The sequence below is a fragment of the Megalops cyprinoides genome, chromosome 1 (assembly GCF_013368585.1).
Source record: "Megalops cyprinoides isolate fMegCyp1 chromosome 1, fMegCyp1.pri, whole genome shotgun sequence".
Taxonomy (NCBI): Eukaryota; Metazoa; Chordata; class Actinopteri; order Elopiformes; family Megalopidae; genus Megalops; species Megalops cyprinoides.
In genome coordinates, this window is record NC_050583.1 from 68,963,537 (window position 1) to 69,024,484 (window position 60,948).

A 60,948-nucleotide genomic window follows, 5' to 3' on the forward strand; every position below is an offset into this window, starting at 1 on the left:
CTTTCAGCACTGTCCTGTAGCCACTCAGAACAGGTTGGTAGCTTGCTGAGCTTTTCTCCCTGCACATACTATACATTACATCGAGTGTGTTTGTACCAATCAGTACCTGGTACCCTAAAGTGCCGCTGTCTGGAACCACCAGAGCCAACGTTGGGACTTCGTATTCAGCACCAAGGAACTCTTTTGGAAAAGTAATGGCAACTTCAACGTACCCGAGATAGGGCACAGGTTGACCATTTGCCCCTTCAACTTCCAAAAGGTTATAAAGTGGTTCAATCTGTTGCTCAGATAAGTATTGGTCATAGAAGGACTTGGTGACTGTAGTTACTTGTGAACCTGTGTCAAGGAGACAGCTGAACTGTTTGCCGTGGATTGTAACTTGGCCTGTACTTCTTGTGCCTATCAGCTTGTGCGGGACTTTGAGTGGGTGTTCTCTGACGTTGGATTGGTTCAAGGCAGCACTGAAACTGGGCTGGGCATCACTTTTATCTCTAGCAGGGCGTTGGTGAACAGTTGTAGCCTCAGTTTGCCCTTCAACTGAGACTTCATCTAAAAACCCCTATTGTCTGATGAGTGTCCGTTGGCCTCCCAGAGGCGCTGCTTTTCTCTCAATTGATCCCTTTTTTCATTGACGAGTGTGGGGTTTGAATTGTTACTGCAAGCTGAGGAAATGTGACCATCCTCGCCACACTTGAAACAGTACCATGGTCTTGGTTGGGTGCTGGTCCTTACATTGGTGGGTTTCCAACTTGGCGCTCTAGGGTCAAGTTTAGAGGGTGTTGGTCCGCTTGGTTGTTGCTCAGAGCTCACCTTGGGTTTCGAAGACTTTTTAGCTTTCTTAGACATGAGCGTAGTGAGCTGGCTCTGTAGAGATGCGACCTGCTGTTTAAGCTCTGTCAGTGAGTCAGACTCAGGGTGGAGCACTGCTTGTTGACCACAGATGCATGCACTCTGAGAACTTGCCATAGCTCTCTGCCGGTGTGAGCCAAGGTGTTTCTTCATACGCGTGGCTTTAGCTACCTGCCTATCCTCTTCAGTGCAGACCAATAACAGAAGCTCTGAAAATGCTGGAGGGCGACTTTTCTTTTCTTCAAGGTTGAGATCAGAGAGCAAAGTGTTGTCCCAACACCCGCGACAAAACTGTTTGAGAATGTGTCTATCTGCTTCTCCAGCAGAAGCTCCTCCTCTCTTAACAGCAAGGTTCAGAGCAGCTTGAAGAAGACAGAGGTAAGTAGAAGCCTTTTCACCAGGATCCTGGAGCGTGTTCATAAACTGGGCAAAAAGTTCCTCACCGTCCTCAACAGTTCCGAAGGCTGCGTCCAGCAGTTGCAGGTAGGTTTCAGGGGTAGCTTCAGGACTGAGTCTTTTGACAATGTCTGTAGCAGGAGAGAGCAAACTTTCAAAGATTTTCCGTGATTTTTGAAGACTAGAAATGCTGGGGTCTTTCCTGAGAAGTTCAACATGTGAACGCCATGTGTCGTAGTCTGTCTCACTATTGGGTCTGGGGATCTTTCCTGAGAATGAACGAAGCTTGATAGGAAAATGTGAATGTGTGTCTAATTCATCTCTCCTCACAATGTGCTCAACAATGACCTTTTGGATTTCAGGTGGATTCAGGTCACTCTCCACGCTGGACAGTCTCTGTTTCACATCAGCTGGTGGACGTGACTCAGTATCACCATGAACGAACCTTACTTGAGAAGAACCTGGGAGCAGCTGGGGACGGAGGATTTCACTGGTGTCAACGGATGTATTCAGCTGTTTGACTCCATACTCATTATCCCCACTACCATCAGTCTCAATTGTCTCACTGATCTCTGACATCATGTCTTTCAGCACCTCTTCGAAGCTTCTTCCACTCAGTTTCGCTAGCTTCTTTATTTCATCAAGGTAGGTCTTAGTAACACTGCAGCCAACTGTAGTGGTGTATACACTTGCCAGAGCTTGAACGTAGTATTTTACATCTGGATTGTCTTTAAGTTCATGTGTATAGGGCAAAAGGTGGGCTAAAGCTTCGATAGCAGCACCATCTTGATACTCAATAATCAAGCTTTTATAAAACTCTGAGTTAATATCAGTAACTGGGACAAGTCTCATGGAGCCATACTTCTTAAGGAAGTCTATGATCTCCTCATCTTCTGGTGTTTCAATGAGACCACTTACAATCACTGCATTGGGGACTTTGATGCCTGAGCTCATTATGAACTCCATTTTCAATAAACAGTAACTCGTACACAGATGGCGAAGGACTTACACACTCAAAATTGTTTCACACACTTGTAATGTGGTTCACTGCTGACACAACTAGGCTCCTGGCTGGCTCGCCACTTGTAGCAGGATTTCTCTGGGTAAATATAATTAAAGCTGGGTTAATGTCAGAAGACTGTAAGCACGACTACGGAGCCTAAAGAAGTCAGCAGAGAACAGATGACACACAAAACAGGTAAGTTTGGAAAATATATTATATAAAAAAACAATTACTCACATTCCCTGCCTATCTAAGCCGGCTTCCTAAGTGCACAGGCGCACATTACAGGGATCCCCAAAATAAAAGTTAAAAAAATGAAAAATAAAATTCTGTCAGATTCTGCTGGACAAAGGGAAATGAAGTTGATTCATTGTCTCTATTCTGTGATGTGTGTGTGTGTGTGTGTGTTCTTGAAGTGTCTTGAAGTAATTCTTCTACTACCCGGGTAGGTTTACATGTTATCTTATCTGTGTCTCAAGGAAGGAGAGTGATGATGATGATGGTTCCAAGGATGCCACGGCTGGCCACACCGAGCTCTTGGTCCGTTCTCTGTCCAATTCTGTGGTTGGCTCGCCACTGACCGCCAGGGTCAGGTTCAGATGATCTCTCTCTCTCGCAAAAAAACCAATCTATACATACAGTACAGAATGCATTAATTACTATTGTCTTACTTCACTTTAAATCTAATCATTTTATCTCCATTCAAATATCAAATCAAGTGTAACCAGTTATAAAGGATATAAATGCTATACTCTAATCATTATGCAAATGAATAGATACACATCACACCACATAAGATAGATTTGTTCCACTGAAACTCAATCAATCATGTACTTCCATCTCACAACAATAAAATAAAATCACGACAGTTCTGTAAACAGATATTTATGGTCTTAACCTTTTATTAATGCTTTTTTTTAACTGCACTTTAAATTCAACATCAAATGCATTTTAACCATTAACAACATAAATCAATCATATCTGATCAGTAAACAAGGCAAGTGATCTCTCAATGAAATAAATTTTAAATCAAATAATTAAGTATAGGTACTTTTACAGTGTAAACTATCAGTAGTCTGCTACAGTGGTAACTAGCTTAGCTGAGCTAACCACAGAGCTAAGACAAGTTCACATTAAAATGCTAGCGATTAGCATGCTGCTAGCGCGATTAGCTCGCAGCCAGCACGATTAACGATCTTTTATAAACATCTTAAACAACATAAAACAACCCAAATCTGTCTCTACACGGAAATAATTAAGTATAGGTACTTTTACAGTGTAAACTATCAGTAGTCTGCTACAGTGGTAACTAGCTTAGCTGAGCTAACCACAGAGCTAAGACAAGTTCACATTAAAATGCTAGCGATTAGCATGCTGCTAGCGCGATTAGCTCGCAGCCAGCACGATTAACGATCTTTTATAAACATCTTAAACAACATAAAACAACCCAAATCTGTCTCTACACGGTTTCAAACACCCAGTATCAGGGTCACAACTCCGATTGGTTTTAAAAGACAATGTGTTTAATGACAAAATGAAACTAAACGGTTAGCATAACGGTCGTAACGGCACTCTTACCGGAGGAATCTTGAGGAGCTCGCAGATTCATGCGGCTCAACTCTTTCTCTCTCTCTCTCAACTTTCAACCTAATAAACACACAATATTTCAATAGTTGGTACAAGATGATAAAACCTAGTATCCTTCACAGGATATTTCCATACCGGGGTCTCAGTGGGATGACTGTGTGCTCTCGGCAACGTCTCGATCCAAAGAGAGCGAATACAGGCTGGAGTACTTTTTCTTATAGCCTGCGCGCCACCCGCTGGTGGAACAGGGGATTGCAGTAGCTCGCAAAAGCTCTGTAACCTGATGTAGGTTACATAGACGCCCAGGAATTTGAAACTGCTCACCCTCTCCACCTCAAGGCCATGGATGATCAGTGGCTGATGAGTTTTCTTCTCCTTTCTCATGTCCATGATCATTTCCTTGCTCTTGTCTGTGCTGAGGGTGAGATTGTTCTCCTCATACTATGTCACCAGATTTGCCACCTCATCCCTGTACGCCGTTTCATCACTGCCAGTAATGAGTCTGATGACAGTGGTGTCGTCAGCAAATTTCAGGATGGTGTTGTCCTTGTGAGAGGCGGCACAGTCATGTGTAAACAGTGTGTAGAACATGGGGCTGAGGACGCATCCTTGTGGGGTGCTGGTGTTCATCATGATGCTGCTAGATGTTGTATTTCCTATTCTGACAGCCTGTGGCCTGCCAGTGAGGAAATCTAACATCCAGTCACAGAGTGTGGGGCTGAGACCAAGGTGCAACAGTTTGCTGGTGAGCTTGTAAGGGATGGCTGTATTAAAAGCAGAGCTGTAGTCAATGAAGAGCATCCTGACATAGCCATCTTTGTTTTCCAGATGGGAAAGTGCTATGTGAATGGCTGCAGAGATGGTGTCCAAGGTAGATCTGTTAGAGCGGTAGGCATACTGCAGGGGGTTCAGTGTTCCAGGTATGCTGCTCTGAATGTGGGCCAGAACCACTCTCTCAAAACACTTTTTGATGATTGGAGTGAATGCAACTAGCCTGTAGTCATTCAGGCAAGTCACTGGGCTCCTCTTGGGAACTGGGATGGTTTTGAAGCACGTGGGGACGGTGGCTTGTGAGAGGGACAGGTTGAAGATGGAGGCCAGAACATCAGCCAGCTCTGTGGCACATGCTTTGAGAGCCCTCCCAGGTATGTTATCTGGGCCTGCTGCCTTGCGGGGGTTGATTCTTCTCAGGACTCTGTGTACATCAGTTGGTGAAACAGTTAGTGGGGGGGGGGGGGGGGGGGGGTTGCATGGTCTGGGTGTTGGAGCGCCACTTCTGAGTGTAACCCGTGTAATATTTTTAATGATGTACCACTGTCCCGAGTAACTGGTTGATATGCAAGTTGATATGCAAGATAAGTAAGATAAGAATGGTACCTTTATAATATGGATCGCTGAACTAGGGGGGACCAAGAGCATGATGAACCAAATTGCCATGTAATACACGTGGTTGGGGGATGGGCATTAAGTTTATACTGGTGACACACCGGGAGGTGAAGTGAGTTAGTGAGAAACCCTGAAACCGGCCAGATGTGTAGCGGGAGCGGCGGTCACAGACTCCTCAAGTTGCGAGTAGCGGTCAGCTATCAACCGTTTATTTTGTGCCGACGAGGATTTGCAAAACCCTGCTGCGGTAATCTCAAACTGCATCACAGCAGAGAGGACAGCTATCCCAGTAGCAGACGCGGACATCGTGTTCTTTCGCAGAAGAGGAGGGGGCTTGAGTAAAAGAAAAACGTGAGGGATAAACGGATTGAGACTCACATTACAGAACTAACCGGATTCCAAATCGGGTGGACGTTCAAATTTAGTCGAAGAGACTGAACTGAATTTGCCAATACTAGCTAGAGTGATTGGGGGTTAGCCAGTGCTGGCGAGGTATTGAGAGCTCTTTGGGGTTTTAGCTGGGAGTTTAACTGGCGCCATTAACAATCCTGTATTGTTATGTTATGATTTTTGTCTGACCACCGTATGCTCTGCTCTTGAGTCCAGGATCGAGTGGTGTGGCTACATGTTCTCTTGCGACCAGGACGGGGAGGGTGTTCATTTTTGCTTGTGAAACCTTTATTTTGTGTCGCTGCAAGAAGTGAGGAAGCTGAAGTGGTCTTTTCACTAAGTGCAGTACTAATTCAGATTGCATTTGATATTTGAGGTACAATCGAATTACTGGTTGGTTTATTCATTTTCAAAGGTTCCATTTCAAAACTGTCTTGCATTGTGTGTTTGTGACAATTTGATGTAAAGATGAAGTTCAATGTATGAACAGAATTCAATGGTTAATAATCCAATTAATACTTTTCTTTGTGTGGGAAATTCAAGATAAATCTGTTGGGCATTTTCATACACATGAGAGAGAGATTCATATTTTATTTTGCAATTAGAGTGATAATAAACATTGTACAAATTCTTGCCATTGGAATGTTGTGTTTTAAAGGCTGGGTATAAATTGATGCATACAATTTCTAATAAGGTGTATCACTGGGACTGATTTTCCAGCAGAGCCTTATTGGATGGAGGCACCGCGCTATTGTTTTAGACAGATTTATTTGAATTGTTTATTGAGAGAACATCACTAGTCCATTTCTTTATAGTCTTAGCTCTGCACTATCTATAGCTCACTCACACCTCTACCCTGAGACCGAACCCAGGCCCCTTGTATTTTCCGGTGTGCAGTCAGGGCGCCCATCAGTTGGCGTGCCAGGGAAGAGGGGGCGCCACATGAGTATTGCTGCTGGAGATCTCAAAGCGGGCATAAAATTGGTTTAGTTGTTCCAGCAGGGAGGGCTGGTGATCTCTTTGGTGGTGCCTTTGTAGTCTGTAATGTGCTGCAGGCCTTGCCACATCCATCCAGCATCAGCAGTAGAGTAGAAGCCGTCCGTCCTCTCTCAGTACTGCTTTTTAGCCTCCTTGATGATTTTCCTCAGTCTGTACTTTGCGGCCTTGTACTCCTCCTCATCACCTGATCTGAATGCAAGGGATCGAGCATGCAGCATGTGACGTACCTGACTGTTAATCCAAGGCTTCTGGTTTTGGAAACTTCTTGATTTGTATGGTGGTACAATGTGGTCAACACAGGTGCTGATGTACCCAGTGACATACTCAGCATACTCATTTATGTCAATAGAAGAATCCTCCAGTGTGGAGGATTCACTCCACCAATGCTTGACTTCAAGGTGTAAGTTACTGTGGAAAGCATTGTATTGAATGTGCCTTTTGACTCAACTGCTAATGTAATGAATGAGCACAGGATTTTATGTTTCAACATCTCCACATCTTATCACATCTCCATATACTTATGCAGCTTGAAACCTTACCAATACACATTATGGAGATTATAGCAAGAGAAAATTCATTAAATTTTGGTGGGGATATTACCAGCTGTGCTTTGTGTGGCATTACAGTTGATTCAAAAGCAAAAACACATCACAAACTCCATGAAATGATGTGTGAATTGACAATGACCACCTAAACCTAATGTCATTAATACATTTTTACAGTCAAGGGCTGCTATTACTGAGGTGTCTCAGATCCAGTTGGTAGACACCCAAATATAATTGCTGTGATGGACCTGTGAGGCCTTACCTTTTTGAAAATGGAACTTGGGTTGTGCTAATTCAGGGCATTTGAGCTGCAGACATTGTACTGCCATCCATTCAGGTAGTCAGTGCCAGTGCCTCTTACTGTTTTTCAGGATGGGAAGCTGTTTCTTTATGTGATGCTCAGACTGACTGATGCTGTCTGTACAGCTGTGCAGCGGTAGTGCACTGTGGTACATGGGTGTGAAAACTTTCTCTGATCTCCAATCCCGGCACCAACTGACTCTGACCTCATTCTCCACCTCAAGAGAAGGAACATCTAGAGAGAGAGAGAGAGAGCAAGAGAGAGGTGGGGGTGGGGAGAAAGTCTTGAAGAAAACTAGGACAAATGCAAGGCCTGCATAAGGGTGTAATTAAAGGTGAAAAAGGCCCTTTCAGGATTGATTTAAAACTTGTATTATGTGTGCAGTAACACCTATGTTTATTCAGAAACATAACAGGACTCCACTGAAGATGTCAAAAAAGTCAAATCAAAAGAATTGTCTTTAAGCATGTGTAAATGAGTCAAAAGGAAGATTGTGTCCAGAGAAGGGAACTGGGTATTACAAAGCACATATTCCATTAACAATAGCAATATGCCACACTGTAATGAGAGAGTGGTAGACTTCCCTCACAACAAAGAAGAGAGATTTTTTTTACCTCCAATTCCATGGTTTCTTCTTATGTTGCTGTGTCCTGTTCTTGTATGCATATGACTTCATCCCTCCCCTTGTGTGACTGAATGGGTGTGCGTGGATGGGGATGTGTGTGTCTGGAGTGGGAGGGGGAGCTGCAGCTGCTCCTATATAAATGGACAGTGATGACATAATGATCAGAACTCGGGGTCCCTGGTTTGGGAGCATGAAGGAGCTGCGGGGGGCTCTTGTGAAGACATCAGGTGGCCATAACCTGACCAATAGGAACTGAAGGATTGATAACCTCTCTGAGAAGCAGCCTATTTTTTCTGGGTTCTTCCAGAAAGACTAGGTTTAGAAAGTTAAATGTGAACCATTTGAATATTGCAATTATGACAAACAAATGAAAACAGCTTATTCAAAGGAACATGCAAGACAAATAGAAAGGAGAATTGATTTTAGATTGCCAAGGTCGAACACCATTGACATGCATTTCATTATTGCATATTCATTACTTTGAAAAAAGAACTGATGCATTTCTGAAACCCATGAGTAATCCGTGTGATATTTTCTATCCATGAAAACTACCTCCCCTTGACCAGGGCTGGTCAGGAGTGCTTGCTACAAGCCTCCCACAGGCCCATTTAGTGTCACTTTTCTTGTTTTTCAACCTTATGCTCACTGAATCAGACTTTGGGTGCTAAATATGTGCAGGTACTGTTTACATCACCCCATGAAGGTGTAGCTCATTTTGAGATGACCCCTAAGCTGTTGTATGAAAGCAGTCTGCAGTTACATGACAAACCTTTTGCGTAATAGTCTGTCAACCTGCCAAGAGGAATGTGTCAGAACATGGCAACTACATGGAATGTTAAACCAGAGGCTCAGAAAAATGAGACAGCTCTATAATAAGAGCTTGCATCCTTGGGACTCTTTATAACTTTTTATGGACAAAGACCATTCAGTTTGATATGCTTTCTTTCTATTTTTCAATGAGAAAAGAACTGAACCAGAGAGAAAGAAATCAGATCATTTTTGATCCTTTCACAGACACGTGCTATGGATTTGTTTACAACATCAGATATCACAGACTCCCTCATTTTTAAATGTTATCCTATGCAATCAGAACAAGATCAGAAGTCAAAGAAGAAGTCAAAGAAGCCTACAATGAGCATGGATGATGAACTGGATGCTTCACTGTAATTCATCATAATACAAATATTCTAAAATGGGCTGAGACAACTTTAAATGGCCATACATGAGAGGAGCAGGTGCACCAGCTAAGACAGAAATACTTTATAATGAGCAAGCTGAGGTAAAGGGTCTGTTCTTCTGCTGAATAGCTCAACTGGTCCTCTTGAGGGTTTTCATGCAAATTTACTCATGCAAAATGATCTTTTGATTTTTATTTCCTTGTAAAAGAGGCAATTACCCTTTCAGTCTAATTTGATTCAGTATTCCTAATCATGTAGAGAGTTTTTGCACTACATTTGTCAGTCCCCCCATAATCTTTGGCATGTCAGATGGATAAGGGAGGGGTTAAGGGGTTTCTTTCAGATGACACAGAAAGGCACATTTGCGTTATATTTTCTCTCTCCCTTTTTGCTGGATATCTTATCGTCTAGACCCCACACCTCCTCCCGCCTGTCCTGTCCCTTTTCCCAACAGCCTGATACAGGCCTGTGGCCTGATAAGTGAGAAGACATTCAAAAGCAAACTCAGGATTTTGTTCTCCCGACAGACCTGCGATGGAAAAGACAACAAAGGCCCATTTTAACATGACAAGTGTTGAGTCAACACGTCTTTTCTGCCCCGGACTGCAAAGTTGTACGTTCTCCAAGAAAGAGTTCCTTATCATGCATTATGGAAAACTGTGCTGCCCTTTCAGTTGCTAAGCCTTACTGTGACAGTTTGCCACTCTGACTCTGCCCACAGGACAACCACCCTCCTTTCAGGCAGGAAAAAGATTTTGGGTCCCCTCCCCCCGTGCAAAACTCCCATAGTTGAGAACTCTAGGAGCCCTCATGCCCTGGCTGGCACTTGTCTCAGACTTACTAACATGCGGTTATTTTGAGAAATCATACTTTTGCCATAAACCTGCATACATGAAGCCAGATCTTGTTCACCACTCTAATTATTATTCGGGTACGCTCTATAAAGGTAGTATGAACAGTGATTTATGTCTACTGACAACTGCAGGCTTTGAGGTATTGATAAATTTGAACCTGGTTCTCCCATTGTCTAACTCAGGAGGCGGCCATCACTTTTTGTCATTGTAGATGGTGTGAGACTTGATTTATTCTTAGCCAATGAGGTGCCAGAGTCTAAATCCATGGAATTGTGTGTGAAAAGCAAAAGACAGCAGTCCCCGGGACCCCATTACAGAGTTTATGCGAGATGTATTGAGATAATCCAGGCTGCTCCCATGACATGGAAGCCTTGTTGACCTTGTTGAGCATATCCCCCTCCTCCTTCCTTCCTCCCTCCCTGGCCCTTTCCCACCCTGTACCTCTGTGGCCTCCAAGGCTGTCAGGTTCTCATATTGATGCGCGCGAACAATGCCTAACTCTGTGTACCGTGGAGAATCATGGAGGCATTAGGCCTGAAAGAGCATTCAGCTTGGACCTTGGAGAAATTTGGGAGGATTTCTTAACACTTTTTTTCTGGCTGCAATGTCGCATGTGTGTAAAGCTATAATGTGAAGAAAGTGTGTCACCATGAAAGTGTGAGTTACCATGGCATAATGCTGACATTATGGAAGATTCTAAATAAGCGTCAATGTTTGGGGGATTCTGTGTTTTCACACATATGTTAGTAAAACGTAACAGAAAAAAACAGGGAGAAAACATTGTACACCTGCTTACACTAGATAGAAAAAGACAGGGGAAAAACAATAAATCTTTACGTGGACAAGCAGTGTACATTTAATGCTGAACATACATAAAATATACTACTTCATAAATTGAATAACAATATAGGAAACCATTGCAAAACTGTCCACTACACTGAAAGACTAGAATTCATTTATTTAAAACACTGCCTGAAAAATAATGATTATGCAAAGGTTTTGTCTCTTTTTGTATGTGTAATTTATAATCTTTCAATTGTTCATCCCCAACAGGATTGATTTATTGGTAGCAACAATCAAATCCTGAATGACCAGCAGCAACCCATGTGCCAAAATACTTGTGACATTTGGATATGACATACCAATAACTAACAACATGTTTTCATATAAAGACTAACAACAATTCAGAAATCCTATTGCTTATAGCAATTCTTTGCAAATGGACAAGAACTGCTAATGGATGGTCTGATTTGCCATGCTTTTAATGAAACTTTTAAGTCACATTTATATTGTATATAAGTGATGTTTTAGGGAAGTGTACAAATCAAAGGTCAGGCAAGTAGGGCTATTTATGAATGCTTGTAGTTTTGAATTATTTAATTATTTGATATCTGTATCATAACATAATTGTGATCGTCTCCGGTGCAAATATTTTTATTTTTATTTATTGGATGTGACCCTGAATGTGCACACAGGATCACGGCGACGACTGTGGCCGTAACAGCACACACACGCAAATTAGCATTTCCCAGCAAGCCTTCTTCCTTTGTAGCTTTTGAGAAGAAAGCCACCAAATTAGATAAGCGGTGGGTAGAAATAATATTTTAATGAAACATGCAGTTTTGGAACATTTCAATCAGGACAAACAACAATACATAAAAATAGGCTATGACTCAAAACTGTAAGTGTTATACACAAGGTGGGAAGGTGGTATATGTAGCTATCACTAATAATTTTAGTGATATTGTTGAATATTTACTTTGAAGACTGCGTGTAGTAGTCAATGCACAAGAGGGCCCATCTATAATAGCAAAGCAGCAAAAAATCGCCTTCTACATGGGCCCCTGGCCCCCGGTGTGTTGCACTGATATTTACTAGGGGTCAACCGATATGGTTTTTACGATACGATAATGATTATCTGTGACAAAAAGAGGACGATAACCGATATTTCAGGCCGATATTTGAATGATTTTAACATTTTTTTCGGTGTGAAAAGAAATAGGCTGTGACAACATGGACTTAATTACAAATCCTCTTTACTTAGTCATATGTTTTCAAGCATAAAGTTAAATAAAGACCAAAAAGATCAAATGAAAATTCTTTCTCAAAGAAAAAAATAAACTAAAAATTGCAATTACTACAATGACCACATTTGGCATTACAGCTTATCTGTCACGTGAGCGTGACGGTTACACCGCTGAACTGCTGCGGCTCGCATGCATGTGTGTCCAGTGTCGCTGCTGAGGCGCTGCTACTGCCAGGCCTATCTTTCTACATTGAGTTTGCCTTTGAAAATGGCCATCAATAATAGAATGTTTGATTTAATTTCATAATAAATTTCACCTAGCCTATATTTAATGTAGACAGAATTTGAAATGGATACAGGAAGTGTTGAGTTTAAAATTTTTTAATATATATTTTTTCATGTCTGTGACATATTCTGCAGACGTAGACATTAAATTAAACAAATTAAAACAAATTAAAGGTGTAATGTTGCTGGTATGATGTCAATATGACTATCAACAGATCATTTTCACTGTCTAGAGTGGCAATTCTAGACGTTTTTGACTGGGGTGGCCCAAGTGGAGCACTCATTCATTCAAGGGTGGCATGAGGATAACGCAATATCCACAACAACAGAAATAGGCGCATAACTAATATTTATAATGCCCCCCATACACTAAAAGCACTGCAAGATGTGAAATTAGCACAAATACAATACAAAAGCTAAACCATAAACCATGAACTAACCATATGAACACCATATTCAGAGGATGAAACTGCACAGAAGGACAAACACCATATTCTCACGTCATCTTTTTTATTTGAAGAAATTTAAATACAATCAACAAACACATGGCAACTACATAATGAAAAGATCCTACTCCTACGAGGCTTTTTTTTTTACAATAATTATTTACATTTAACTAGCTAGCTGCCTGTAGTTCATTTAGCAAAGTAGCTAGCTAGCTAGCTAATCAATCTATCTAGCTACCTTGCTAGATGGGCAGATAGCTAGATAGCTAGCTAGCTAGACAACTTTGCTTGCTAGCAAGAGCAACAATGTTGTAAACTAACTCACATACTAACAACCAATTACACATTGTTTCTTGGCTATATCAAAACGCGTGGGCTACTGAAATGTTTGAAGTCAGTCCCGACTCCCACGCTGATTTGAACCACCGAGTACATCAAGAAAAGTCCTGCCTTCGACCTGGTTGATGGCCATTCATACACTATGATTTTTGGGTGGCAAACCAGGATGGCCCGTTCCCTCCGAAGCCCCACCCCTAACTGTTTTTGCTGAGAACCGCGTGCGTCACACAGAAAAAATAGGCGACAGGCCCAATATCTAGGGCCCAGTTGTTCAAAAAGTTTAATCTGGATCAAAATGATCCAGATTTGGAAATCCCATGTTTTGCGATCCAGGATCAGGTAATCCATCTTACTTTTGTGTTGGTTTTTCAAAGCAACATTGGATTGGATTACCCTGATCCAGATACAAATTTTTCAAGATTGCCAATTCCAGATTACCAGTGCTCAAAATGGGACTACATATCACAATGTAGGCTACTAGCTATGTGAAGAAAAACAGGTAGAATAGCCAGCGTGGGGCCACTTTAAGTGTTTTTATTTGAAGAGACATAAAACAGCACAGGGAGCGTGCAACATCATACTTGTGTAACCTAGATGAACATAATACTAATATAAAAAAGGTTTAGATTAATTCTAAACATAAACAAATGAATAATAACTGTGTTTACGGTAACAAAATGTCATGAAAGTGGCTTACTGCTCAAATTATTGTTATTTTGGTGTACTGCTCCTTTAACCAGTGCAGCGGTAACAGCCGAGCGCGTAGCGCCGCCCACTGGAGAGAGGATGAATAATTAGAGTAAGAGCAGAAGCCGGAGGAAGCAGACGGAAAAGTCGAGAACGAGAGAAAGAGCGTAAACAAGAGTAAAAGAGACGGATTTTGAGAGTTGTCACCTTGTTTTGTTATATTTTTGGGGGAAATATTTTATTCACCTGCTGTTCATGCCATTGGATTCTGTTTATTTCTTTTCTGAACGAGGATTTGGTGAGTGAAACACCACGTTTTTAGTGTGTGTTTATTAGCAGGTTAATTCTTTGTTGTACGAGCTCAGTATGAAGAAGATATCACTCACAGCTAAGATATATCAGTCTGAACATGTTTTATACCGTGTATTTTGTGTTTTCATTTGTGTAACGTGCAGCTAAAAGCTAAGAAAGGGAGCTAGCACGGTCAAGTTTGCCTCGCATCGGGCTGAAAAGCGAGAGCAGTAGCTGCCATTTTGGGTTACGGTGCGGATTCAGACTGATAGTTAACCTGTATTTCTGTATTAGTAATTTATTTTCAGTTATTTTCTTAATATGTATGACGCTAAAATGCCTGCATGTGCGTTGCCTTGTTGTACGGCAGGCCAGGTTTTTAGTTGGGATCACCAGTGTGGGAGAAACACCTGGAGCTGTGGACAGTAGATGGCAAGCCACCCGTAGGAGAGAGACGAGGAAAGGATGGGTTCTGCAAAAACCTCCCCTGCACATCACGGACAGAGACACTGATTCAGACTCTGGGATCGTGGTAGGACGAAACTGACAGGTTTCTGCAGCAACACACTGAACTTTATTTGGACTGATAAAGACTCAACCTAGAGACTGGTAAAACACCAAACTGTGGAAATTTGGGTTATTGGTTATATCGATCTGTGAGATCTGAGAATTTATTTTTGCTCTTGGTATTTTTATTTAACTGTGGTTTTATTTTATTTCTTTGTTTATTTACTCACTTCCCTAATTGTTTGCCAATTTGGTATTCAGTGGGTGGGTTGTGTAACTTGAGTGAAAAGAGTTGGTTAACTGAACCAAAGACAAATTAGAAAAATAGTACTAAATAGAACTAAACTCATAAATAGGCCTAACTGAGATAAAATAAGAACTTGAAACTGAGTAAACTGAAAAGAGATACTAGAAACTAAACAACCAATAATAAACCTAGGCATAAAATTATATCTCAACTCAAATAGGTTGGATTAAATCTAATTTAGATAACAGGGATAAAAATGAGCCTGACTTTCCTGGGATTTTGGTTTCTTTTGAATGGTTGAAGGGGATTTGAATTATTCATCTGTTGCATGTGTGTATGTGTAAATTTTGGTACCAATATACTGTTCTTGCTTCTTCTACTAATTTTCTACATAAACAGCAGTTAAAACTTATTCACTGGTCTGTGGTCTGTTATTCCTTATCAGCAATCCTAACAATCAATCACCTGAACCTAGACTCTGGTCCTAATAACGTACGCATAATTTGTGACTGTTACACTTGCCTGTATTGTCCTGCACAGCATTGCTACCAGGTGCAATGTCCCTCTCTGTGATGACGTTTATGATGCACCTGAGCCCGTTGAAGACCCAAACCAACCTCTGTTGTTCTCTCAGAATGAGGGACTGACTGGACGTGCAATAAGGGATGCAATTGTTAGTAACTACTTTTGACTGATTCATCTCTGATGTGTCATTGTAAATAATATACAGTGATAAATGACAGGAAAAATAAATATTTTTGTTTGATATTGACAGCTGTTTGGGGGATTATTTTATGGGGGCAAAATCCTTTTTTTTACTTTACTGTACTGAAAGGCTTAATAGGTAGCCTAATGTCTACTTTATCTACTTTATCACTGTAACGGTTAAACAAATCAAGTGCAAAATATAAATAAATTTTGTACTATTTGACCAAGTTTTAAGTTTTATTACATTTTGTTCCTGAAATCCACCCTGAATCCACTCTTCTGCTGGGATCAGGATAATCCTGATTTTTTTGGATCGAAGGTATCGCAATCCTACTAAAAAGTTTTGAACAACACATACTGAAGGTTTGATCCAGATCAAAACCAACACTGGATTATGTGATCTAATCCGATTTCAGAATGCTTTTTTTCTTTTGAACAACCCATTTTCAAGATTTGATCCAATCTGATAGCCGAATCAGATTACTTCTGAACAACTGGGCCTAGATGACTCGCGGCTGCAGCGAGGCTCGAGCCACGCCTGAGCCGCGCTGCTCACGCAGGTTGTGTGGCTGCTCTAATCTGTTAACACGGGACGAGACGTTTCCAGCAGCAGGTCTGAGAAAACGTTTGATTTTCAACGTCTCTCGGCCAATCAGGGAATTTTTTGGAACGAACGTTAGCCATACCAACAAGATTTTTTTCTGACAGAGGAGATGCGTCGGGATAGTACATGCATTGCATTTAAAAGTTTTTTTTTTTTTAATCAGGAATTTAGATAAAAATATACCTATGACTGATAATCAAACATTTGCAAATATCGGGCCCCGATTATCTAGCGACCAGATAATCGGTTGACCCCTAATATTTACGCCAGTGTCTGATAGATCAAACAGCAGAAACACAGCTATCCTGCTCAGTAAACGTTAGAAGAAGCACAGACTGGCATTCAGTGACAGATGTAGGCTACATTAACAATATATCAGTAATCATCACCACTGCCATCCTAATATGAAAGCTATGACTGTAGTGTAAATGCTAAACTAACTATTTTAAGGATACTTGATAACAAAACAAGGAATGCTTTGTTTAGTACTAATCTTTGGGTCGAAATGCATACATTCTTGGTGTAGAAGGCAACAATAAAGAGCCAACCATAAGAATGGTACCCTAACAATCTGCCTTAAAGTGGGTTATCAAGTGGCATGGACTGCAAATTCAAAGTATAAAGTTGCTGTATGTTTATGAGCATTCCAGGACTTTTCTCTCAAGGTAATCATGAAAATTATATACATTGCTACTTTAGAAATGTATTATGCATCATCATCTGTAGACAATCCATAAAACCCAAAGTGATGGTTTAATGAAAACTTTGTAGTGATCATCAGGAAAATCAGGATCTACCTATCTGAGTATGCTGCACAGCTCCTTTTCCAGGCTCAAGACTAGTCTTGTCATCTCAAGACTAGACCACTGCAATGCTTGGCTGGCCTTCCTGCATGCACCATTAAGCCTCCGCAGTGGATACAAAATGTAGCATCACGTCTGGTGATGTTGATAATAACATGTCTGCTGATCAACTAGAAAGAATGGACTAAAAGTGCATTGTACAATAGTGCATTTGTTTTGCCTTTCGACCTTACATTGTTTTCACAGAAATACAGATTTTTTTCATCATTCGTAATGTTGATATTTTAAGGTATATTGATAGTTGTTGTATAGTTGTATTTAATGTTATGAGTGTCTTAGTGTATTTTGCAAAGAAATGTTTCATTTTGGCAAACGTGATTCAGTTTTGGGGCCTGTGGTGACTGATTTGCAAATGCAACTTCTGTTCAGAGAAATGTGCTCAAACAATCAAGAAGAAACTGTAGGGATATTGCAAGTCATCGGGTAGTACTATGAAACGCACAGGTGAGAGTGCATTCAATTAAACCACCATGGCTTTTTACCCTTAACTTTAGCTAATGATTTTTCTAAAGCAAATATTGCTTTACTGTTCCTTCACATAAGCAAATCAGGAGATTTAAAAGAAAGCTATGTACATCATGAAAACCAAAGAAGCTTCATCAAACCATGTTTTTTTTTTTTTTTTTAATTTACCTGTATTTCCATATCTAGGCATCACTCCCCAGCACTGGAAGAATGAAAACATTTGGAAACTTTGCACTGTCACATATGACTGAATTCTTTGATTTTTCTGTCCTGTCATCCTTTCCATCACCACTCAGAATACACATGCAGCATCATACCCACCAGGTTCCAATCCTGTTGTCTGGACCACATTATGAATTCTCATAAGTTAAATGGGGTAGCAAGACAAACCCATTGCTCCATATTGGAAAACAGGAGTCAGACGGAATGGACATTGTATTGATATTAAACTAACATTTTCTTAATCCAGAGCAACCTACAAACATACATTTTTAGATGTTGTCCACAAATATAGCTGTATATTTAGGCAATTCAGGTTTGGATCTTGCCCAAGTTAAAACACTAACCTTTGGACCACAACCCATGCTTCTTAACCATGTGGCACACTGCTGATATGTGTCATGTTTACAATGAAAATACTCTGATAATCAAGTTTATTTTATCTGCAGTATGTAGGGATTGTATTTGTGTTTGTATTTGTGAGTGCTGAGTCATACAGGGAGAGGGTTTGGGAAGGGCTGCTGTTTTCACATATTTTTACAGGAAAATTCTGTTTCAAATGAATATCCTGGCTTGGAGAAAGTAATGACTATTGTAGATGCCAAGGATAGTTCATTTCCTCCTGATTACCATTGTTTTTCATTTATGCTGCCTAAACTGAGCCCGTCAAGCTCCTGGTCTTCAGAAAACTCCATAGGAGCAAACTGGTGTGAATAAGCTCCTTAAGAGCAGATCATCCTGAGTTTAGTTTCATTATTAGTTTTTCGAATATTGTCTTTGTTTGTTACTGTAATGTAGTACTGTATTGGGTTTAAACGATTTTGGCTTATAGTTGTTTTTGGCCTAATGTAAGAAGTGGGATTCCAATCATGCTCAGATTGAGCAATTTTGACAGGAACACTGGTGTCTCAAGTCAACAGTATAATTTACATTATGTGTTTATATGTGTTTGTATGTTTGTGTGTGTGCACGTTTGCATGTGTGTGTGTCTGTGTGCATGTTTCAGTGCCTGTGTGTGTGTGTGTGCGTGTGCGTGCGTGAGTGTGAGAGAGGTTGCATTTTGAAATGAATGTTTTTGTCTTTACACGGCACCTAATAAATTAAATGTATTTACTGAATTTATTTAGTGAAGCCTCTCTCTAGTGAACAAATTAGGCTGTGGGTATGACTATTTCTTATGCTTCTCAGCCTTCTCCTTTGTGATATTCAACACGTATTGTGAGCCAGCCCACATATACACTGGGTTGTGTCAAAGTGCTTGTTGAAATGTTGGGCTTTGTGGGTAATCCACTTAAGTTTAACTGCATTATAACAAATCTGTCCAATGACATTCTACTTACGCGATTGGTGTCAATTTTTGTAGAGAAGTCTGCATCTCTCAATACACATTGTATTCATTTACTAGCGGATCTTGACCACTCCGATATGGCTATCAAGCAGACGCATAGTGGCGACATACAGCAGCGGCCAATGAGGTATCTACGTTTCTATATCTATGGGTGTAGCCATGCTGTTGATCCAACTCAAACCCACCAACAGAAACTCTTTTCTCATCCATCAGCGTAGATCCCGCCCATTACGTCTAGTTCCAACTTGCTTTTTGAGGAGAGGATGGCTGCTTTGGAATCCAACTGCTGCCCAAGTGTGGAGGAGACTACAAAGGAAAGACGGGCGCACAATCCCAAAATTAAGGTAAGAATATATTGGGTGACTGCTAAGCTAAAAGTAACTAGCAGATCTGAACAGTGTGTAAACAACTGGGCGAGAAAGTCGCTAAAGCTATGAGTGCTTGAGCAGAACCAGTGTAGGCCTAAGTTTTGCTCACAAAAATGACTTTTTGTCTTGCTGTATTTTATAGGAAGTGGTGCGTCATCTTCACAACTCGGAAGCAACGAACCAGAGCAAGGGTAAGATAAAAAAAAGACTACATGCACTGTGTATAAAAGTAAATAAATACGTTCTCTGAGGCATTTACATTTTGTTTTCACAGACTGAGCTCGCCTCACAATGAGACTGGAAGCTAATCAGAAGTATACGGCTACACATCACAGACGTCGGCACACTGGACCACATTCGGACGGAATGCTGACAAACACATACTAGAGCTGGTTGATTCCTGAATCACCCGAGTTATTAACTCAAATCCTCGTACTAACTCAGGATTCGTAAGTCTGAGGTCTCCATTAACTCGGATCCTATAGTCCTATGGCTTCTGCTAACACCAGGCGACGCACATTGAAACAATAGTCTGCATCACTCTTATTATGACCTGTATAACATACTCTGCTCATCTACCTAGCATTTAGCAGGTAACCCAACTATCCAACGTTGAAATAACTTAATAAATTATCAAATATGCGCCTCTGAATGTAGTTGAGTTGACTGAGAACGGATCAGAGTAACTTCCTACATAGTCGGAAACACAGCGGACCCAGAAGACTCAGATTCACTGACTTGAGCTGAGTAGATCCTCCCTCCACTAGAGTTGACTGAAAAATCACGTACTCAGCCTCGCGCAGTTAACTGAGTTGAGTGGATCCTTTCCTTTCCTCCACAACTCAAAACTGAATGGAACTGAGTTGAGTGGATCCTGTTTCCTCCACAACTCAAAAGCAGACTTGTGGGTCAGACTAGGGGATTTTAGGAATGAGTGAGTCTCAGGCACAGTTTATGATAATCTAGCATATAGCCTACAGTTTACAGATACATTTTACAAATTAACTCAAGTCAAATATTGTCATAAACAAGCATCTACACAAACGCTGTCAGGTCGTTTTGTGACATGTATTTCATGCACATTTATAGCGCAGATCTGACTGAATGGAAAACATCATGGACTCAGCCTCGTTGTTTAGCTGAGAGAACCCTTTTTCCTACCAGACTCATGTGCTTAAACTGAGTCTGAATAGATCCTTTACCCTCCACAATGCATGCATAATCTCAGGCACTTGTGATAATTTAAGCCTATAGCTTACAGTTTAGTAGCCTAGATATTTTTTACAAATTCACTCAAGTCAAATATTGCTATAAACAAGCAACTACACATATGTTAGATCGTTTGCAGCTGATGATCTATTCATGTTTATACAACGTTATAGAACAGCATCTGCAGCATGCGCAGACATAGGCTATATGGCAAATATTCGCCTTGTTTTAATGGAGTGTAGCCTACTGTCTAAAAAGAAAAATCAGTTTTGCCACATAGACAGTTTAAAACAAACAGGAGGAGCAGCCTCAGCACGCCCAAAGTGCACGAGCTGGTATTTTGAAATGCCAACATATAGGTGAAGCACTTGCATCATTTATGTGTATAGTTATAGCCTATACCTTTTGCACATTTTGCATTTTTTGTTCAATTTGGTTGTTTTTGTTTATATATTTAAGATATTTAATTCTTAAGTCTTTAAGAATTAAGTCTTCTTTAAGTCTATATTCTAAGTAATTTGCACACTTTGCATTTTTGTTGCATATGTTGCTATTTTTATATGCATGTTTTATTTTTGGTCAACTTATAACTGATTTGCACATTTGGCATTTTTTTAGTTCCATTTGGTGGTTGTTTTACATTTCATATATTTTATTTTTGGTTAACTTATAACTGATTAGCACATTTTACATTTTGTTCCATTTGTTGTCATTTGTGTTTTGTGTGTTTTTTGGTGTGTGGCACTTTAAAATAAACGTATGTCACACTGGTATCCACACTGGTATAAGTTTTGATTCTTTGTCATTTAAACACAGCGGACTCAAAAATCGTGAGATCCAAACTAATGCGTTAGTGGATCCTTACCGGTAAATCCACAGAACCCCCTACTGGTGGTAAGAGACAGTATTTTGTTTTTTGGCGATGGCCAACACTGACTCAAGTGACTCAAAGGACTCAACACACCCGTATCATTTTTACTGAGTGACTCAGAGGAACCTGAGTCCATAAAAGGAGCCAAGTTTACCACCACTAATACGTAGGCTACTAGTGGTGTTCAAAATGATTCTTTTTAGTGATTCGGTTCCTTTTGTTCAGTTCAATAAAATGATTCGAATCTTTGACTCACTGATTCATTCATTTTCATATCCGGTCGGGCGGCATACACAAATCTGTAAATAGTTTTATTGCATTTTAAAAGTTACTCTACATTGTTCCAAACATCATTTGGATCCATTACATCCATTATCAGCCTGCTCTGCGGCAAAACAGCACGTGTGAAACCAAATGTCAATGAAATTAATAATTAAATCATAATATTCATTACGTGAAACTGCACCATGCTATTCAATCAATCATGCAGCCGTAAAGTATACTTTGTCTTTAGAGAAGTAATAAAACCCCACATTTTAACACGTAAAATAGCCTAAGTACATGGCATTTGCTAAAACTAAAAAAAGCACTGAGAAAAAAAGAGCCACGCTTATATCCAAGGCGAAAAACTTTGTTTTACAAGTTTTGAACTAACCGAGCCCAAACATTTTAATATAGGCCTACTTGTAGGCCTAGTCAGTGATGTCATATTTTTATTTGTTCTTAATGTAGACATAGTATGCTGCAAATGTGATGCATAGGCTTATGCATCACGTTTCTGTTTTGTTTTGTAGCCTACTATGTTGATTTGTCAGTATTTATTAATAAGGACTTTATTCACGTTAAAAGGAAATGTGATGTCAACATTAAATACATCGTAGCCTACGTAAAATTGCAGTTGTGATAAAGTGCGCACCTAAATATGCTACTGCTAAAAATATAAATATTAAAATAATATTCCAGGTAGATGAGCAAAATAATATTTAATAATATTTTTAATTCCTATAGCCTAATAATGTCACGGAAGTGCTCTGATTCCTTTCGCATTGTCACAGTCAATGGCAGATGTAGCCCAAGCCTGCTATACTGAGAACTAGCGATTCTGGCAACACATAGTCACCAGGTCTTCATAGTCAGTGAATCTTTGGAATCCGAACGAACTGGTGAACCGAGGACTCACAGTTCCTTTGAGTCCAAACGAATTGGTGAACTGAGGACTCACAGCTCCTGGGTCCGAACGAACTGGGAAACTGAAGAACTTGTCAACAGTTCATCAGGTCAGTAGGTGGAGTTTAGAGTCTTCGTAGTCACCGGATCTTTTGCATTGTCTCACATCGTCAGCTGTGCCGAGATGGCCAGTGGGAGGTGCTTAGAGAGTTTTAGCATTTCAGCCATTAGCTAGTTGTCATGATCGTACTGCTGATACAGTTTTGTGATAGGCTGCTTCGTGGACAGACTGCATATCCAATATCAACTGGAGGGAGAGTTATAGCTGCTATGCCAGCTAATCAGCGTGCATGTTTGCAAAGAGGAAGGAACAAATCTTTTAGACTAGGGATTCAGCACACTCAGTTCACCTCAAAGATTCATTCAAAAGGATTTGTTCGTTCACGAACTGCACATGAGTAATACATACGACTTTGAGGCGGCAAAAAGACGTAACTGATGCCCCAGGTTGTTCTAGTGGCTGGACACTTTGAAAGCTACTTGAGTTGTTTTCTCACAGTTGTGTTTGTGCATTTGCTATTTTTCCTATGTATCAATAAAGCTCTTACTTTTAATCAACATGTTACTCGCAAATGTTTTTTCTTTCCCCAATAAATTCATTCATGTCCTTATTACCGAAGGTCTAGTCCTAGACCGTTGATCCTAGCAGCACCAAATTTGGTACGTATCATCTACAGAGGGGTGTGACCAAAAGTTATTCAAAGAATTTTGCTAGGGCAAACGATATGGCTGCTGTCATCCAATGAAATTCCATGGTGAAGACACCAAAACAGGAAGTGAGTCATATCTCAGCAATGCTTTGTTGGTGTGATACCCAACTTGGTACACTTTGTTGGTATTAGCAACACTGGGTAGGCACCAGGTTTCATGAAATTTGGCCACTTGGGGCGCTATACCATTAAAAATCATTAAAATACCCATTACTCTGGCAGAAAAGCAGCTATCTCAACTAAATTTCGTGTGCTTCATCAAAGTTAAGGATCCTATCTGGGAACTTATGAAACCTCCACATCAGCCATTTTGTGTTTCATCCACCTTTCATTTTGTCAAAAACACATTTAACCTCCTCCTCCTAGAGTTATGGCACAATGAGATTTTGTGTATTACCTCTTTGGACCATTGTCTTTAACAGTTAAAGGATAGTTGCCAGGTTGAACAATGTGGCCACAGTGTCCCCACAAATTTGCCCGTGAAGTCGCCAGAAAGGAAGAGTGGCCATATCTCTGCAATGCTTTTGTTCATTGGCATAAAAGTCGATACACATGCTTACAATTAGACCTGTGTGCCAGTTTAGTGAAATGTGGCCGCTTTGGGGTGCTATACTGAAAAACAGGTTTAAACACCCATGTGTCCTTGTACTTAGTTTTTAATGACATTTTGTTCTAATGGACATCACAAGGCACAGACCACACAAAGAAAAGCAGATATTGCAACCAATTTTTTGTAGGTCATTACATCATTACATATCAGGTCCTAACTGGAAAATGAACACATATTTCAGTGTCCAAATGGCATGGCTGCTAAGATACAATCAGTTTGTAGCACTTAAAATAGGCACATCTCCTGCACATTTTGACCTATTGCCACAACTAATACACTAAATACTGCTGAAGAAACACTTTGACTTTCCATATTGGCCTGAATGTTAGACAGCGTTTTTTTTCCTACTTCAGAAATTACATCTGAAAAGTGGGGTTGTCTTACATGGGAGGACTACACTTTTTAATGTCATTATAATTAAGAACAGCAGATGGATCCATTTATCTGAGATTGTTGAGTGATATTAAAAATCCCAGTAGACTAGTTTATTTTTATTTTTACTTAAATGTGGTAATTTCATCTAGCAGATGTAGAAAATATATCAGAGTACCTTGTTTTATTCAGTGTATTTTATTAAATTGATTTCAGATTGAGATTTCCTTTATTGTCATTTTATCATGCATATTGCATACAATCAAGAATGAAATGCGGTTTCTCCTATATCAATAGTGTATATAAATTACACTTAAGAGAATTTAAAGAGAATTAAAACAACATATATCCATAAACAATACACTAAGTTTTGTAAACATTTGGAGGGGAATAGCAGCATGACTCTATGGAGGCATGTCTTTATGGTATAGTTGGGGGGGAATAGCAGCATGTACTGTCAATAAATGATCTTTTTTTGTCTGTACAAAAAGTGCCAGGTGCAGCATGAAATGGATTGCACTAGTGCAGAATAGTGTCTGCCTGGTCCTATGGGGGGATTAATGGTTCAGTTGGGGGGAGCAAGAGTGTTCATGATCGGGTATGAAGCTATTTAGAAGCCTGGTGGTATCAAATGAAAGGATTCTTTTAAATAAATAATATTTGATCTTCAAAAAGTCTTTTGCCAAAAAAAGGTGTTAAAATGAGGGGTCCTTTTCGAATCAGGGACATTTTGTTATATGCAGCTAATATGGTATGTTCTGTGCCATTTTTCCCATGATTTTGGATTTTTTTCAAATACCCAAAAATTGCACTCCTCCAACAGCATTGGCACTTCTCATTGCAATGTCCCAAGAAGGCACATTGCATTTTATGGTACTGCTTATGTTTAAGCTTGACATATATGTAGTCGGGGGCAGTGCGGTGGTGCAAATGGGTAGCAGTACTGCCTAACATTATGGAGGTTTCAAGTTCGGGGTGCATCTGCATTCAGTTTGTACCTTGTCCCTGTGTTCATGTGGCTTTCCTCTGGGTATTCTGGTTTTTCTACCACAGTCCAAACACATTCAGGTAATGTCAATTGGACATGCTATATTGCCCATAGGTGTGAGTGTAAGAGTGGGTGTCAATGTGTCTGTTCAGCCTGTGATGGATTGGTGTCTTGGTCAGGGGTTGTTCTCATTAGTTGTCTACCTGGTGGCCCTGAGGTGCTTGGCCCCTTCATTGCTGCTTGCAGCTACATTTATAATTATTTTTGTAAGGGAGGGGTTTACCCAAGCCTGTATTATAATAGCCCAGGGTGCGCAATAGCGACAGATCTACCAACCAATCACAAGTGATTTTTTTTTTTTCAAAAATGGTAGTTTCATCCAATACTGGAGAGAGGCCAGTTCTCTAGCCAGGCGGTTCCACACCGCCGCCACCCCCTCTCCCTCCCCCCTCCCCCTCCCGAAAGTTACGCCGGCAGCAGCTGCAAAATTGAGCTGAAAACAAAATGGATAATTCGACGGGTGCATAAACCCAAGCAAAGCAGTACACAGCAAATTGACACATACCTTTCCCACTATAGAGGAGCAGGTAGCGAAAGGGGCGGATATCCCGGAAGCAGATGTTTGGGTATGGTTTACCTGTGTCTTTTATACACTGGGAGCTTGTTAGATATGCTAATTGATTACCGGGAAACTGAACACAAACAGGTGCGAAAAGGGAGGATGACACTACCTGGCTACAGTAAGTTTTTATGTGTGTAATATCATCATTTTATGCTTTCAAAGTTCTTCAGTATGAGGTGTTAATTTCCAGAGAACTACCAGTCCTCTACTGCCGCATGAATGTGAAATTTTGTGAAAATACTACCCCCTAGCGGTATTTTCATGCAACGCAGTACATACCAACGAAAAATGTAAAATCTTCATACAGCAGTGTACTTGACCTATAGAGATGGAAGCATAATTTTAGGGGCTTGTAACAAGCATGTAAAGTGAGACCAGTCGTTTGCATGCTGGGCAAGTACATGCTAATGAAAGTTTGCACTTTTATTTTTGGTTTGAAGACCATCACTGTCTTTCATTCTTCCAAAAACAATATCACACCAAAAATGTGCTGTTGGATAATCAACAGCACGTAACACTTCTATCTTTAAATCTGCTTCCTTTATCAGAAATTATAGAGGGCATACATAAACACATACATAAGCATACATAACACAATTATTGTGTAGCACTGTGAAACCTTGAGAAGAAGGTGCATTCAAAACCAAGTAAACATGTCACTCTTTTCTTACTTCCATAATTTTTAAATTGCAATTTCCAAATTTATCTGTCTATTCTTGATGCCTGATGTCTGTAAAATGATGCCCATCTTCAGATAGCAAATAGGTTACCTGACCTACAAAACCTAGACAAACATTTCAAAGGTTTATAAATTAAATTACTCATTGTCTTATTTTAAAATTTTCCACTGAACCTGTGGTACTTTATGTCATCCTCCTGACACACACACAATTTAGTGAGAGGGAGTGCTGAACATTTTATTAAACTTGTTTTACAATATAAAACAATGAGTATATGATGTTTTGTAGTTATTTTTGCAGATATTTGATATAAAGGTGTGGTAGTTTTTTAATTGCTTGCAAACATTTCTTGAAACAATATCTGACATTCTCAACATTATTAACACACTGCTCAAAATAGTTTGTTGGCTCAGTAAAATCATACAAATTCTGTACAAAATGTTACATTGATTCCAAAAACAATACTACAATAACTCCCTCAAATATTCTACCATCAAATATTTTACCATGTAACTTAGTATATACTATACACATATACAGTATCTTAATGTGAATGTGAACAAACTTTACATTGCATCAGATAACAATATCATCAGGACATATATGTATTTTTGATCTGATAATACCTAATACCTTAATTAATAAATACATTAAAATACATCTAAAAATCTTTTTTTTTTCAGACACAGGAACGACAGCGCAAAATCAAAAACAAAAAACAAAACAAAATGCTTCATTGCTGTTCCTCATTCTGTTCCTCTACAGGATGCAATCAATGGTATAGATTCTAACACACTGTATACTGAGACACATTTCAATGTCCTGTATGATTTGTTCTGAATACCTTTCACTGTAATTGTTCTCCAAAACCCTGTCCAGTGAAGCGACACTATCTGCCACCAGCAAAGGGTCTTCTTTCAACTCTGTTAACAAATATACAGTTCCATATGTTGACATATGGGGCAACAGCTTGCCATTTTCCATACACGTGAATATGTATTTATGCTTCATTTCAGTAGTTCACTCTTTTGTATTCACATATCTGACGTATTGCATTCAGTATTGTATAATACTCCACATAAGTGTACTATAGTTTTCACTGACTCAGAGCTCTGAATAATGTTCTCTTCCATATTCTCATACCCAGATGATAGCCATCACATTGAAAGGAGTCAAACTGGGCTGCACCCACTACCCAGCCTCCCTCATACTTAACCCATAGTTGATGAAATGACCAACCAGCTTTGCACAAATGTTACTGGGAAAGTTTTGCATCTTGAATCACACTCCTCCTTTCCCCCTATCACTTCCTGTCCCTCTTTTCTGCTCCATTTGGTTTCATTATTCCTCAGCAATGAAGAGTTCATCTGAACCTCTTTTATCCATGGTCAATTTCTAACAGAAAATTCAACACAATTTTAGGTTGTAAGGATTAAATGTTAGGGCAATTGGTAATTAGAATTTAGTATTTGCAGTCATATGTTTTGCATATGAACACAGGAGATTTCATTATGAAGAGTGAGCTGGATTTGCAATAGGAGTGAATACAAGTAAAATGTCCATGGCGTTTTGCAGAAGTGATTTACATTAGCTTAAACTTTTGATATTAGATGTACATCCTTGCAGTCAATGTGTGTAAGTAATAAAGAAAAAATGTCTCAGAAAAGTGAACAGTGTTCCATTTTACAGTGTAATTTGCTTGTTTTGCAAAGTGAAAATTCTGTTTAGATGGGTACGTTGGCTGGTTTCAGAGCATGGACTTTGGTTTTCAGAAATGCACCAAATCAATTGAAAAAAAAAAAAAAAACTAAAACTAACTACGTAGGTTGCACTACGTAGTTTCTGAGGGACTTTTATTTTGAAAAGGCCTCTACAGGAAGTGCGAGCAGAGGTCCTCCAACTGTTTCAGGATTCATGGATCTCTCAGGGATTTTTTTCTTCATTTACACCGCTGTCTTCCGTGTCTAAACAAAATACAACAGGGCTTTCCCCAGCTAGCGCCGGCCATGTCGGAGACCTACGGTAGGCATGTTATATATCTGAGGTTTATGTTACATTGATTTAATAAACACATTAGGAGACGAAGCAGGTGTCTGAGAATCCTCGCAATCGATGGAGATCGCTGCGTAATACTAGTTGCGGAATTCAGTACACAAACGGGCCTGTGAAAATCAAGTGTAGTATGTAACCAGATGGAATGATGTCTTTCCCCTGGTTCTTGCAGGTATTTGCATTTCCCACTGGTGTTTATAGCGGCATATACAGTTCAGACTGTAGTCTGTTTGAATTGTATTGCATATATTGTTCTAAATGGCTGCTTTGCTACATGTTTTACTCCATTACGAAATAATGTGTGTATTTCTGTGTGCATAGACTATGATATGTATTTGTGTGCATTTGTATTGTATTCTCTGTTTCTGTTATTTATATTTCTCACAGAAACATGCAGCTATTTCGGAATGATAATGAACGAACATATCCTAGGTACTTAGCTACCTTAGTGATATGTCAGATGTGATGATGATGATGATGATAAACAATCGGGAATATGAAGAGACAGCTTACATCTACCAATAGGAAAGATTTCAGTGTATATTTACCGCGAACTTCTTTGCTAGGTTCATTTTATGGACTGTATATTATGAGTCTAATCTACGCACATTTTTGTCCCTGGGTGATTTAAACACTTGTGATAACCTACATTTACCTGAAGGCAGCAGCCTAATTGTTAATAAACTCGGTGCGTGTGACTTGAGCATTGACATTTAAGTTGAATAAGACGGTAACGTAGCTGAGTTCTGTTCATCCATGTATTAAAAACCATGATCGAAACTACCCCAGTAAACATACGGTAAACATGACAGCACAGTCTAATGGGAAGCACCGCTCAGTTCAAGAGTTCACTGTAATGTGGTAAAAAGATTGCTCTTGCGTGGATATCAGTATCTTCACAGATACAATATTGTGCCTCTTAGCTAATGGCAAAGGGAACAGAATGTGTTGTAACTGCGTAGTGATTTGATCAACCTCTTTTACACATAGTGTCCTTCCCTCTCTCTCATCTCGTCTCCCTCCCCCTCTCTCACTTACCTGTTTTTGTCTGTATATATTTATGTGCACGTTTCACTTTGAATACTGTACAGTATAGTCTGTACTGTACAGTTGTTAGCTATTACACTGAATTTGAGATTTGAGTTGAAGTGTTGAGTGTATCAACCAGTTGTTCAGTGAAAGTACGTTATGTCATTTTAAATACAAGAATGAAGAAGGCATTATGAAAGTAACTCTGTTCCCACCTGTCTCTTCAGATTTCTTGTTCAAGTTTCTGGTGATTGGGAACGCAGGGACTGGGAAGTCATGTCTACTTCACCAGTTTATAGAAAAGAAATGTAAGTTGTGGTGTCCATGATATGATTGTCTGCATAAAGCGTAAGAGACAGAACAGATAAAATGTCTATCCATAAAAGGTCACGGTTAAAATAGGCAAGTACTGATTCAACATCAGTGATATATGTACCGTACATACATATCTGTGCATTCATTTTATGTTGTGATCTCTTTGAGTTATATGAAATTTCATGTAGTATCTAATGACCACATATCATTTGTTTATCTAGTCAAAGATGACTCAAACCACACCATAGGCGTGGAGTTTGGATCGAAAATAATCAACGTGGTCAATAAATTTGTCAAGCTCCAAATCTGGGACACTGCGGGCCAGGAAAGATTCAGGTAGGAAGCTCACACACATAGTTCAGACAGTTGCTGTAGTCAGCTTTGTTCACTGAGAATCTCCTTCTCCTCTGTTCATTATGATTCAGTTAAATCTGTCTTTCAGACAGTTGAGCGTCCAATGCAGAGCTCAAACTATGCACTGAGCAGACCCATGGAACCTGTAATGTTTTAGCAACGTTGCAGCGACAGTGCAGTAAGACCATAGCATTACTGCAGTGTTCCCTCATCATTGCAAGAATGCCCTGAGCTCAGGAGTGAACCAATAGTACTTTTCTCTGCAGATTCACTATCATCAGCACTTGAGTCTGATGGTTTAGGGACCTAATAAAAAACGTGTGTAGATGCTTCAACAAATCAATAGTTGCTTTACTTTGGCCCAGGTTCAACAAAGGCTGGGCTTTAGAATGGCGCTATTGTAAAATCAATAAAGCCACACATTTAGCTTATGCCCAGATAAGTTTTATGTTGTCAGCACCTGGTCAGGGTGTCTAGGTGACTTGTCCCTTTCCCCTCTCAGGTCAGTGACACGGAGCTACTACAGAGGAGCAGCAGGGGCCCTCCTTGTGTATGACATCACCAGGCAAGTGTCATCATTGAAATTCCTCTTATTAAAAGTCTCCTAAGAGGACTCTCCAAAAATGTAGAAACCTGGGCAAGCAATAAGTTAGACATACCAAGCATATGTTTGTATTTACATTACATTACATTACAGTAATTTAGCAGAAGCTCTTATCCAGAGCAATTTACAGCAAAATAGAATGTAAATGTATCCATTCAAGTTGAATGAGCAACAGTGCCAGACAAGGCTAACAGTACTCCCAAACCAGTGGGTGTGAGCATAACACTATTTAAGCCCTTGTGCTTCAAACTTGTGCAACCCAACTAGTAAAGGGAAGCCACATATACTACCATATATTAGTCACTAGATCACAGAAACCAAAACACATAGCAATACTATGTGTAAAGTAAACAGCAAGTGCTGCAAGTAGCAGGTGTATTTACTGCACATGGTACATGCTTGGTACACCCAGATAAATGCTTTACCTGGGGTTAAGTCTCAGCTACTTCCTAGTTAATTCCAAAAAATCTGAAATTAATATTGTATGTAATTTTTCACATTTACATTAACTATTAATCATTGACTAGCAGTCCTTGGTGCCCTCTGAGATCCAAAAATAAGGGAACATCAAGAAGCAAGATTCCAACGTACGGCCCTCGGGTTATAAATCCAGTTCCTCTAATGACCGCTCCATTCTATCTCAAAATAACACTCAAGCTCTCTTGCATGTTTCTTGTCTTTCCCTTTTACTCTTTGTCATTTCCCTGACCGCTCTGTGTTCTCCGTGCATGCAGTCGGGAAACCTACAATGCTCTGACCAACTGGCTGACAGATGCCAGAATGCTGGCCAGTCAAAACATCGTCATCATTCTGTGTGGTAACAAGAAGGACCTGGATGCAGACAGGGAGGTCACCTTCCTGGAGGCTTCACGCTTTGCGCAAGAGAACGGTGGGTCTGGAAAGCTGTATTTGTGGCTTTTGAAATGCAATCACAAACAAGAGCTCTAGGCTTTTATATTTTGTAATGTCCTTGGCAACCTTCTCTAGGGTGCTCCATGTTTCAAAGGTAATATCAGTGACTGTATTTCCATGCAGAATGTGTGCCTGCCTTTCCTAATGGGGTGAGTAAGACAGGCCTGCCCTTGCAGGGTGACTGTACATTCAGTTAAATTCTAGCATAACTGTAACACATCTAATTTCTTTTGGGTCTTTTTTGTATTGTTCTCTCTCTTTCACACAACTCTTAGTAAATGCTAACTGTACGTTTGACTCAACTCATTTGGACAACCTTTAAACCTATGCAGGGTGTAGTTAATACACTCTCTGACATGCACACCTACCATGACTGTTTTTGACACTACAAATCCCACAGTGCACCAAGAAGTAAACTCCCGAATCTGGTTTTGCTTTTGTGGCCTCTTGGTCATTGTTAACAGATGACATGACTGGGCTTGAACCCAGCTAGTAGGGCTCAACCTGCACTTGGAACAAGCATCTTAAATAACCAAGGCACTTGGGACCCAACATTTCTTTTATTTTTGTTCAGCTAGTATACATGTTGAAAGCTAGTCTGTGCAGCTATGTGGTTCAAGTAGATTTTAAATTTTTACAAATATTTCAGTTCAAAGACTTGTCAAACGAGCCCCCTCAGAACGAGCCCCCATCAGAAAAATGTAAAAAATAAAAATATTAAAAATAATAAATTGTTGCATGTCATGAGTGTTCTAGCACAGTAGTGAAAAGACTGGAAACCAGTACAAACATTTATTTTAGGCTGGAACTCTCACTTTTAAAACAAAATACGTACAATTTTTCACCCTGTCTGGTTTCCTCTACCACTTCTCAGTTTAATAAAAATGTTTCCTCAGGAAATGACAGAAGTGTGTTGAAAATGGTCTATAACTACAGTGATGACAATATTGTGTAGTTTTTCTTCACCAAGCTGAGAGAAATGACCCATTCATGGGTGTCAGGCTTTTAGGTAGAAGGACCCAGGTGCAGACTGGGATGACAAATCAGGTGTTTATTAAGGAAAATCCAAAAATTGTAGTATCAAAACAGTCCAAGTCAAAAACCAGAGAATCCACAAGCAGAAAATCCAAAACACTAGGCAAGGGTCAAAAATCCAACAAAACAGGCAGAAGTCAAAAAAACCAGAGGAGCTAAAGACAAACAGGCAGGAACGAAATGGGCTGGAACACTGTGACAAACTGGCAGAGAAACAGAGCAGATAGAGGGGTAAAAATACACAGACTGATGATGAGATGACAGGGAACAGGTGTGCAGGATGGGCTTCAGGTGGTGGGTGTGGCAGCAGGGCAGATAGGCGGGACAGGAGGTGGGGCGATGGGCTGCAAAAAAAAACCCAAACAAATGACACACCCACACTGACAGACAGGAAGACAAAAACAACACAAGTAGGACCTCACACGGAAAGATTGACAATGGGTCTGTTTGTCTTCATCAGACACTGGAACTTGTTCTGAAATTTGTAATTAAAATAATAAATTTGGGCATCAGAGCATGAGATATTGCCTCTTAAGAAATTCACACATCGAGTTGTCCGTTTGCCTCGTTTACATCGTTGCCACGTTTGTCAAGGTGTTATATGGCTGCAGCTGTTCTGAAAACAAAAATGTTTCATACGGCAGCAAAAAGCAAAGGTTATTTCTTTTTTTAAACTTCTTTCTTTTTAACCTCCCTCCTCCCTTTTGCACAGTGGTTTGCATTGATACTGTATGCCTGCACTGTACTGAAAATTCTTGAGGTGCACATACCATACAAAAAAATGCGTGACGTTTCAGAAAACCAGTGTTTTTGTTCTCTGACGAGAGAACAGTACAGGTTTATGGGGAACATAACACTGAGATCAAGTGGGAAACCATAAAATATGTCTGAAAATATAGCATATGCCTTTGTGGTGTTTATAATGTAAACAGTTACTCTTTGATGTTCACATGACAGTAGTTGTACTGATTTGTTGGAATTTAAGTATGGAATAGAATTAATCAGTGTTCCCCGATAACAGTGTATTTAATTCTTGATGCTTACTTTGTTGGCAGTTTTCAGAAATCTGTTTCAAAATATTTGTACTTATTATCTAAGAAACTGGGAGTTATAGGAAATGCTGCAGTAAGCCTTTTTGAATGGAATTGTTTACACCCACATGTTCAGGTGGGTGTAAACAAGTCCTAAATATTGTACAATGCCAACCACAAGAGAATTGCTTTCTTCAAATATAATGAAACATTTGATTGGGGGATTCAATTTTTATTTTATTGGGAGCTGTTTGTGGGAGAAATCAATTACCTTTCTAAAAATTATTTCAGGTCACACTTTAAAAAATTCCTCCTAGGAAAAAATAGTTGTTCATTTTTATCAGTATTTCAGTTCTATCACTAGAGGTCAGTGTTCACTTAACATTGGAACAGCAGGTTGACAGCGTATCTGCAACATACGAGCTGGTCTGTCCATGTGATACAGTCAAGTTTGATCTAATCTCCTTAGAAGTTTCAGTGATATTTGACATGTTTGTTGAAACCACACAAATGTAAACACTGGCAGTGCAGGCTAATCTCTGTGAGCTCTGCTGAGCTCTGTGACTGTGCCTTTCAGAACTGATGTTCCTGGAAACCAGTGCTCTGACGGGGGAGAATGTGGAGGAGGCCTTTGTGCAGTGTGCAAGGAAAATCCTCAACAAAATTGATTCAGGTATCCTGCTTTCCTGATTGAGATTCAACACTATACAACACTTCAATCTATAAAGACTTTTACAGGTATATCGGTACCTCCAGTGACCCTTCGATTTCTCAGAAGAAAAACACTTATTAAATGCATCTGGCTGTGGGACAGTACTTATGCACTGTATAGCCTTGTAAGAATGGTGTAATTATAACTGTAGACATCGTTAGCTATCAAGCTGATCCATCTGGTACAGGAACTCAGGACTCCCTGAAGAGCAGCACTTCTTCAACTAAAAAGACTAACTTGGCTGAAGAAATAAAATGGATGGGTGCATGAATGAGTCAGTGAATGAATGGATGGATGGATGGATGAGTAAATGGGGCTGTGGTTGCAGTCTGGCCAAAGTGACCCCTCTCCCTCTGTCCCCCCCCCCCCAGGAGAGCTGGACCCAGAGCGAATGGGCTCAGGAATCCAGTATGGAGATGCGACCTTGCGGCAGCTGCGCTCACCCCGCCGGGCCCAGGCTCAGAGTGCCCAGGAGTGTGGCTGTTAGCGAGCGTGTCTCAGCGTGTCAAGAACGCAGGTGAGGAGCATCAGGTCTGTCCAGAAAGCAATCTCAGTTCTACCCTATTCAACCCCCTCTCCCAGTCGCCCGACCACCATTCAACCCTCTCTTTCGCCCCAGTAGTCCCAGTGCCCCCCAACATTGACCTTTCACCTTATAGTCCCAGCACCACTAAACCCCACCCTCTTGCCTAGAAGACCCGGGGCCCTCTCATGCCCATTAGCACCTGTGGATAGAGCTCCATCTTCAAAAGTATGATTCATCACCTGAGTGTCATAATCAACAGACACTCAAAGAATGCAGTTCAGCAAAGCTGTGATTCCCTTGTAAGCAGAGGCCTCTCCTAAACCCACCATGTATAACCACTACAGTTGTACTTTAACAATGTTTCCCTACATCTCTGGAGCAATTTTAAAGCAAAAACCAGAACACTTTGTGGTTAACATTTAGTGTTCATATTGAAAATATTATGAATAAGTTTTCCATCAAAATGATACTTTAATTCTAATCTCCAGTCAATGCGTTTTCATAGTTGGAATAATCATGCAGGGAGAAAGGATGTAAAAGGCTGATATAACCACTGATTTATACATGGAAAAATACTCTGCTTCACATGAGCATCATATCTTGGAAAAAGTGATGCCATTTTAGATGGATAAGGACAGTTAATTTCTTTCTGCCAACCATTCAGCTTTATGGTGTAGTTTGAAAATGTTTCCATGTATTGGTATATTAGGTCTGATCTTGCATCAGCTGCAAGAAATCAATGAAGATTAAATCATAAGCACGACACTGTACTGACTGCTCTTCCTTTCCCAACTGTGTTCTCTAAAGGTTCAAGTCTGAAGGGGTTGGAAAGGATTGCGGTGTTTTCCATCATTTCTGAGGTCATGCACTCTGCAGTTGAAATGATACCTTTTCTGAGGGCAGAAATGAGATTTCATCTTATTAACTACAGTTCAGCAGTGTGCAATGTAATGCACATGAAAATGTCAACTATGTCCTATAATAGTAATAGTACTAACTTTATTTGTATAGCACCTATCTTGTATTTAGTACAAGATGCTTTACATAGAAGGACAAAGTCATGAGATATAGAGGACGTGTACATAAAAGTGTTGGTTGAAAGTGTGCTCTGTGTTGATGACAGCACAATGTTAAATAGAATTTCATAGGTTGAAATGAGTCATGGTGTTCCATGAATTCCCACCCTTCAGCCCTTCCTGCCTCCAGCATACAGTACCTCCTCCTTAGATACATTGTCTCCTAGCCGGGAGAAGACAGCACTTGACAGCTGCAGGCTGTATTTGGCTGTTCTCAGTGCAGGAAGGGGAGGTCTTCCAAGCTCTGTCTTGAAGCAGACGGCTATTTCTGTCCCCCCAGCCCCAACGCTGCGCTCAAGGTGGCTCCACGTGCTAGGACACCAATGACACAGCAGTCCTGTGGCCCCTGACCACCTCTTCCTGCAGTCCCCCCACCCCAACATACACACGCACACACACACACACACACATGCACATACACTTCTAAGGATAAGGTCTAAGTTTGACTAAACATTAGAAGGGTCGGCTGGCTCTGGGACCTGAAGGTGGTTATATTTAACTGAAATGCCACCTCCTAGCCAGCCAACAACGATCTTCTGAAGTGCCTTATTTGGTCCCCACTACCTTTGTGAATGCCAAGGACTTAAATAGAGGAGTAATATGCCTCAACAAGCGAGCACTCAAGACATTGTCACCAACTGCAGTTGGTGACAATGTCTTGAGTTACACAGGATGACATTAAAAAGTCACTTTGTGTAAGTACCCTGACTCAAACTGAAATGATTTGGAGATAATGAGGCATATAGGTAGCTCTGTGAGAATAATAAAGGAAGGGAAGTTGTTTGATTGATGTACCAAGCATTTTAAAATCATATTTAAATCATATTGTACAGATGCTTTCCCTGTGGTTATTTTTTTCAAGTTCTTAAGGTCTTTTTCATATTTAAATTATTTTCAAGCTCTTGGATATTGGTATTGAAAATACACCATAACTTATCATTTTTAAGTCAGTTGCTGCTTTTTTTGCAAACAGGTGCCCCAGGTGTTTCGTTTCAAACTGGCTTTGTTCTGAAGTGGGGTAGGATCTCACAGGATGTCATCAAGATTTAATGTGAAACCACAGCCCTTGATTTGAATGAGAAGTGGCAGCAGGCTAAAGTGACAAGCCTAGTCTAACTCTTCCCCCTTTTCCCCTCTTATGTCCTGCCACGGAGTATACCTGTGCATGAGACCTGGGTTCTAGCAGGCTATCCTTGTTTCCCACAGGACCTTATTCACCCTCTGTTGTTGGAAATTAGTGTTGCTGGCTCTAAACCCAATCCAACACCCCCCCCCCCCCAAAGACAGGTGTGGTGAGACGAGGAGGACAGCTGCGGGGAACGTGAAGTTTAGCCCACCAAGATGGAGCAACCTTTCCCTGACCTTCCTTTCCCTGCCACATGGAGGTGCTGTCAGTGAAATACCAAGAGCCTGCGATGCCCATCCTGTGACAGGGCCTTTTAATGTGGACAATGGCCCCATCTTTACCTCCCCCTCAACGCCTACAACCAGAGTAGTACAGCACCCCTCATGATATTACTGACCCTCCCCCCCATTACCTCTTCCATAAGTAGTTCCTGTACAAAGTACATGTGGATTTCACTGTAAAGCATGTTTATGGATTGAGTAACAGAGTATTACATCAATGACTGATGACTGCAAAGAAACATAATTTTTGACATATCTCATTGTTTTGACAGATTCTTCCATTAGCTTTTTATCGGTAGCTTGTATCACTCATGCTGCTTGTATTGACACATCGTTTGCATTTGTTTCTTTTCTAGTGTTAGTTCAAGTAGCTGTTTTTATTTCTTATGACATGACTGTTACTCATGCTTTGTTAATTTGTACTTCTGAAGATAGGTTTTTTGTAAATAAAATGCACTGAAATGTATGATTGTCTCTAGCTTATAAATAGAAGATACTTCACAAAGAAGTTTACAATATTTCTACATTTCTACATGTGATTCTGTGTACAATATTTTAATTTGTGAGTGTCTTACAGTAAATATAGACGTCAGTAATACTCAGTGTAAGTGCACATAACTGTTAATTGTATCATCAATTTTTGGATATCTTAAGAGATTGTCAACATATTTGAGATGACCTAACTTGATTTACTTTATTAAATGTACTGTACATTAGCTAGTTGGCTCAATTCCAGCAGAGCTTTTGCTATACCGGTGGAAAGGGATAGCTAATTTCAAAGAACAGTTACATTGTATTATGCCATTTATAAAACCTAACTTGGAAAAACACAAACAGCCATAACTGCATCTTACAATTTCTTTGATTTCAGCAGGTCAACATTGTCTGAAACAAAGCTTCTGTTTGTTGCCACATTAAGATGAATTCTAGCAAACCACCTTCAGATATCCTTTGCTATGGTAGATCATAATGTTGACTGGTACTGTTTGATTTACAATATGAAACTTTAAGAAAAAAATTCAGTATCGCACAGTAGAGAGCTGGCTAGCAAGTGCCTGTTAAAGGCGCCTGCCTCAGAGTCAAGCCATTTACATAGACATTATGTGCTCACAGTATGTGCTCACAGATACAGAAAGCTCAGCCCACCTGTCAGTTTGCAAATCCAGAGGCATGTGCAGAAGCTATTGGTCACATAGCCAGGAAAATGAAATATCCAGTCATTAATCAACTAACCACTGCCTAAGCCTGAATGTGGTTTGATCATTCTTTGGCCACTTCATTTCAACAGCCATTGCCTAGAGTTAGTTCTGATGTCATTGTGTCAGTTACTTACAGATGTGCTCTACTAATAGACAAAAGTCCAAATAACAGATGAAGAAAACAAACAAAAAAAAACATCTTTAACAATACAATGCTTCCATCCTGAGTTACTAAGCAGTTACAATCCCAACATGTTTGTATAAATGCATCTATAAAAATTATGTATAAAAATGCTAGGCAGGCCCAGTTCCCCATTATGTTGGCAATCATGGCTAGAAGAGATCTCAGTGACTTTGAGAGAGGGATGATTGTTGGAGCACGTTTGGCAGTAGCTCCAGTGATGTTGGCATGGACGTCTGAGAGAAAGACATCATCAACAAGGGGCAACTGTGGTTGAAAGTGCCTACTCTTTGACCATGATGTCTGTGCATGAGTTTGAAATGGAAGGCAAAAAGGACAAGCAACTCTGAATCAGTTGACTGAATATCAGGTTAAGGTATAAACAGCCAGATTCATCAAGAAGTCGATTGAGAGCTTAACAGAAAGGGATACTATGGTTGGGTTGCAGTGCATAAACCACTTATACTTAAAAGTGGTGCAAACAGGCAGCAGTCTACTGAGCAGTGGGAAAAAAGTCATGGTCAGATAAGTCATCCTGCACCCTATTAATACTTAATATATAATAATTAATGTAATATAATAAATAATAATTAACCTATAAATTCACGTCACACACATCAGTTCACCAAGATGGCAGCGTGTCAATCTGTCTGTGGCAATTTTTTCTGTCTTACTTTTTAATGTCTTTTAAAGTAAACCTTCACTAAAGAGTTTTCACTCTTTCATATGTTTAACCACAGAGAATGTGTTGGATTTGTAACTGATCCTCAGACTTTCATTCATTGTTTCTGGTGTCTGTTATTGTGCCTGTTGCATCCCGCTTTCAAACCTGAATTTATATGAAAAGGGTTTTAAACACATCCATGGCAATGTGTTGAAACCCTAGCCTATCGCTTCATGCTAAACAAGTTCAGTGCATCCTAAGTGCAGAAAGCTCCAATCCCCAAATCAGTCTCTCTGCAAGCCATTGCTTTTCTTGCCCTCCCTGCTGTCAGTGTGGGTGCTGGTAGCGCTTCTCTTCTATTCACAGCCTTCACAGTACAGCCTATGCCTTACATCTCAATGACGATGAATTCTCCCCTTGTTCTGCTCTGTTTATTGTCTGTGGGAGTGATTATCATTGGGTGTGTGAATCCGACAGTGTGTGCTCCCCACTGGACATTCCATGGGGGATAACTTGCACTACCACCCACAGACAAATTGGGGAAGTACCATTGTCATTGAACTCCAGTTCTACACCTGTGGATTTACTTAGAGTTCAGTGTCTCCCGGTTTTGAAAGACTATTTCATAATCTCTGAAAATTCACTCTAAGCTCACATTTTCCTTAAACTCAAAGAAGACGTTGTCATGCAGTATCACAAAACAGAGACACCTTGTTATTCTTTTATGGTTGATCTCAGGAAATGTACAGCCAAATCCTGGACCGGATATAAATTATACAAGTACCCTGGTGGATTTTAAGTCTGCACAGCTTGCTTGTGAAAATGGAAATGTTTTCTATTTGGGTTGAATCAACTGATGCCAAGGTTGTAGTTTTATCAGAAATCTGGCTAAATAAGTCCATCTTGGATAAAGGTATAAGTATCAATGGATACAATGTGCCATGTACCAAATGACCTAAGAGGTGGTGTTTCTGTTTCTACTTTCTAAATCTGTTCCTAAACTGTTCCCTGAATTTTGAGGTGTCCAGGGATCATCATATTACTGTGGTTGGTTCTTATAGGCCCCCTTCAGCTGTTAGTGATACTTCGCCCACTTTGATAAATCTTTTTATCTTGAGTAGGCCTACAATGACATTGTTTTAATTGGTGATCTTAGCTGGGATTGGTCTGATGATTTTAAAGTTCATTGTGACTCGCTAAATCTTTCTCAAAGTATTGATTGCCCTACTCCTCAAGATCCCAATTGATCTAGGAACACCCTGGAATTGATGTTATGATGGTTTCTAAATGCACAAACTGCATTTATACTTTTAAACTTGGTTGTTTGATCATTTACATGTGTTAAAATTGCTATCTTAACAAATCCATTTTTTCCTCTTTCTGTTTTTGAGTAGGCTCACCTGCAAATAGGGTAATTGAAAGGAATGCTCTAATGTTTCAGAAAGCAACTACCAAAGGCCTGAAGTCAGGGGGTCCCATGGTAACCTCAGGGATCAAACATTGAGCATGACACATAGCTGATACCTCCTCTGACTTCTACTGCCCATGACAACATCCACACACACACACACACATATCCAGTCATATAGTCACATATCCATACGCAGCTGTCGCAGTGAAAGGACAACACTTCACTAACTTGACCCATGGGTATTTATAGCTCATGTTAAACTAGAGAAGGTCAGGATAGGTACAGCCAATGGCCTTTGTTTCAATCCAGTGATGTAAGGCATGTAAAGAAATCAGACACCATACCCACAACATGGCAACTAAAATGCCTTGTTTAGCTTGTCACTCTCCAAGGTTGATGGCTAAATTCATATTTTATTATATACTATAGTAACAGCTGCAAGCCAACCACTCTGCTTAGTTCATGCCCAGTGCACTGACTTATGTAAGGGGGGAATTAATGCCAGAACCATTCTGGACTAAGCTATAATATTGTATTACCCCTTTGTGCAGGACATAGAGAGCATTCTAGGAATAAACAGCTTCATACAATCACCCCTGCATTGGGCAGGCAAGAGACTGTGCACTGACCAGGAATACAGAGGGGGAGATTTCACGCGAGACTTCCATTCCGCTGAGCATCAAGGTCTAATACGCTGTGGCAACTTTCCAAAGCAGATTATGAGATTTTTCAGAACTGGAAAATAGCCTTGGTGCTCACAGAAGAAATGTTAGCCAGGTTTAGACCACTGGAGCTGAAGGTGAAGGATCATGTTGCAGCGGTTGTCAGAAACTAGGGAGATTTTTACAAATGATGTATGCTGATCTAAGGCTGTTGGAAGGGTCATATAGCATTCCTCTATAGAATGCAACACTAACTGTTCTATTTAAGTGAGCCCCCAATTATATCTTTACTTCCTTTTCACAATTCATTTTCATATTAGACATTGAGTACCATCTCCTGGTTTTATTGTATGTCAAGAACCATTCATATTTCTAGGTTACTGGTCCTATGGAACACTGGCAGAAGCAAGTATTTAAATCGATGTACCATCACCAAGGAAGCGACAAATGTGTTGGATAATGTGTGTAGTATAGTACCCTTATAAAACAAAAATGGCATAGAATTAAAAAAAATTCTCTTCATAAATACAAATACAGAATTTAACACAAGCAACTTAAGTATTAAAAAGTGATTTATTTCCAACTATATATGGACAGTGCTCTGTATGGTATTACAGATCAAAATATACATTTTTTCCAAACCAAAGGAACAAGTGTAAACCAGTTTTTGTCACAAATAACAATACAAGACAATGTTACATATTTTGTGCAAATACACATTAAATAGTCATAGGTCATAGTGAGTCCTAATGCTATTTGAGAGCTGTGTTCACACAAACAAAATAGGCCTCAGAGCTGGCGAGCAGGTCTTCTTCCTGGATCCATTTCTACTAGCCTTCCATTAGCGCTGTTGACTCTGTTCCAATCTAAACAGTCTGTGTTTCCAGCTCTCACTGTATAAACAGACCCTTCACAACTGAATTTACCAACTCCTTAAACTGACAGTTATATTTATTGTTCCACTACTTTCAGTAAATCATTTTAAAGTGTTTTAACTAATACTGTTTAACTCAATTACTATAGTAAATTTTTACTTCCAAAATAATGTATTTTATCATTGTTACATGTATGTGGACAATTACTTCCTGAGCATATGCTTTGAAGGTACAAGTGTATGCAAATTACATGAGTGGGATGTTAACAGGAGAAATTCACAGATGTTGTCACAGTCTGATAGAGCTGTGGTAAAGGAATATTCTTAAGGAAATTGAATGATTAATTGTCCTTATACCACACCACGATATCATGGTACAAATGTTTGGTCTCTTTTACTGATGACTAGGAACACCGGATGCTGATGATCTGTTCAGTCTACAATTTCTTAACTTTGACCATGTAGTCTACATGCTTAAATTCACTAGCAAACATGGAGACTTTGATCAGAATACACAAACATTCACCAGTGTAAGGCTTTGTACTTTGACAACTGATAACACATCAAGCATGTAACAGACTGTCAGACAGTGTCTCCTGAAATGGCATTAGGATATTCTCTTGACATGAAGACATGAATGTGATGGATCTCGTAAATACATAAATATAACATTCTGTGCAGTTACTAACAATGAGGCTTGAAGATATCATTGATTGTGACATTGATAGAAAAGACAAACAACAGCATTATGATTCACTGAAAAAACATAGGAATAATACAAGTATAAGCAAATTGATCAATCATTTAACTCACTTTAGATACCAGACAACATATGACATGTGAAAATAGAAATACCCAGTAAACCACTCTATGAAATCACATTGCACACAATATGACTGACTTACCCTAATTTTTAAATAGGAATTTCTGAAAACTGGGCAAAAACCACAAAACAGACAATGTAAAATATGAACAAATCCATGACAGGCTGTCCCAATGGACTAGTGGTAACAGATGGGCTTGTGATTGGTAAACAATACCGGTCAAATACACAAATGAGCATTTACATTAGTATGAATTTCAAAGCAATAAAAGTATCAAGAACAAAGAAACAAAAACATTAGAACCAAAACTGTATATAATGTACCACATAGGAGCTATCTGACTAAATGTGTCCTCCACCAACAGTGGTGAAGGACTACTATGAAGACCAGTTGGGAGGTTTAAATGCATTTAGATACTTAAATAAAAACAATGATTTCAAAATTTTCCAAAAAAAGTTCTTTGCTAAATATTACACATGAAACCTTGTCCAAGACATGTCTTGTGACGTCTGTACTGAAATAAATAGAGCACCATGTATGATATTACCACTCAGTGTCACTGATGTGTACAACTGATGAGTACCACCTTCTTTGTTGTACATTTTTTTCTGTATGACATGTTGAGATTGTTCGTCATTGTGGTTAACAAAAATGTATAAACCAAAACCTTAATTTTATTTAAATTTAGTTCTCAAAGTCAAGGAAACCAAAGTGGATTGGTGGTAGATGGAATTTGGGCTCAAGGCTCAACATTTCGCAAACATAGAAGCTACAACTACTAAAATTGTTTCAAGACTGCCACATGTGAAGTCAGTCAATTCAGACATGACCCATTAGCCAGAAACACAAAGGTGAATGTAAATAATTTACAGTCCAGATTGGCAATAAATAATAACAAGTGAGCCATAAAATGACAATTCTTTTATTTTCCAACCACCTGGTTTCCATTTTGGTCCCGAATGGTGCAGCGTCTTTGCTTGGGCTCATATACGCAGATTTTCTCTGAAGGGACTTTGACTGATCTCTTCTTTTCGAACAAGTGGAGGACCACACCTACATTTGCTTCAAAGTGGAAGCAGAGTGATCTGATTAGATGTGAAAGGTTTTCAATGTATTCACAACTGTGCTAACCCCCCTTATCTTGACAAATAAAGTTTGTGAGCTCTGTGATTGTGTTGTACAAGGAACTTTGGGAGAAGGAACTTTGCGAGTTCAATATCTCTTGATTTCTTCTACTGTTCGTAGGAAAATATATTTAAAAATCTACTTCTACTTGCAGTGCATTATATTCGACTGCATTACATTGTCTCACGCATTAAATAACGAAGATGGTCAGTCACTGTTCACTATAGCTCTAAAATCTAGAGCTAACATCTCTTTGTCATGACCTTCAGGATTCTGCGTGGACAACTAAAATGCCTTGTTTTGCTTGTCAGAGGTCATACACTACACATTTATGACATGTACAGAAGATGTGTCACGGTTGCTGCCTGCAATCTGAATTCAACTTTGGTTGCATTTTGTACAAAAGAGTCATTCAAAGGTAAAATCACATCTAGGTTATTACCTGCACAAAGGCAGAAGTGAAGTCATGCATCTTCAAACTGTGTATTAACTAAAGTTGCAAACACACCTTTAGTTAATGTGATATCCCAAACAATGTTACTTTGAGGAAAAATGTTTTTTAAAAGACTTTTAGCATTCAATATTATTTATGCTAATAATATTAGTTTATTATATACATAAACATATGTACTCAATAAGAAATGAAATGGATTATTAAAACAATAAAATGTATCTGTCAAATTTGTAATGAGACTTAGACACATGTTAACATTGTCATCTACATGTCAAGTGCCACTGCTCACCAGCCATGCTATACAACAATGTGGCATTCAAATTAAATGAATATATGGAATGAAATTTAATCAATGCATCCATATTAAAAGTAAGCGGAGTAGTAAAACAGACTGTAAAATACCAATTTATAATTATTTTAAGGAAATCTGAGGAAAAAGTCCAATAATTTATATCAATCAGTATTTTTCAAACAGCACAAAAACTTTGGATACAAAAGTAAACCTCTTACTTCTTCCAGCAATTCTCTGATTCCATTGATTTAAAACATATTCTCTTTTGTCAGAAAACAAATACCGCACACAACTATGCACTCCACTGCCAACACCACTGTATAGCAAAAAATTAAACTGCCAAGATCCAAACCAGCAACTGATCAGCAAGCAAGCTTCTGTCAGGAAAACTGGCAAATATTAGGCCCAGGGCAGGTATACCTGCCCTACCGTGATCGTGCAGAAAAGCAGCGCATGTACTCAGTCATCCAAGGGTCATCCATGGGATCCAGCCTGGCCTTGTGTGCTTTCTCCAGGTCTGCTGACCGCGCCCGCCTACGGTCAAGCGTCCTCCCACGCTTCTCAACCTCCCGTCTGGTTTTGGTGTGCAGAGCAGCTGGGTGAATCTGCAGGCACAAAAGCTGTTTTAATCTGTTTTCAGGAAAGGAAAATCTGCACAGAGAAAAGAATCTCATTACCTTAATAACAAACACATTTAATTATTCATGATTCCCCAGGAGATATTCAATGTCATCTTGCAAAGGATTACTTGACAAGATGAAGTATTGGACTATGCTGCAAGGGCAGCTTCTTTGACAATGGGAAAGTGGCCCTTGGTTACCATTTCAATGATGATTTTTCAATCTCACGCTTGAGTCCACAGTCATATAAAACTAGTGTGAGTATCCAATTTAAAATAATGCCCTGGCACAACAATATAATGCAGATTTTACAGATTCTATGGTCAACTTCACAGATTTTTATTATCCATGCTGTATTATTCTCTTCCTAGAGGCACTGATCCACACAGCTACTCAAACCACACAGTAACAGTACATAAATGTATCCATGTTAGCTCATATTATTTAGCAATAATTTAAGAACAAATACATATGTACACATTAGATCGCTCATTACAAAAACAGAAGCATATGTGGGTCACTGCATGATACTGGACACATTTAGGTTTTGTTACCCTTAGCCCAACACTGTCTGAATAAAAAATGCTCTCATGAAAGATTCATTTAGCACTTGAATATTAATGTGTACCAACACCATTCCTCCTCTGACTGAGAAACAGAAATACTTAACAGGTCTCCTTTGCCATGAATGACTGAAGTGAATTGACTGAACAGACTGCATTCACCTCACATTTCCCTGTATAACAAACTGTTGTGTGTACATTGGGGAAAAGCTGCCTGCTGCTCTGTACCCTCTGAGTTTTGCAGACTAAGACCTCACCTCTTTGCCAGAGGCAGACGTACACACGTTGTGGGTTTTGTTAACCCCTGTATCCGCCTGCTTCTCAGCCCAGCCAGTGAAGGGTCTGCACTCTTTGCCAGTCACCTTCTCCATGGACTCCCGTGGGGGCTGGCTTTTGGCCCTGGCTGGCTTTCGACGGGGGTGGGGGTTGGAAGGTTCACACCTGTTGCAGTCTGGCTCAGAGCGGGTGGTACGGGGCCTAACTGAGTGGTTTGGTTCCTCTCCAGGTTCCCTTTCTTCCTCAGCTGTGTATCCATTCACTAAACCTTGCATATCTTTAAAAATGAGCCATACCATTTTAATTACATGGATTCATAGCTTGTTGTGGATAACATTGTCGCAAGAACTAACAATTATTTAACGACACATAAATTTATACTCAACAGCTGTGAAGTAGCATATTTATTAATTCTGTATTTTACCAAAGACACTGACAGCAATTCAGGACTATTTTTCACACTACAATTCGAAGATAGTAGTAGCAGCACCATGGTAACACGAAAAAAGAACAATCAGATAACGTATAGGTAATATTTATAATATGTTACCCTGTTTAAAACTTCTAGTACACTAATGGAACAAAGCTTTCTAAAATCTCAAAATCAAATGTAGAAGACATCGACGAAGAATATAAGTATTTACCAATACACATGCAATGTAGTTGGGGCTTCAAATGTCACACTCTGCTTGCCGAATGAGATGCATTTTGTGGTTTAACAATGTTGCGCTACCTTGGACAGCGCCTATTACACCAACATGCCACAATAATCGAAAAACAAAATTAAATTGCACCAAACCTGTGGGAAACAATGCATCTGGGGCCACAGCTGCCGCCTGCGGTTCAGCTCTCTCGGGACACTCATATTTTAGGTCCGAGGTATCTTCTGGCAAACCAGCTTGTCCGTGTGCTTCACACGGCTCATTTTCAGACTCTATAGGCGATGCTTCTTGGAGTTTTAAGGGCTCGACTTTATTCCTGTTCCTGGGAGTTGACCTACCGCTCGATTCGGACCCGCTGTCCCAACCCTCCCAGAACCACGGTTTGTGTGCTTGCTCCAGCAGCCTTCTAGTCAGTCTGTATTTCAGCGAATCCTCGTAACACTTAGAGTAGGTTTCCCATTTCGGATCCTTGAATTTCTTCATGTACTCCGTCCTAATCTTCTTTGTCACCATATTGTTGTTTATTTCGGTTTGAACGATTCTCAACGCACGATTCGCGCGTTAACTGTGAAAAGGCGGAGAATACACACATCATTGCTCAAACAGCTCTATACTGAAGCAATATTGCTAAGCAACAACGATTACCCACGCCGATAGTGTTGCAGTGGCAGGCTACTTTAGGAGCGGTTGGACTGTGTCCCGCATTGTTTGGTCATAGGTGATACCTTTAGCCTTTAAACTAAAAGACACCCGAGGTGTATACCCATTTTCGAAAGAAATTAATCTAAGCAGCCCTGGGGAGAGCACAAGAAACTGCTCGCCTACTCAGAAGAATATGGCGTCTACACACCGAATATACATACATTCGAGCGCTTTAAATACTCCTTCTTAATCATCTGTGGCACGTAGCAGACTGCAACAGATAAATCATGTGTCATATCGCAGTTGCCAAGCTATACCGTGAATGATGTGCAATATTTCATATTTACTGATATTTTGCTTTTCTGATGGGTGGTCATGTATTAGTTATTCGTGTTACATAATAAATATTCGTCCAGAAAATGTGAAATCCACTTCTAATACAAACCATTTCGATTTTCTATTATTGCATTTCACAAAATTAAACAGCAATTCAATTGCTTCCTTGGCGATCGACATCAATGATACGATTTAACCAAACAAGTGAAGCTATTTATTGTTTTACGTGTCCCACTGGTCATGAAACGTTTTCATTACCAACGTGTTCATTTCACTGTAACCCGTATTAATTTTTTGAAGTCATGCATCCAAATGAAAACCGGATTCCTAACCATTTAAATGGTAGAGGTACTCACAAGCTCAGGTGATAAATGGAAGGAAAACAAACAGTGCAGATGGCGACTTGGACGAGTTTTTGCACCACCTGCGTCATGGCTCCGCCTGGTGGTTCAGGATTGGGGAGATTAAGAGTTTGTAAACACCGCAAGCACTTGAGAGTGGTACTGTAAGAACGGCCTGCGGGAACACCTAGGACAGAGGTCTTCAACGTTTTGCAGGCCAAGGACCCCTTGTCTGATAGAGACATGGCGGAGGGACCCCCTATGACATATCATATAAAATTGTGTTGCTTATTAAACCGGGCCAACAATAATGTGTAGGGCGGCCTATAGTGCCATGCATAAAAGTACTTTGTAATGGTGTATACAATGCTAAGCCATTAAAATAATAATTATTGATAGATTCATATATCTATAGAACATGTTTTTGTGATTCTTTTTTTATTTAGGAAAATCAAGAATGCACAATTTTGTGAACTGAATAAGAGAAAGATATATATATATATATATATATATATATATATATATATATATATATATATATATATATATATATCTGTATATACATACACATATGTATATGTAAACATAACTATGGCTGTTAGCAGGTGCGTTACCCTCATCCTCTGAACTTTCGCCAGTGGTTCGTGATGAAGTGGAGGGTGTGTCAGAGTTTATTGGTCGAGAAGTTACAAAGCGATCCCTCGTAGATCACATTAACGTAAGAATGGCCGCATACTTAGGCTAATAATACGTACCTATTTGCTACTATGGCATGCAATTATTTCCAGCGTTTTACTGGCGCCGCACATAGAGTGGTTTAGCATAGGATAGCTAGCTGGTACTCGGCTCTCAGAGTGATCACATACACGTTATTGCACGAGGATTCATGGGTATCTTCAATGTTGTAATCCCGCTCGACAATCCGGACGCCTCGCTCCTCCCACCATCAGAACGAAAGGCCCAAGCTCCTCACAACGTCGTTTTTCCGTCATTACCCCCCAATGGTGGAATGAACTCCCCACCCCCCGCTGAGAACAACCCCGTCAATCCAACCTTTCGGTCGTGGTCTGAAGACACACCTCTTCAGGACTCTACCTGGACTGACACCCTTGCCATTTTGACCTCGTAGATCTAAGATTCTTGGCATGTACTTGTAGCTCTATCCCTTACCTTGTATTTGTAGCACGTTTTTGCCTAGGTAGCATAGCGGTACTTTATTGTCCCAATGATTGTATTTGATATATGTACCCCTAGATCAGATTAGCTCTGTCTTGCTACACTGACCTTGTGCTCATCTTCAGCACTATCTGCTTTGTATGGCATGTAAGCTACACATCTTGCCCTTGTGCCTGTGCCTGTTTGCCCACTATATGCACTTTTGTACGTCGCTTTGGATAAAAGCGTCTGCTAAATGAATAAATTAGGGATGCAACGGTACACGGTATTTTGTCGAACCGTTCGGTACGCCCCCTACGGTTCAATACGCACACGTGAACCGCGGTAATACGATATGCCTGCCATTTTCCTATAATTTCCAAAACTTGCTTGTTGCGCTGCAGACTACACGCACGTTGTACATTCAGATCCACAGAACACCTCTGGAGCCAGTCAGAATTTCCCTGGAGCCTATCAGCGCTCTGTATGCAAACAGAAGCTGGAGAAGAGAGGGGAAATTAAAAACAAACTTTCTGGCACACGGTCACACCGGTGTGATTTGCCATTTAGCGCGTATGCTAATACCGGTACGATTTAGGGATAAAACCGTTTTGCCGGTTGCCGGTGTCACGTACAATTCTTCCCAGTGTATAACTTTTCCCGGGCATTTCCGGTTCCGTCGCTCATGTAACGTCACAATTTAGCTATAACCGTGTAGTGGTATGCAAGTTTATTTATGTCTGATGTGTTTTATATAATTAACGTGTGAATAAACATTATTTAAATAAAGCGGTGTCTGTCTTGTCTGTATATTTAAAAACACTTAGAGTTCAGTATCGATTGCTAACTTTGTCAACTGGATAGCATCATGATGAACCTTATCCAAGTGCTAACGCATACAGCGTCAATACTTTTACTTCAATACTTTTGCAGTTAGCAAGCTAGCTAAGAGGCGTTCTAGCTAACTGCAAAAGTATTGAAGCTGTATGTGTTAGCACTTGGATAAGGTTCAAAGGTTATTGGACGTCTGTTGTAATAAAAGAAATCGAAGTCTGTTTTGTCTTTATATTTCATGCTTGTGTAGGCCTACATTTAATAAAACGTTAATAGTATTGTTGACTTTGTAGCATTGGCTAGTGTATTTTAAGCCAGTTAGCCAGCTTTGTACAGGACAGTTCATACTGTCACTATCTGTTGACCTCGTCCTTTAGGCCTACAAAATTTTGTTAGCTTTCTGTGTAACTATAGAGCGTTTAAAACAGTTTTAATGGACCTGTAGCAAGTGTTACTCAATAACAAAGCGTTCTATAAGAAATGGAAATTCCCTAACGGAAAGTTTTTCCTGATTGGACAACACGCAACTAATTGGATGTTACTACTGGTTGCAGGTCAGCAGTGATCGGTTATTTGGAATTCCCAGGCATTAAACAGGTGTTCACGTCGTGTGGCGAGCGACGAAACCGGAAATTCCCGGGAAAATTTATACGGTGGGAAGAATTGTACGTGACACCGGTAAAATTCATATATATAGCCTAAATATATATATATATATATATATATATATATATATATATATATATATATATATATATATATATATATATATATATAGCCTAGATTTTCATACCGTTTCATCTCTAGTGCGATTAGAACACTAGATTGGAAAAAAAAAACGTTAAAAAATTTAACGTTTAAAAATATAGCAAATGCTAACTGAAAACAATGAGAAGCTTAATAACGCTAATGAAAACATAACAAACCATGTAAGGTAACAGTCGGGCTACATAGCATAAACATAAGTTACTATGCGAAAAGGGTTAAAAGTTCAATAAATGCATGATATTTCCAAAGTCAATGAGTAATCGTGTTAAATAACCGTGATTTCAATATTGAGCAAATTAATTGTGATTATTATTTTTGCCGTAATCGAGCAGCCCCACCAGTCAGTCATGGTGCCATTGTTCTGAATGGAAAGTTTTATTTGTAGGCTAAATAAAGAGTTCATTGTTTAAAGGGTGATTTTTTTTTTTTTTTTTTCATAAATATAAAGATACCGAAACCGTACCGTTACCCAAAAACACACCGAACACACCCACTCAGGCCCGGTTCTAGATTTCCCATTTGGTGGGGGGGGGGGGGGGTACAATCATAGTTTTGGGGTGGGCAATTTTTATTCACCAATGCAATAATAAAAAGAATAATTTTCTTTTTACAGCATATCAAAAAATGCATAGTACAGCCTATAGGCTACCAACAGCCTATAACTTGACAGAAATGTAAGATATAAGGGGTGGCAGTATCTCAGATAGGGAATTGAATGGTTTCTGGTTCAAATCCCACTTCATGTTGCATCCTACTGAACATGGCTTGTCTGCCAATATTTATTGATGATAGGTCATCTGCTACAGCCAATAATTTAGATAGAAAAAATGTTGGAATGTCGATGTGTTATTACAGTTTTTCTCAATTACTTTGGCTTAACCTTCAAAAAGTGAGTTTTGCACTTGTTGTTTTGAAAATATTAAATATCATTAGCCAGAGCAATTGAGAAAAACTGTAAATACCAGGCTACCTGAAGTAATTATGAATGCGGAGTGGGCACGGAAAATGCACTTAATGCGAAGGCGTCGGACACAGTGCCTTTGATTCTGGAGCAGCAGAGAAGAAAGCAGAAAGCAGCAGAAAGAAGTGATTCGTCTACAGGATTCCAAACGATCCCACCCTGCCCACCTCTAGATCCGGCCATGGGCCCACTCTACCGTTACATCCCTAGAATAAATGTAAAATGTAAATGTAATTTTTTTTAACGAATAGGAAGATTTATCTTCTCTTATTATAGGTTGCAGTGGCGGCTCCTGCCAAATCTCTCGGCGGAAATTGTTGCGATGATGGCTAACGTGACCCATTCAATGGGTAAATTAACAGCTAGCTAACTAGACTTTGTCACATTGCATTGTGCAAATTAGTCAGCTAGCTAACTTGACATTGTCACATTGCAAACAAAGCGTTAGCTACTTCGCAGCCTGCTAGCCACGTTTTCCGCTCATACCAGCTCCGCGAAAATCCCGGGTTATACGATCCCCCCGACCCGACCGCCCTAAGAAACAAACCGTCCCTGACAGTTTGTATTTATGTTAATGTGTATTTTCGGACATATTTTACATTTTGGAAGAAAAAACGTTAATTAATTTGGCAGACCCCCTGCAGTAACTCTGAGGACCCCCTAGGGGTCGCGGAGCCCCTTTTGAAGATCTCTGACCAAGGAAATTCTTATGGGCTACAGCTATGGTTAATTTTTCTGTGTATTTCCAAACCATGGTAACAATGAAGCATCCACACACACACACACACATACATTTTTAACTAATTTTATGCACACTAGAATTTGTGCAGATTGTAATTGTTCACTGTTTTTACATCTCCTGCCTGGTGAGGAAGGAATTTTTTTTCCCCCAATTTTTCATAATGGAAATGTGACACTATTATCTTACCTTTACAGAATTTAAATTTTCACTATTGTGTGTCTACTTTTGTTCATCTTGTTTTTCATATTTTAAAAACGTTAGGTTGTGTGTAAAGCATATCCTAATAGTCTGTGCAGTTTTTTTTTTTTTTAAATAAAACACATCACTTACACACTGTGGGCAAGAATATATTTAGAGGTCACTGTGGGTGGATGTGTGTGTGCATGTGCATGTGTGTGTGTTTGTGTACTAACAGGGCTGAGGAATAAACAGTGCATTTGTAGTGTCCCTTCCAATACATTTTTCTCTCTGCTCCAAATGTGAGGTTAAATTGTTGAGGTCTGAACACCATTAGGTGTGGTATGCCTGGACTGAAGCAAGAACAGCTCTTGGGTCTGGTGCAAATTTACCAAGGTTTCTCATGTCTATCGAAAAGGAAAAGCCTTTAAAATGAATTCACGGGTCAGGAGCATGTCTTTACTGATTCCAAGAAACTGTCATGTTTGAGTGCAAGTATGCCTGAAGAAGTGCAACAGCAGAGAAGCCACATTGCACAGGAGACATCCTACAGGTTACCTTACTTCCGTCAGGCATGCCAAATTGAAAAGGCTGTTTCAAGTTGTAATAAATAATTATCATCCCACAGGCAGTTTTAGCCTCTCTTCAGTTATCTCTCTTCGCATCACATCCACAGCCAGACTTTAGATTTATACAAATGTTGCCAATTAGCAAGGTAAAAGTTTTACAGCGCAAGACGTAGATGACCTCGGTGACACAGTAACTTGCCTGGTTACAAATAACGAGAATGGTAAGGAAGACGGCGGTGTGTCGAAATAGGTGCAAGGTGTAGCGATGAAAATGGCATGCCGTTGGCTCTTCTCGTATTGGTAAGTATAAAACACCATAAACTATACACCAAACACCAAATAGAATACAGCTATTATAACTATGCCTATAGATCTTGATTTCTGAAGAATACTGTTAGAAAACCAATGCGTATAATGTTTACTCTTTTCCCCGCCGTTAATTAACAGTCCTCATTTCTCTATAAATGACACAATAATATCAAAGGGGAGTGCCTAAATGCCCTCATTTATTTTTTATTTAATAAATACATTTAATGAATCCATACCCTTATATGGTTTTGGTAAACTCGAATTGTGAGCGAATACTCTCCAATCAATAAAGAATGTCATACACATGCATTATTTCGTATTCTAGGTAAATAATACTCTCAAATTAGGCAGTATTTTCACGTAAGTAAATCATACCCTTGGATTAAATGTACCCTCAATTTACTATTAAGGTCAGACGAGTAGCCTCCAGTTGATATAAATTCTATTTTAATTTAGGCTAAGACTGAAATATAAGAATAATACAATGGGTTCTGGAAATGGAACTGGAGAACTGGAATTTTGTTACTAAAAATTACAGCCGCACGAAAAGATGATTTGATCTTTCGGAGTCTGTTCATTTGTACTATGGATCAGCTATTGACAGGATCAGCTATTCATATTCCTTTCAGAGGTGTAAACTAGTTTGCCTACACTAGCAGTGTATCCGCCCATAGCTACGCAATGCCCAAGCCTGGCGTTTCATTTTCGCCAAACCATTGGCCCTGTTTAGCGTTTCAACCACAAATCAACATCCTCACATTTTCCCGCTATTACACAACTTACTAGAATTTTAGACAAGAGAGGTCGAGTGCCTTAGGCCTAAAATTCCACAATATTAAAATCCTTTTAAATATCATACTGTTCTTTATACTCTGGACCATACTTATAGCTGGAATTGATCTGTCAATAGCACGTAGTATGAATTTGAAATAAAGAAAAGCTCGGGAGTAATAATAATAATAATAAAAGTTGTAGCCCATTGTGGAATGACACAATTAGACTCTAGGCTACGTGCAGTGTGATAATTTTGCTGAAAAGATTTCCTACTGAATTATCATACATCAAATTAAATTATTTGTCTGTTCAAAGTTTCTCTAATGGTGACTGTATCTTTTAAAGACCAGCTAAACGCATTCATGTCACAGTTGTGTTTTGCGTATGAACTATGTGGGCGTTCAAGAGTGTCAGATTCTTAAGGATAACACTGAATTGTCAAAAGTGAAATGATTAAAACAACTATACTACCTTGTTAATTGTTGAAAAATCTGAATTGTATCCAAATATCAATTACTTTCACCAGCAACAGGCTCAGCAGCTCCGTGCTAAGCAGTCCAATAATTGCGTTGCTCTGAGTAGCTTTTGGCAGTGATAGTGTAAAGAGCTACGGTGATAGAATATTGTAAACGCTTCCCAAGTTAAGTGTTGTCATATCACTTTTTGAAATAATTACCGACACCCATATTTGAAAATAGTTGAAAAATTTATTTCCCCTGTTGTTATCTAATTGCGCTGTTGTCTCCGACTGGAGTGATGTATTTCCAAGTAAACCTTGGGTAACCAGAGGAAACAGCATGATGGTTACTCTCTGCCCCTTTCTGTTATTCCATAAAACAGACTGTTTGATGGACGATGATGGACTTCAATAAATTAATGTTTATGTACATTTTACAATCACATGTTGGATAACATGGCATTTTCTCATTCTTCTTGTTGATGTTGTTCTTTCAGTTTTGCAGCATTTTCATCAAGTAACACAATGTTACAGAGTTACATTTGTACATAGCTGTCCCATGACAACAATGCTATCTCCTACAGCTTGATTCCTGAGCAAAATGCAGGCGATGGCGACGGATTTAGAAGCATTTGCGGTGGACAATGCTGGGACCCGCCTCATCGTACTCCTGCTTGCTGATCCACATCTGCTGGAAGGTGGACAGGGAAGCCAGGATAGAGCCACCGATCCATACTGAGTACTTACGCTCAGGTGGGGCAATGATCTAGGCAAAAAGAAAGAATGTGTATTAGCAAGGACAAACATGTTTGCTTAAGAAAAGTAGTGATTGTACGTAGCATATAATGTTATATTATTGTATGTTTCGTTTTTTACATACTTTGATTTTCATTGTGCTGGGGGCCAGGGCAGTGATCTCCTTCTGCATACGGTCAGCGATACCAGGGTACATGGTGGTACCACCGGACAAGACATTGTTGGCGTACAGATCTTTCCTGATGTCAATGTCGCACTTCATGATGCTGTTGTAGGCGGTCTCATGAATACCAGCAGACTCCATACCTGGGCAAATTCACAAACAAAGAATTGGTTTAAAGAGATTGACAAAATAAATGACAAAATGGAAATCAAGACCACATTTCTTTCAGAGGGTTTTCGAATATTTCGCTCTGTATACGTACCAATGAAGGAAGGCTGGAAGAGGGTCTCGGGGCAACGGAAACGCTCATTACCGATTGTGATGACCTGCCCATCAGGCAACTCGTAGCTCTTCTCCAGGGAAGAGGAAGAGGCAGCAGTGGCCATCTCGTTCTCGAAGTCCAGAGCCACATAGCAAAGCTTCTCCTTGATGTCACGCACAATCTCACGCTCGGCTGTGATGGACAATACAACAATTCACAAGTCTTTTTGGAAGCAAACTAGGTCCCCGTCCATGAAAACAATACTTCCAGATGCATACATCGAATGAAATATTTTGTAAAATTCACGCACCCCCCATACTTTAGAAAATCATTTTATGCACCAATGGCACCGATGTGAACATGGTAAGTTACATCACTTTTTACTCTTGGGCATGTACGCTTATTTTTGGACACTAAACAGAAAGGTTATCAGTGCGATGTCTCTTACATTAAGGAAAATTTCATTAATGGTATCTCACCGGTTGTGACGAAAGAGTAACCACGCTCGGTCAGGATCTTCATGAGGTAATCGGTCAGATCACGACCAGCCAGATCCAGGCGCATGATGGCGTGGGGCAGGGCATAACCCTCGTAGATGGGGACGTTGTGGGTAACACCATCACCAGAGTCCAGCACAATACCTATAGAAGGGGAAAAGCTGCACTTTGAGAGATGTCACTAACACAGTACATTGGACAGCCAATGACTGGACACCAGGATTATTCCATGTGTGTGCAAAGAACAAGGGCGTGTGTATTCTCACCAGTAGTACGGCCAGAGGCGTACAGAGACAGCACAGCCTGGATGGCCACATACATAGCTGGCACGTTGAAGGTCTCAAACATGATCTGGGTCATCTTTTCGCGGTTAGCCTTTGGGTTCAGTGGAGCCTCGGTGAGCAGGGTGGGGTGCTCCTCGGGTGCCACACGGAGCTCGTTGTAGAAGGTGTGGTGCCAGATCTTCTCCATATCATCCCAGTTGGTAATGATACCGTGTTCAATGGGGTACTTCAGAGTGAGGATACCCCTCTTGCTCTGAGCTTCATCTCCTACGTAGGAATCCTTCTGACCCATACCCACCATCACACCCTGGAGAGAGAACCGAAGCGGATTGAGAGAGCAGCCAACTGCAATTGCTTTATTAAATAATGCATCCATCGGGGCATTTTAACGGACAAGGCAATGTTGCCAATGATCATCTGAGACATATTTTTATATTCGTGTCTTCTTCCAAAGTAGATACACACGCGACAAATATTATGACATTCTTTGTTGTTGGTAAGTGATAGTTTACTCTTTGTCACACCTGGTGACGAGGGCGACCGACAATGGAGGGGAAGACAGCCCTGGGGGCGTCATCGCCGGCGAAGCCAGCCTTCACCAAGCCCGAGCCATTGTCGCACACCAAAGCGGTAGTCTCGTCGTCGTCGCACATATTGGTGGGCTCTGAAAGGGAGAATAAAATGCATTTCATTCACTCGACAGGGCTCAGCTTCTGTTTAGATATATGATATTGAAGATATATTCACGATCTGAAATTCAGACACAAAATGGTACCATACAAATGCATTTCAAAATACAGTTCCCCTGTTTAACGTACGAAAGAATGCATATAATTGAACAACAAACTGACTAACAAGCAAACTAGACAGTAGGAATCGCATAGGGGCAGCGCACCTGTTAACTAACAGCTGTGGGTTTTTGAATCCTTCTCTGTTTCGAAACTTGCTGTAACATTTGGGCCTTAACTTCTTACGCAGCTGAAATCTCATACATTACACTCAGATCAAGCTCAGAAACAACTGGTCATTGTGTTTTAAGCTTTGTTTGCTGTTGCTCTCGAACCTTCAAAATGAGAAAAATATTTTGGTTTGACAGAAAATATGTTCATGATTAGGCTCAACATAGTTTGGTATATTGTGTTCATATTTACTTTTTTTCTATTTACTCATTTAAGCAAATTATAGAGAAGAGTGATAAATCGACAGAAACAGACCAGTTGATTTACCTGTTCAGCCACATTTCTCTTTTGGCTTGTAATGAAATATAATGTGGCAGATCAGTTATACTTGCTTTCATATTAAAACACAATATTTAATAGAAAATTTATTTTCTTCACTGACCTCAAGTAGATTTTCAAGCCATTTGAACCATTGGCAGTTAGATATTTTGTTCGCACTGTGGGCGTTTAATTGAATAGAACGTTCCTTGCTAATAAATTGCGATATCCTGAGTGCTTCCGTTTAAAATTCCGGAACTCCTCAAGTGGCAGGAGAATTCCCTTGACATAGCGTTTCTAATTCGCTGGTCAGTGGAGAAAAAAACGTTTTGTGCACTGCCTCCAAAATTAAGTCGTCTGTCGGGTCCTATCACTGATATATTCCTCGTGTTTGATACCTTTAATTTGTTTAATTCAGTTATTCCAGCGTAATGTAAAGCATTCGAAGAAGCCATTTGTCCTCAAGAATCCAATGCTTGAATTGCCCTCACTGCAGTTCCACTTTCGTTTGCGCGGTCCTGTTCCAGCTTCCTTACCTTTGGTGGTGCCTGTCTTAGAAGAAGCTCAGAGTGTAGAACGCAACCGCTGCTGGTTCCGGCTACAGTGCGACAACGACCACCGGGAACCTTATATATTCACCTCCTTGCACCGTTTTTTTTCTACCAGCCATTTGGAATGTCTATGTATTCCACAGGAATTTTTCCCAGGCTTCATCCATATTTGGTGAGCAGAGGGTACTTCGCATGCAAGCTGTGAAGCGCCCCGGTTCGAAGTACGCAGGGCTGTCCATATACGGAGCGGTAGCCCCGAATCCAAACCTCGGTACTCAGTCCGTATATGGAGAGCCGAGATTTGTAACCCGTCTTCCTTCATTGCATATCAAACACGACGGCAACTGTGTATGGGACACCCCCCCCCCACACCACCACCACCACCACCACCACCACCACGACCACGCACATGCACGCACACACACACACTTCCAAGTGCTTGCCTTATCAAAGGAACACAAAGTTCGCGCTGCCAGGGATCTACAGCATGGCTTTTTTCAGCCTAGAGACCAGTTGAACACCATGCCGCTGACACACCAGGAAGAAATAAGGTAGTCAACATGCTGACAGGGTGTCATCCTCTTTATTAACTAATTGCAAATAATACACATTGCGTTTAAAATGAGTGCTGTAGTAATGCTGTAGTGGCCTGGGTTACAACAAAAATGCACGACATGGATATTTGGAATAGTGGAAATAACAGCGTGGAGATAACAGCGATTTTTGTACTGGTGGTTTACTAAAATACTCGAGAGTCAGCCGTTGTCACTACATAGACATGTCGCTGAAGGTGGAGGAAGGCTTTATCAAGTTCAATCATTAATTCTGGAGCTACAAATTTGTTGGGTTTGAAAATAGAAACATGGTATTTAAGAGTTTAGACATAAAAGCCAAGTTACTTTCGGATACGGTCGCACATCATAAATTTTCATTGAGAAATCAGTTGTAAACAGGTATTTGCATTATAAAACTAATTAAAGCTCCACTACGGTATTTGCATCCATAAAACGTAATTGTTCGCATTTCAGTGTCATATCTGTGTTCAAACACTTCATTTAAAATTATGAACATATCTGACACATTGGCGACACGCGTTGTAAATCTTACTCAGCAAATCAAAAACGGTAGAGTTGTCTCGAACGGGGTGGGATTGACTCTTTTGGGTGTTCACTCCTTACTTCCGTGTTTACCATAGTGGTAATGCTCCAGTTTCCGAAAAGGAGTGCGAACAGACCCCCCATGCAACCCTCATTTAAGACAAATCTGAGCAGCTGCCGGTATGGCAGGAGAAAACAGAATACAATTTTAGTACGGCTTGGGTTACATCGGCCTGTAAATCTGCATTCGTGCATGCATGGACGTGACTGAATTTCATTAATGATGATGATTAGTGATGCTCCCTCTACTACACTCCCAGAAATATGGGGCCATTTAAACATTTCAGAAGTTTCTTTGTGTGAACAGGTTGAATTGAAGATGATTGAAACC

The 60,948-nt window shown here is 39.9% G+C and overlaps 3 protein-coding genes across 7 annotated transcripts; 1 reads left to right on the forward strand and 2 right to left on the reverse strand.

Moving 5' to 3' along the window:
• Positions 1 to 28,676: 28,676 nt before the first annotated feature.
• rab4a (RAB4a, member RAS oncogene family) lies at positions 28,677 to 37,851 on the forward strand. 4 transcript variants are annotated; one of them, XM_036541551.1, is made up of 8 exons: positions 28,677 to 28,827; positions 30,114 to 30,194; positions 30,423 to 30,537; positions 31,058 to 31,120; positions 31,894 to 32,048; positions 34,715 to 34,810; positions 35,221 to 35,380; positions 37,735 to 37,851. In XM_036541551.1, exons 1-7 carry the CDS (start codon positions 28,812 to 28,814, stop codon positions 35,334 to 35,336), a joined length of 642 nt encoding a protein of 213 aa, XP_036397444.1. In that variant the 5' UTR covers positions 28,677 to 28,811; the 3' UTR covers positions 35,337 to 35,380; positions 37,735 to 37,851. The 4 variants fall into 4 exon arrangements, with proteins under 4 accessions (XP_036397444.1, XP_036397435.1, XP_036397452.1 ...); XM_036541542.1 differs by having other exon boundaries at positions 35,221 to 35,366; XM_036541559.1 differs by having other exon boundaries at positions 35,224 to 35,366.
• Positions 37,852 to 45,831: 7,980 nt separating this feature from the next.
• On the reverse strand, positions 45,832 to 49,025 carry LOC118790189 (centriole, cilia and spindle-associated protein-like). Of its 2 annotated transcripts, XM_036547068.1 has the most exons (4): positions 49,000 to 49,025; positions 47,803 to 48,230; positions 46,985 to 47,280; positions 45,832 to 46,149 (listed from the first exon to the last, which is right to left on the reverse strand). In XM_036547068.1, the coding sequence occupies exons 2-4, from the start codon at positions 48,176 to 48,178 to the stop codon at positions 45,970 to 45,972; spliced, it is 852 nt and encodes a 283-aa protein (XP_036402961.1). In that variant the 5' UTR covers positions 48,179 to 48,230; positions 49,000 to 49,025; the 3' UTR covers positions 45,832 to 45,969. The 2 variants fall into 2 exon arrangements, with proteins under 2 accessions (XP_036402961.1, XP_036402969.1); XM_036547076.1 differs by lacking the exon at positions 49,000 to 49,025 and having other exon boundaries at positions 47,803 to 48,937.
• A 7,107-nt stretch (positions 49,026 to 56,132) lies between these two features.
• Positions 56,133 to 59,541, reverse strand: LOC118777634 (actin, alpha cardiac muscle). Its single transcript, XM_036528743.1, has 7 exons — positions 59,446 to 59,541; positions 58,217 to 58,356; positions 57,675 to 57,999; positions 57,391 to 57,552; positions 56,912 to 57,103; positions 56,611 to 56,792; positions 56,133 to 56,496 (listed from the first exon to the last, which is right to left on the reverse strand). Exons 2-7 carry the CDS (start codon positions 58,343 to 58,345, stop codon positions 56,353 to 56,355), a joined length of 1,134 nt encoding a protein of 377 aa, XP_036384636.1. The 5' UTR covers positions 58,346 to 58,356; positions 59,446 to 59,541; the 3' UTR covers positions 56,133 to 56,352.
• Between the last annotated feature and the right edge of the window lie 1,407 nt (positions 59,542 to 60,948).

Bases quoted from the DNA above. Each gene is read 5' to 3' on its own strand.
- LOC118777634 (XM_036528743.1), bottom strand. From the start codon at position 58,345: ATGTGCGACGACGACGAGACTACCGCTTTGGTGTGCGACAATGGCTCG. The intron at 57,553-57,674 runs GTGAGAATACAC...CCCCTTCTATAG, and splicing joins CGCCTCTGGCCGTACTACTG to GTATTGTGCTGGACTCTGGT. The intron at 56,793-56,911 runs GTACGTATACAG...GAATTTGCCCAG, and splicing joins CTTCCAGCCTTCCTTCATTG to GTATGGAGTCTGCTGGTATT.
- rab4a (XM_036541551.1), top strand. The intron at 31,121-31,893 runs GCAAGTGTCATC...CCGTGCATGCAG, and splicing joins CTTGTGTATGACATCACCAG to TCGGGAAACCTACAATGCTC. The intron at 34,811-35,220 runs GTATCCTGCTTT...CCCCCCCCCCAG, and splicing joins CCTCAACAAAATTGATTCAG to GAGAGCTGGACCCAGAGCGA.
- LOC118790189 (XM_036547068.1), bottom strand. From the start codon at position 48,178: ATGGTGACAAAGAAGATTAGGACGGAGTACATGAAGAAATTCAAGGAT. The intron at 47,281-47,802 runs GTTTGGTGCAAT...TCATTTTTAAAG, and splicing joins AGATGCATTGTTTCCCACAG to ATATGCAAGGTTTAGTGAAT. The intron at 46,150-46,984 runs GTGAGGTCTTAG...TTGTGCCTGCAG, and splicing joins CGTCTGCCTCTGGCAAAGAG to ATTCACCCAGCTGCTCTGCA.